General features: G+C 45.2%; 1 protein-coding gene across 3 annotated transcripts; it reads left to right on the forward strand.

Annotated features, from left to right (window-relative positions):
• The first annotated feature begins 1,595 nt into the window (after positions 1-1,595).
• On the forward strand, positions 1,596-50,722 carry ALPK1 (alpha-kinase 1). 3 transcript variants are annotated; one of them, XM_012728036.1, is made up of 14 exons: positions 1,596-1,769; positions 5,636-5,790; positions 27,108-27,306; positions 34,677-34,736; positions 35,886-35,972; positions 36,581-36,657; positions 37,488-37,583; positions 39,075-39,179; positions 39,726-41,829; positions 43,795-43,948; positions 44,913-45,075; positions 46,275-46,461; positions 48,101-48,312; positions 50,064-50,722. In XM_012728036.1, the coding sequence occupies exons 1-13, from the start codon at positions 1,649-1,651 to the stop codon at positions 48,292-48,294; spliced, it is 3,702 nt and encodes a 1,233-aa protein (XP_012583490.1). In that variant the 5' UTR covers positions 1,596-1,648; the 3' UTR covers positions 48,295-48,312; positions 50,064-50,722. The 3 variants fall into 3 exon arrangements, with proteins under 3 accessions (XP_012583490.1, XP_004686537.1, XP_012583491.1); XM_004686480.2 differs by having other exon boundaries at positions 48,101-50,722; XM_012728037.1 differs by lacking the exon at positions 5,636-5,790 and having other exon boundaries at positions 1,714-1,769; positions 48,101-50,722.
• Positions 50,723-71,579: the final 20,857 nt, after the last annotated feature.

Consider the following 71,579-nt stretch of genomic DNA (forward strand, 5'->3'; position numbering starts at 1 on the left):
ATCCATAGAATAGATCTAGAACAGTGAGTTACCTAGGATATGGCAAGCTTGTAAAACACTGCTTTATAAACACTTGAGCCAAAGAGGATATTGACAGTCACTTTATCCAGCAACCCATTCCACCCAAGATTGCTTTATAAAACATCCTAAACAGAAAGATCAAATGCACATGGAAGCTAAATGCTCCTAGTCACTAATTCCTCAAGCCCTCACCTAGGTGAAGATCCCTTCAAATAATCATGATTTTGTATTCAACAACTCTGTGTTCTTCACAAATACATGATGATGTTTATAAGATAAATGTGTAGTGTGTAGCATCCTAAAACTTTGCTTGACAGTTGTGTGTAATGCCTGTGTGTGCATGTGTGTATAAGCATGTTTTAAAACCCAACACATATGGAATGTAGCAGCCAGGTTAGAATGAAAAAATAATTTGGTTACAAAGTCTGTTCATTCTTCACTTTTCTCTTCTTGTTAAATCATACCATGGGGGTGGTGGGAGGTATGGTTTATGCTATTGCAATTCAAAACCAACTCCTTATAGTGAGGCCTGTGTGTGGTGATTGTGTTGTTATTTTCAATGATTACTTCTTTGCATGAATGAGAGAGGAGACGGATTAGCACTATCCATATTTATTTTCTTCTCTTCCCTTCTAGATTTCTTTTGCTTTGGGCGTAAAATTCTACACGCCCTTCAAACGTGCCTAAAGCAGACAGCAGTTCCTCTTTCCTGGCAAACGCAGAATTTCTGTACTTATTTAATCATTGAGAAGCAAAAAAGATGTATGAATCAAGTAACTTTTGGATTTTTTGGGGGGGGGCAGGTCTTTTTGTAATATCAATAAATCATTTTGTTGTTGAAATCCCTGTGATATTTACTAGAAATCTCTCAAGTGCACGTATGTTCCATGAGACCATACACTCGGGAAACCGGTATAATACTGGCAAAAACCTAGACCATACAGCCATATGATAGACCTAGGAAACCGGAATTCTGGAATATGATTTCTCTATTTTGTTTAACAATGTGCCTGGCTCTGAAGAGCTTTAAATTTGGTGGCTGTCATTGCCTAACTTGGTCCAAATTATATGATGCTAAATACCATGGAGAACATGACCCAAGGAAATGGGTGGACAGTGAGAGCATTGCACTTCAGAGTGTTTGTGCTTGCATCTGAACATTGGAACTGTTGGCCAGCTACTTCCTGGACATCCAGAGAAGCAGCAAGTGTGGGAGCCAGAGGTACCAGTGGGAGGTGTGTGGAAGACATAAATCACAGACTATATTCTTCTCACTTGACTCCCTGTGAGCCCATTGACTCTATCGTGGACAAGCAGGGTCTCCTGTGCCCTCTGCTGCCTTCGAGAAGCCACTCATCCCAACGTAGCCTGCCGTCACTCCACACAATCCCCTAACCAAGTCCTCAGGGGCTGCCATGTAATTTCATGCATACACCCTATTATCCCTCCCTGCTTGAGTCTTACGGATAATTGATGATGCTTCAGTTAATCATCTTTCCCCCTCTTTGTTCACCAGGTACCTCAAGCCTCGAAGGGGCCCTTTTATTGAGAATCGATGTCTTCTTCTAGGTAATTGATCACCCTAGACCCAGGGACACCCAGCTCATCGTGCAAGGGGGTAATCATCATGAATAATCAAAAGGCTGTGGCCGCATGGCTGCAGGAGTGCAAGCGAATGCTGGACCGGCTCTCGTCAGCGGCGTCAGCTGTGTCAGAGGAGGATGAGAATGAGGACCAGCAGTGCAGAGGTGAGGTTCCTGGAGGAGGCGCTTGGGGGGAGGTGGTCACAGCAGGCTCACCCTCCTCTCCCCTGCCTGGGTGACACGTTCCCGACTCTGCCCTATTTTTCTGGGCAGATGACCACCGAGAGATGAGTGGATTTCTAGGGCATGAATGGGACACGGGCTGCGGGTGGACGGGCCGGGGAGGAAACCCACTTTGTTGTAGTGAATTGCTGTCAGTTCTAATTTTCGGCTTCAGTAACCAGGAGGCTACAAGAAACAGTTTAGTTCAAGAAGAACAAAAGGTCCGAGTGGGCTGCTGCACGTAATTTCAATTAATAAAAAATTGAAGCAACTTCTGAATGGCCGCACATAGTTTTTGTCATACAAGGCTTTTGTGCCTCGTCTGGCCTGTAGATGTCCACGCTCGCTCCGCACACTCCTCTCGTCAGCCCCATCTCCCGTTTTTTGCTCAGTACTCTTCTCCAGCCAGTTCACATGCCATTTGTAAAATAAATCCACTCGTCCTGATAGATGCTTGTTGCATCATTAGGGGCCGACAAGGGGGAGCACTTGGCTTTTTGCTCATTTCCTAGACTCTCGGGTATTCCTAGACTCTCGGTTGTTCCCCAAGTCTAGAAGCCTAAAGGATTCTTTTCTTGGCTTCAGCCCCTTTGAAGAGGCAGCCTTCCTTCTTTAGACTTCTTTTTAGGATAATTTAGGATACATTTTCCTCCACTTCTCAAAGGTGTCCTTTCTATGGGCTTTTCAGGCTCTGTATGTTAAGCCAGAGGCTTTTCCCAGGTGTACACGCCCCGTCTCCTGCTGTTGAGTACAATGGACGAAGGCCCTGGGTGGCCTTTTCTGCCCTGCGCTTGTCCACATGCCTGTTCACCTCACACTACAGACTTAGGTGCCTGTAGAAGGCCTCGTTCTTTGGCAGCCTGTCTTTTGCTCTCCTCTCAAGATAAGTACTTTCTGTCCGCGTGTGTCTCAACCACGGTTTGTGTTTTTGTGCTCGATGAGCCAGACACACCAGCGCTGGCCAGGAGCCTGCATGCTCACAGGGGCCACCCAGGCCCTGGTGGTGGCGGGGAGCTGCAGGTATCTAGGTCAAGTGAAGGTCTCGGCTGTCCCCAGGGTATGCTGTCGTGTCCTGCTGTTTCTGCTGAAACCTGTCCCTTTCCTTTATATCTTCAGCCCAAATTCCCTTAAGCCTTGTGTTCTCCCTAGAGACTCTAAGCCCTCCATCAGGGAGCATTTTCTTCCTTTTCTTCCCAGTTGCCCCAGAATGGGAGAAATAATTATTTTATTTCCAGATAAGGCACATGACTGCTGCAAAATCACTCAGTTAGCTACGGCCCCTTAGGTAAGCTGATCAGGGAAGGACATGATCAGAGAGGCAGAAGGTCTCCCTGCAGCCTGGTCTCTGCCCATTGAACCGGGGGTACGGAAGCTCCGGCGAGGAGACTTTTGTCACGGCAGCTCGACCTGAGCTCCCTGCCTGGTGTCACTGGCCGCCAGCCAAATGCAGATCCTTCCTGAGGCTGGAGGTGTCTGGCAGGTCTCGCCAAGATGCTGTCCCCTGTCTGTGCACCAAGGGAAAGTATGGAGGAGCTCTGTGCATCCGAGACCACATTTCTGTTGTCATTTCATTACACATGGCCTCTTGGGACAGTGTGCAGATAATATATCATTCTCCTGGGACAATTTTGAGAGTGAGAAGGATTGCTGTAGGTACCTTCGGGCCAGCAAACAGTACGGAAGCCATCCCGTTCCTGGCCATTTACTAGTGTTGACGAGGTTTCCTCTACATAGACAGTGGCTGCATTTTCAGAAGATGAAACTGTCAGCGGGGTAACAGGGCCAGGCTTCCCAGCAGACTCTAACCCTAATCCTACTGTTGTGCTGTCCCTGAGGGATGCTGTAGCCCAGGGTCACCCCAAGTTCTGGGTTGCTGAATCAGGGCAGTGATTTCTAAGTGCTGTGTATCAGTGTTCCTCAGGAGTCGGTCAGATCACTCACTGGTTCTCCCCCTCGGGAGGCTGCCTCACGTTTGCCCAGGTGTGTCAAGGACACAGAAAGGCATCATTGTTCTTCATTTTCTCTATCGTCACTCTTTCACCCTCCTCAGCGTGTCTCCTGCAGACTTGCAACTAGTCCTCCTTTTATACATTGTGCTGTGTTTGACAAAAATGCTTCTGTCTTTGGGGACCCTATTCCCATGGGAGGGACAGATGTGGTTACAGAGGAGCAGGCTGGAAGGGGCAGGCCCCTGCGGGCTCAAAGCATGCAGGTGAGGTGCCTCGGTTCCACCGGGAGGTCCTGGTGACAGCAAGAAGTGGCGAAGTTTGCACTGAATGCCAAGGTCACTGGGCCTGAGAGTGGCCTTGAGGGGAGACAGTTGGACAGGATGAGCAGGGCAGTGGGCTGGCCCATCACGCTTTTAGGAAAGGGGGATCAGCCATGTGGCTGATGGAGTGATCAGGGCAAGACTGGAAACTAGTTTGGGTAAGGAGGAGTGGGGAGTAGATTTTGCATTCACAGAATTTAATTGCCAGATGGGTAAGGGGGAAAAGAAAACAAAAGTGTAGATTAGCACCTAGTTGTCAGCGAGTGGTGGTAACCTTCATCAAACTAGGTAATAAGGGGAAACAGATTTAGGGGGAGGGTGATGAGTTCAGTTTTGGGATAGCTTGAACCTGAAGTGTCTGCAAAGCAGGCATCTAGGACTTGCTCTGGTGGCACAGGTGGTTAAAGCACAGCACTGTGAAGCCACCCGCAGCCACTGCAGCAGGATTTTGATCCCAGCCAGGCTGCTGACCCACGTGGCAAAGCAGACCTCTCCTCTCACGCCCACTGCTCCCCTCAGCAGTGTAATTCAGTACATCTGCCTGTTCTGCTCCCCACTCTGTCTCTGGTGATTTCTCTCACCCTCCTCCCATACCTCTGGCCTAGACCCTAGTTTTTTTATGCATAAATAAATAAATTCTTTAAAGAAAAAAAAAAAAAACAAAAACAAGCACCTAAATTCTGGCACTCACAAATGGGTCCATCTTCCCTTAGGGAGCCTGTGTGCTCTAAGTCCCACGTTTTTCACATGTTGGGAAGGTTCTGTCGGCCACATTCACACTTGGGCAGAAACATCCAGTGTCTACAGTCAAGCACTGAAATGTTTGCAGCAAAACTTTTGACTGTTCTCTCGAGAGTAAACAAGACTGCAGTCTCTTGACAATTCAAAGTGGTTTGGATGCCAATGTCAAGAAAAGTCCTCCTAGTTCAGAACTTTTTGAGTCTGCAAAATTTGGAAGAGGGAACGTGGTTTCCTGGAGTTAGTTTTGGTGACTGCAGAGAGATGGACCATTTATCTCTCTCACTAACGTGAAATGGGACCAGCTCACAGGAAATCGGTAGCACCCCAAATCTCATTTGGGGTTTTTATATCCGTTGTCTATAACCAGGTGTTAGCCACAGTGAAAGTGGGAGGCGAGGCGAGGTCTCGGAAGGAAGTCGTACAAATGGGCTCTTGCGTAACCAGCCACCATCGCCTCCCTCCACCCCATCTCTGTCCCTGTCTCATTTTACAGGGAAAATAATATTTCCTTCATTCCTTTCTCTGATTCTTCATGCAGAGATAGTCACTGGTGTTTACTTCCTGCTAAAAACCTTTCTTAATGCCTCACTGCCCCAGTTTACCTGTAGGGCAAGGTAGGCCCAGGCCACCCCTGGAAGATAGCTTCCCACTATTATTCTCTGAGTCAGAGCCACAGCCTAGACCCGCCAGCAACAGGTAAGAGCTTTCTTTGGCCCCTGGGGTGCTTCATCATAACATCGGCACCTCAGCAGCCTTTTCTTTGACTGCCATTTCCTTACCTGCACTTTGACCTTTTCAGCGTCACTCCCCAGCGAGTTAAGGACACTGATCCAGGAGGCAAAGGAAATGAAGTGGCCCTTCGTGCCTGAGAAGTGGCAGTACAAACAAGCCGTGGGCCCAGAGGACAAAACAAATCTGCAGGACGTGATTGGTGCTGGGCTGCAGCAGTTGCTGGTAGGAGAGCCCACCTGTTCCTCTAACACCTCCAGTGAGGCATGTGGGCCCCTAAGTGGTCTCACAGATTAAATTTCTCCGAGGCAGAAGACAGCCTTTGCCCCCACGGGCAGCACTGCCAGATTGACGAATGTGGGGAAAGGTTTTTACAAAAGTGTTGCTTGCCGTGGCCCTTCTGCTGGAAAGCTGAGTCCCGTGCAAGTGAGGAAGGGTAGTCGGGGGTCTGTGAGACTCCGCACCTGAAGCCTGCGGGGGCAGAGTGGCATTGCAGTAGTCCTTGTGGCACCATACCCCAGAGGGTGTTTTTGGTTTTGTTTTAAGATTTATTCGCTTATGCATACAGAACTGGGGTACAGGCCGGAGGTGCAGGAGGTGAGAGGATTCAACTGAGGCAGAGCAGAGAGCAGAATAGACAGAGAGCAGATGAAGCACACTGCTGAGGGGAGCAGCAGGCGGGTCAGGAGGGGTCCGCCGCGCCATGTGGGTCACCTCCAGGGCCAGGGATTAAACTCACACTGAAGCAGCTATGGCAAGCTTCACGGTGCTGCGCTTTAATCCATTGCACCACCAGGGAGGGCCCCCAGACAGTAATATAATAGTTTATTTTTACATCATTTTGTGCCTTTTTCCATCTCAGTTGTTATCCCCGTGGGCTTCCCATCACCAAATCACTTGTGTGCCATCACCATAGTCCAGTGCACTTCCCTCCCCATACAGTTTTTGATCCCAGTCCCCACTTGACCCCATAAAATGTCTCTGGTATATAGTTGTTTATTATTATTGTTATTATTATTATTATTCTTTCTGGCTTAATTCACTAAGCATGATCTTTTCCAGCTCCATCCATGTTGCTGCAAAAGGCATGTGTTTATTTTTTTGATTACTGAGTAATATTCCATTGTGTATATGTACCACATCTTTTTAATCCAGTCATCCACTTTTGGGCATTTGGGTTGTTTCCATTCTTACGGTATTTTTTTTAAAGATTTATTTATGCATACAGAACTGGGGTGTAGGTCAGAGATGTAGGGGCAGTGAGAGACTTCACCAGTGACAGAGCGGGGAGTGGAACTGGCAGATCTATGAAGTACAGTGCTGAGAGGAACAGCAGGCAGGAGAGGTCTGCCACGTCATGTGGTCACCTCCAGGGCCGGGGATCGAATTCACACTGAAGCAGCTACGGCTCACTTTCAGTGCTGTGTGTTAACCCATTGCACCACCAGGAAAGCCCTTTGTACAGTATTTTGTAAAGGGCACCTTGAAAAAGGTAGATAACTTAGAAAAATGAATTCACCCCCTTGTCACCCATGTGACTCAGTGTCTAAGCTGTTGACTGTCTCCTCGTGGTCCAGCTGTTCAGGAAGCAACAAATCAAAGTCACTGATAGGCTTTTTCTTCACCTCACTTGTTGGAATTTGCTCAAGGTGGGTGGGGGAACCCCTCCATCCCAAACAGGAGGCTCTCAAGAAACAGCACGAAAACTTGGGTCCGATCTCACTTGGTAGCTCTGTCTTCCACCTGCGTTCTCGTACGTGACTACCAAGGGAGTCCATAAGCTTGTGTTTTTTTCTCACATGAACTTTCATATTTGAAGACTGAGCATTGCAAGTGATGACAATGGAGCAGATATTTCATCCCTTACGTAGGACTTGTTTTGAGCCATCTCAAAATCAACATCTAGACACGGTTTTTGCTGATCAAAACAAAGAAGGGAGAGGCCCTCTTCTCTGCTGACACCACGCCATCGTTGGGGACTTGACAGACTGACTAGAGGCCGTCCCATTCCCACCTCCCAATCAAGCAGACGAGTTAAGTCAGTGGGTGGGGCTCAGTGAGTAGTTGAAAAGAATTGAGAGGTGAGCGAGAGAGGTTAGGAGAGCTTGTGTAGGGTGTGAGTGTGGGGGCCTGGGCAGCTGTGTGTGTCCCCACAGAGCTCCGTCCCACTGTGCTTGTGTACACTCGTCAGGTCCTCAGATGGCCTCACAGGCACTATTGCCTTTGTTAACTCCAGGCACAGCCTGTGAACTGTTAGGGAACAGGCGGGCGGTGGTGGCCGAGTTCCATCCTCAGGCCACTGCAGTTCCCCTGGGACGGCCCAGGTGAGGAACCTGGAAGCCCAGGCAGAGGGAGCAGGTCTTGGTCTCTGCTACCCGACACTGAGGCCCTGGCCACGGGGGGTCTTGAGCACTTGAAGCATGGAGAAGACAGCGGAAGAACTGAGATTAACGTAATTTACTTTTCACAAACCACTTCTGGCGAACAACATGGCTACTCTTGGGTGGGGCCGGCCCTCCAGCACTAGACTAGGCATTGGAAGCTTGTTGGAAATTCAGACTCCTGGGCCCCATGTTTGTCTTGCTGACCCAGGGGCCTCGTTGTCAGGATGACCCTGAAGCACATGGAGTTTGGGGACCCGTGTTCCAAAGAGAAGAGTAAGAGGGCGAGGTTGGGAGAGCAGACAGCCAGGCAGGGGGAGTGGAGAAGGAGCAAGGGGACCCCAGCATGCAGGTTGTAGGAGAACAGGCAGGTGAAATCTCCTCCCCCAATTCTGGGGACTGGTCCTTTATCAGGAGCCAGTTCCCAAGAGCCTCTGGTTGCTTGACTTGCTTAGAGAGCCTGATGTGATCTGACCGCTGGTCTGGGAGCACTTGCCGAAGCTTCCGTGGCAGCAAGAGCAGGAGCCTGTCCCGGGGCGAGGAGGAGCAACACTAGCTGGGGCTTTCGGCCTCTGAAGGTCCCTCTGAGCTTCCACAGATGGAGCGACAGCCATCCCCGCCCCAGGGCTTTGCTCCCCTTGCCCCACCGCCAGCTCCAGCTCCAGCTCACTGCTTCCAGACCTGCAGCTGCCTCACTGTCCTGGCTCAAAGTCAGAAGGAAACGGTGTTTGCAGAAACTTCTGCCTACCTGTGGGGGTCAGTGTCAGCTGGGAGACAAGCTGCTCCTAGGTTGGATTTTTTTTTCTTCATTTCTTAAAACTTTTATTTTAATATAATAGTTTATTTTTACATCATTTTGTGCCTTTTTCCATTTCAGTTGTAATCCCCGTGGGCTTCCCATCACCAAATCACCTGTGTGCCATCACCATAGTCCCGTGCACTTCCCCTCCCCATACAGTTTTTGATCCCATTCCCCACTCCACCCCAATAAAATGTCTCTGGTATATAGTTGTTCATTATTATTATTATTATTATTATTATTATTATTATTATTATTATTTTCTCCCCTGGTCCTTTATGCTCCTGCTATGAGTGAAACCATCCGGTGTTTTTCCTTTTCTTTCTGGCTTATTTCACTAAGCATGATCCTTTCCAGCTCCATCCATGTTGCTGCAAAAGGCATGAGTTTATCTTTTTTGATTGCTGAGTAATATTCCGTTGTGTCTATGTACCACATCTTTTAAATGCAGTCATCTACTTTTGGGCATTTGGGCTATTTCCATGTCTTTCCGATTGTAAATAAAGTAGCAGTGAACATGGGGGTGCAGGTGTCTTTTTGAATCTGTATTTTAGTGTCTTTTGGGTAAATACTAGCTTAGTTATTTTTAAGGGTGCATTCATTTTTCCTCGTGCTCCTCTCTATTGATGGCACAGAGGTCACGACTCTGAGGCAGACAGAAGCAAAGCCTCTGTGCCCCACAGCAGTGCACTCAGCAGCTCAGGAATCAGCCCATTAGGCTTGCTGGAGCCCCTAATGTGTTTAACCTGGAAGCTTTTTGAGCATCATTCTCTTTAGCTTACCCAGCAAGCCATAAATTAAGCAACCACACCTCCTTAAGGCTCTTAGGATGCTTTCCTATTGTGTCACACCCCAAGTGCACAATCACTAAAGCACTCTGTTTTGTAAATAGAGAACTATAGCCCTGACAGACAGGCCCTTCTGAGCCCCAGCCCTGGCTGCTCCGCACATCTTAGCTTGTTAAAAGCATCTCGGGTAAAAGCCAGGATTTGTCTTGTCTCCTTACGCTGTGTGTTTCAGTATTGGGCTTTACTGAGGTGAGGTGGGCCCACTGTCAGCACTGATCGATCCGAAAATCTGTTCTTGCAGCAAAGTAGTTAAAGGCTGCCGAGTTCATCTTTATGGTTATCTGGTCCCCCCCTTACAGTTTTTTCCATAAATTATTTGTTTTAATTTTGAAACAAATCCTTCCTGTATAAAGTTTCCCCTTTGGGATCACCATCAGTGAAATAAGCCAGAATGAAAAAGAAAAATACCGGATGGTTTCACTCTACTCTTAAGAGGAATGTAGAGGATCCTAACAAGAGATCAGGGGGAAAAAATTGTAATAAATTAAATATCAAAATTAACAGATGACTCTACACCAGAGACATTCTGCAGGAGGAGGAGAGGAGCAGTGTCAAGATGGGTGGGTCTGTGGTGATGTGATGGGAACTGCTCCCGGGACTGCACACCAGGTGGAAAAGCATGCAGTGTCCAAAAATGAAAAATGATGTTGACAATTTTAAAAAAGCAATAAAGTTTCCCCTTCGTGTTCAAAATCAGCACATGTGAACACGTTGGCTCTAAGTGAATTCCACCCGACACAAGTGAAGCAGAGAATCTGTGAGAAGAAAGTCAGTGAGCCACAACTGTCTTCCTGGCGCTCCCGAGTTGGTGAAATCGGGGGTCATTTATAATGTGACTCTCCAGGGCTGAACTGAATCCCGAGAACTCGTGTGTGTTTTGTGCTATTTCTGTTCGCCGCCGCCTTCCCCATTTCCTCCCTCCCGCTCCTCGCCTCCTTCCCCACCCCCAATCTTTTCTCCTTTGGTGTGTGGCCACAGACAGAAATTTATGGCTGGGGCCAACCTCCTTTACACGCCACACAAAGCTGGTCGACTTGAGAGAGTTCGTCCGCGCTCTCCCAGGAAAAACACCTGCAACACGCTCCCCGAGAACCTGGAGAGATGGGAGATTAATGTGCCTGTAATAGCTGGCCAGCTCTTTTGGTATTATCCCCTCTCCCCAGGTAGATGGGCCTTTTCCGTGATGATACCAATTATTTATTGCTGAAACATCTGTTGATAACTGCAGCTGCCCTGGTGAAACAAAGCCTATCGTGGGGTCACAGGCGGCAGGGACCTCAAATCCTCCCTCATGCTAGTTCGGGACTATTCAGTCACACCCGCCAGTCCATGGGTTACCATCCTCTTCAATGTCTCATCATGCCACAGAAAACACTTTGTAAACACTGCCCTGCCCTGCCCTGCGGGCTTTGAAGTATTATTTCATCTTCATTGGTAATTTATATTCCGGGGCCATTGTACTGTGGAAAAGAGAGGGGAACCTTTTTTGTTTTCCATTTAATTGTATATCGCCTGACACTTTGACCTGTATTATTAGTATTAGTTAGAAAAAGGATTTTCTCCCTCTCTGATTTAAAAATAAAATTTCAAGGGAGAGTCAGCACTCCTTCAGTGCTTTTCACTCCAAACAATGTTTACACTCTAAGAGGGAAAGATGAAAAGTACAAGCAGTTTTTTTCAAGTGGCGGCAAAGGGCATTTCAGTTTTTCAAAGAGAACAGTAAGGCACTTATACATATCGTTCAGCAAGACCTTTGATGGAGTTTTCAAAAAGTGTCGAGGGCTTTCAGCGTCTGCTTCTGCTTCGCTGGGCCTCAGGAACCTCCGCCAACCTCGGGGTGCGTGCACCTGTGGTCATTTATTTAGTTGCCACAACAGAGAACAAGCGCTGTGCCTTTAAAAACCTGAACATTCGGATTTTCAAGTGGAAATAAAGGTCATGATTGTATTTGCAGTTGGGGCTGCAGGAGAAGCTCAGCTGCACGTTTGGGGAGCCTGGTGCTGGGGGGTGGCAGGCCCCTTCCCTTCCCTGGGTGAACCTGGACCCAGTGAATTGCCCTACAGGAGGCACAGGGTCCTTTTCAATATGTTGACTAAAGCAAAGTCCAAGAGTGAAGCAGGCTCTGGAATAAAGTTATTTTACCTATTTTCTTTTCAACTTGCAACCATGAAATTTGTTAAAGGGGCAGATAGCCTTTGATCACAGATACTCTTGGAAAGACCTCTGTTACCTTGTGGCGATTTGAAGAAAGACCGAAAGAAATAAATGTTTAGTTATTTTCTGGTGCTATGATGGCTGAGCAGCTTGGTGGATGAGTATAGTTCGATAACTTTAACTTTCAGAAAGTTTTTTCACTAATAGATCTTGTCAGACCATCGTGGTGCCTTTAACTTGTTGATATCTTTACGTTTCAGCTACTGAAACCATTCGAAGATCAACAATCCAAACGTAAACATGAATTATTGTAAGAGTGATCATTGCAAACATGCATTTAAAACATCTATCATGACTGACTTAGGAGAGAGTTAAAAAGCGTCTTTAGTAGAAGATAAGTAAAGTGCACGTTTGCTGGGAAAGAAAATGTAAGGTTGAAAAATAAATGGTTTAAAGACTAGGTAAGAGGGTAAGAGAGTGAGGCTCAATCCACGGGGACAACAAAGTTACCCCTGAATAAATGGTGGGTTAAAAGACATTCTTAAAACTAATTGAAAAACCGTTTCTCTCTGGTCAAAGTTTTCTTATGAGTGAAGAATTGAAAAGCAGTTGTAGGTGCTGTTTGAATAAGGATTCTTTTAGCAACTGATTTTCTCAAATGAGGTTTTTACCTTTAACCTTAGTAGGTAAGAACTTTTTCATCAGATTACAAGAAGCAAAGGTAAACTATCTTCTTGCATTCATTCGCAAAATTTTATGCCATCTAGTTGACATAGAGCCCCAAGAGATATGCCAAAGACTACAGGAGAGCACATTCTAGAAAACCTCCCAGACTCCAGGATGGAGAACAGCACAGCCCACAGGATGGCCACTCACTTGAAGCAAGTCATATGCTTCCTTTCCTCATAACCATCCTTAAAGGGAGATGTGATGATCCCCTTTCCTCAATTAGAAAATGAATGCTCTGAGCATAGATGCGAAGATCCAGGCTGAAGCCCGATTTCTCTAGGCAACTCCCTACTGGTTCCCATCAAGGGGACCACGTGAGGGCATGTGGCTTGTAGGCATTTCTGTTAGGGCATTTCTGTCCTGGTTGGTAGAAACCATTGCCCAGAGGGTCTCAGGTGGTCCCTAATCTTTGCCCGAGTCAGTTAGGGCCCTCTGAGCCTCTCTGTGATTGAAAATGGCGGAGTTGGCTCAGAAAGAACTGTTCCAGTCAAATGGCTGGTGTTCCTGACATTGCAATAAGCAGTAAACGTTTTGGTTAGGTTCTCTGGGGAGGGTGGCAGGTTGGGGGAATGAACAGTGAGCACAGATGGAGCTTCTTGTCAGAGACAGAATAAACAGTCAAGACCTTCTGGATATATGGGTGGGCGCTGGGGACCGCTGTCCAGCTTCAGCAACCTGGAGGACAGTGAGGTCTTCACCTTAGGTCGTGCGCCCAGGACCTGCAGCTGCCATGTGAGCCTTGAAAATCCACACACAGAGTCTTCCACAGGCCTCAACCTGGTGTTCAGCCGTGGTCCTCTTCTGTGGTTCCATAAACTCCCCTCAAGCTGGAAACTTCAATTATTAATGTCACCTTCCTCTCCGTTGCCTGCCACAGGGCACTCCATCACACAAGTCCAATCGGTTTTACTGCCTAGATACCTCCCAAGTTCATCTCTGCCAGCATCGCTGTCCCCCTCCCTGGTTCCTGCTATTGCTTTCTTGAGTGTCTCTTACATCCACCCCGCCCCACCCCTCCACATCCTTTCTCTATGTACACGGTGATTTGCAAACTGCAAATCCAGCCCTGATACTGCATTCTGCTGGGAAACCCAGAAGGCAGCCACCAGCCCTTCACTCTGCTCCCCTTGTCTCCTCCCTCCGACCACATGGCTTCCTTCTAGCCCACACCCTGGCCTTGCTTCGCCCTTGCACACGGTTCTTCTCCCTTCCTGAGACAGCCCTCCCTCTCTTCTCTGCCTGAGGAGTATCTATGCGATGCTCACATGCCCACTTGGGCTGGTCTCCCCCTTGCTCCCCATAGCCTGCCCTCCTGTGAATGTGATTTGACTTTTGCATTCAGGGCGGAATTTCTTAAAACAGACATTTTACGTGTTTCAGTTATCAACATGTAAAACTTTCATTTCCTTTATTGAACACGATAGTTCTTTTAGGGGCAAAAACAAATAAATAAATAAGTGAAACAAAGATTTAGAGTCATCAAAAATACATTTCATTGAATAAGTGAAAATTGGACACTGAGAGAATGGGGCCTTCGGAGGACAAATATTAGGCCCCAGGCTTATGTTTGTTGAGACTTTAAGGCAGAGTATGATTAAAATCACCAAGGATTTAAACCCCGCTCTTAAACTGTGCCAAAAACTGTCTATTTAATACGGTACTTTCAAGTTTCAATGGGAGATAAATTAAAATGGTGACTTGTCCTTAAAATTCTACCGACGAAGCCCTGGTTGCCACAGAATCAAGCACGTAAGTTATCCCTTTGATGAGGGCTCACCCGATGGCACACATTTCGTGTCTCCCCATAATGAGACCCAAAGACCGAGCCAAGTTTTGGGGGACTTGATCCAAAGGAGTGAAGTGGGCCAGTGTGACCCAGTTCCCCATGTAGAAAATGATCAGGCATTCCCCAGAAATGATAAATCCTCAGGGTAGGTTTCTTCACTCATGTGAGCAAGTACGAATAGCATTTCCTCTCAAATCATCTAGTTAAGTGAGTGAGGACCCTAAGCAGTAATAATATCTCTTAGATAAGGATTTCTATCTCTCTGATGCTATTTATTTTTACGTGGAACCAGATAGAAGTGCTGTCTTTGCTGTGCACAAGTGTCATTTGATTTGATATGACACGTTCTTCAAGACATAGGATCTTGAGGACAAGGTTGAAAAATACGATTTATGATGTCCATTACTGTGGAGAGGTGATTGGTTCAGAGAGCTTGAGAGACGTTGGTGTTTGCAAGCCTGTGAAGGTGGCTGAGCTGGGCTGTGCCCCACCTCCCGGCGCTGGCCATCGGCACAGGTGAGGCATCACCTGCCCAGCTTTCTCACTCCCAAGGGCAGACACCCGAGCCTGTGAAGCTCAACAGATTCACCCATCCTTGGAAAGCGTCCCTTCTTTTTTTTTAAGGATGCATTTATTCAGAGTGTTTTGCACTATCCTATAATCGATTCATTCTGAATCAGTTGTCCCTCTTTTTTTTTTTTATTGCTCATCCTCAAAGCAACAACTTTTCAGCAGACACTCTGGTGTACAACAAATAATAGACATGCAGTAAGCATTAGAATGTCATACATGTCTTAAAGGACTGCAATTTAAGAAGACAAGATTAACTGAATAATTTAAAATAGCTTTTTTAAGTGGCAGTGTTAACATGGGAGCCTTATTACTCATGCTATGAATAAGTTTTAATTCATTTTCAGAATCTTGGCTTAGCACTAGCAATGTGCTGTGAAGACAGGGCCGGGGTAGTTTATTTCAATACTTGGTTTAAATGACTGTAAAGAGTTGAGAGAAACATGTCTCAGAAATATGTAGATGCAAATAAGAGGCATCAGCTATGAGTATTAATTCATGCTACTCATATTTCAATCCACCCTTCAGTTATGAAAAACTGTTTGTGGAAGTTCAGCGAGTAAATTCCCATTCTCCTTAGTGTCAATTGCGTGTTTCAGCACATTCATCAAAAGATATTATTTTTTAACAAAAGATGTCAAAACCCATTCAGTCTTTCATTGGGAAGATTTTTAAACAGCTTAACAGTTCCTTATTTGTGTGAGCTTTCCTTTTTAACAATTGATACTTTATTTTTGCTATGAAAGTTACAATGATGAAAATGCTTCCAGCCTTTATTATCCAAAAAATATTTTCAAAATTTCTATTGGATCAGATCCCACTCTCAGCTATTGTCCTCACAGAAAAGCCTGGCACTTTTGTCTGTATATAAAAGGATAATAGATAAATTCTTTATATTTGACAGTCATTAAAAACTTTGCTTTGGGATTTTTGTAATCTTTATCCCTTCTCATGATCTATTTAAATATCTATGGTTTGTGATAATAGATATGTAAATGTATTTAGCCAGATACTGATATAGGGACTGCAGTACAGCTGGAAGAAGTCCAATGAGTGAGACCTCATCACCCACCCCTCTAGGATAAATGTCCCTTGGGTGTCACCTACACGCAGTAAGCTTCTCACCTAGCATCAAAGAAGGGGCTGCTACCCACCAACTTTGGGGGGGGGAGTAGGAAATAACTGTTAAAGCTCATGTAATCCTTATACATACTTCAGCTTTCTTTCTTTATTTTTTGTATTACTTTCTTAATTGTTGCTCATTTTTATACAGTGATTGGTTTCTCCCCTCAGATGTAGACCCCATAGTTCTCCTGCCACCACAGCACTGGTGAACCATCAGCATATATCCATTGTGTTCTTACTTCCCCAGTTGTAACACCTTTCCCTTCTGTGGGCCTCAGATCTATAGTTAGCCATGTTTGGCCTTGGTCTTGACCTTTTGTTGGGTTTCTCTATATTCTGCATATAAGTGAAGCCATCTGATGTTTATCTTTCTCTCTCTGACTTAATTCCCTGAGCATAATTCCTTCCAACTTGACCCATGTTGCTGCAGATGGCATGTGTTTGTCTTTTGATGGCTGAATAGTATTCCATCGTGTGTATCTACCATATCTTCTTGACCAGTCATCTGCTTTGGGACATTTGGGTTGTTTCTGCATTTTGACTATTTTAAGTAGAGCTGCATTGAATATAGGAGTGTAGGTTTCCTTTCAAATTACTGTTTTTTTGTCCTTTGAGTGGATTCCTAGATGTGGAATTGCTGACCATATGGAAGATCTATTTTTAGTGTTCTGAGGATCCCCCCATATACCTTTCCACATTCACTTGCTATCCACCCAGTTTTCAAAATGTTAGTTAAATTTAATTTCATTCTCACTGGTAAGCTTCAGTAGACGTCTTTAAGTTTCCTTTTATTTTGAACTCTCAGAGTTACACTCTAAATCTACCCTCAATTCACTTTCAAAATAATGAGTGTACTTACTGAGCCACTACTTAGTGTCAGCAACTTTTCATATCTATTTTTGTTTGTCTCAGTAATGTTACTTTACTTAAAGAAAGATGACATTGAAAAGCATCAAAGCCTCACCTCTTTGCACTTTTCCTGACTTCCCTCCCTCAAGTCCCTGGACAAGAATAGTTTCAGTAAATTGGCCTCTTTTCCATTTAGAGGTGTAATCTGGCACGTTCTGAAAGTATTACCAACTCAACTCTGGGACTTTATTACTTCACCATGAAAAGGATAGAAGCAAAGTATGTTTCTTTCATACTTGTTGACAACATCCCATTTTGCTAGGGGAGAGTTTTCCCATTGACTCTGTCAAATTGAGATCTCTGGGCCTTCTGGTGTCATTGTCAGGTGAAGCATTGAAAGGGCTCAGAGGACAGGACATCACCTTCATCTCTGTGACTCTCCCATATTCTTACTTTGAGCACTAGAGTGTGACAACATCCCTTTTCTGTGTGTCCAGCCACAGCTTTACCTAATGGGCTGAAAAATGTGCTCACACTGTTAGAGCTTTAATGACTGAAGCCACAGCGTCCTGGACTGGGTGGTGTTTTGGCCATGAAGAACATAGGTATAAACAAGCATGGGAGGGGAGGCGAAGGCTGTTTAGATAGACAACTCATTTGAGACAAAGTATTGAGGTGGACAGAGGAACTGGGGAGGGAGCAGGAGGGAACTGCTGTGGACTGATGTCTGTGTCCTGCTCCCCACCCAATCCCGTGTTGAAACCCTAACACTCAAGATGGTAGTCCTAGGAGGTGAGGTGTGTGGCTACCTCTGGTGGGCGGCAGAGCAAGATCATCAGAGAGCAGGAAGGAGGCTTTGCCAGGGGAGACCAGAGTGCATCAGTGTGGATGTTGAGATCCACAAGAATGACTGAGGTCACGTGGCCATGGCAACCTGGAGTCCAGGAGAGCGTACCCCAGCAGGTCCTGGTCCCAGGGACCTTGTGATCACCAGTACTGTTTACATGGTGGCTTTCCGTGTCCCTTCCTCTTTCCCTCCCTCCCTCCCCGGTGCCCTCCCTTCCTCCAGCTTTCTTTCCTTCTTTGCAGACATCCAATTCCATTTACAGTAGGTTTCATCTTGAGTTCCCAGCCCCCAGAACTGGGAAGGTGGGGGTGGAAGCAGGGAGGCGTCCACAGAGCAACCTACAGGTATGCAGAGAGAGAACAATGACGACCGCAGCTTTCCTTAAGTGATGGCTTTTGCAGGTTCCTCTGGTAAAATGCAGGAAAGACCAGTGGAAATGTTAACTGGTCTTGGGAACTTTAAGAAAGTACTATTTGTTTGTATGTTTGTTTGTTTTCTCTCCTCTCCCTGACATTTCAGTGGTGCATAAACACAAGGCAGGCCACGCTTGGTGTTGGCCTTGCGTGATCCAGTTTGGTCGGTTCAGCTCTTACTCTGCTTTTCTTGTTGATGTATAACTATGCAGGCATCAATCACTTTTCATTTGTTTATTCTGCTAATTCCTCACCTCAGCTCCACCCCCCTAAGTCCCTTGCCTTTCCCAATCTCCCAATTTGCTATGCAGCAATAATTTCTCTTTACACTGCTCCTGCCAATTGCAATGCCAGATGGCTTCAGATCTGAGCCCTCCACCCAGCCCCCCTTGAGAACAGCTGCCATTGTCACTGCTGTGAACACATCGAGGCATTGAACCCATAGTGGGGACCCAGCCTCTGCGCTCAGCCTCGGGGAGGGGCTCGCACTAACGCAGGGAACCATGAAAACAGCACATGCTTTTCCTTGCTGCTGTTCAGCAAAAGCCCTTAGAAAAGACTCTTTAGCATTTTTTCAATCACTTGTGTATCGCAGTCTCATTGTGGAGTTTAATTCCTTCACCACCTGACTCAGCCTCCTAGCCACGAAGCTCCCAGAAAGGCAATTAGAGCCCCATATTCCTCACCCTGGAGACGTGTAGAGAAACAGCCGCAGGTATGTGCTTGCCTGTGTGTGCTGGCGTGTGTGCACGCCCGTGTGAGTCAGCACGCTCTCTCATCCACATGCCCCTGTTTTACTGACATGTTTAGCTAAACGTGGTCACTCAACCAGAAAAACGCAATGGGGCCGCATCGGGTGACCTTCCCCTTAATCCAGCCTGTGAGGAAAGAGCAAGAACTGCAGTTCTTGTTCATTGTCACCTGGCGACCCACGTCCCACTCGGCAGTTGTTACCGTGACACTCCCGCTAAAGAACCTGCCTTGGAGTCGTGTGCACTTGGCATGGGCCGAACAGCCAAACAGAAAGAATTGCGAGTCAAGTATCTTGTACCCCAGAATGCATTTCAAAGACGCTGTCCACCTAGTTAGCAGGTTAGGGTTATTGTGTTGTCTTTTGGGGGGTGGGGGCTGGAGGAGGGGGAGGCTCTCTTTCTTGTTAGTGGAATTGTGCCTCACCCAGGCACCCAGGGCCAGGAACCGGCCTGCCCTACCACACAGGGCCCCACTTTCATTCCTCCCCTTCTGAAGTCAGAACGACTGCGACTGCGTGTACTCGGAGATTCCCAGGATGCTGGTGTCTGCTGCTTCACTGCTGAGGAATTTGCTGGCCCTCACTTGGCAGCAAATGAAAGTAGGTCTTAATGTCTCTGGGCTGGTAGAAGCACGAGAGAGGAGCTGCAGGAAGAGGCCCATCTCCATCTGCACGCACGGGCTCACAGGCTGCTGTCTCAAAAGGGAGAGAGGGAAGACAATGGCAAAAAATAAAAGATGCTCTTAAGTTGACTTCTCTGCATTTTGCGTGGTCGTTAGGTTTTAAGGAGAGATGCCATGGCCCAGGTCCTGGGCAGAGCTAAGTTATGCAGCTGCGGGGAGGCCAGGTCCTCCAGGATGGGATGCTTCGTTTAGATTTTCCACAATGCTATTGAAGTGCTTATTTTCCTCCTGAAGAGACACAAACAGATGCAAACTTCTGTAAACACTTTAGAAATGAATTCAGTGAGTTTGGCCTCTCAGCGGTGCTCAATGGCTGACAGAAAAATGTCTAATTAGTGCAAGTGAGAATAATAGGGCCACTTGGATTCTTTCCATCCTCCTCCAAGTCTACTTTCCAAGGAACTCAAAGGCCTTTTGTCTGGCAGGTCACTCTCTCTCAGGCTTTTGTGCTGCAACCTATTAAGAGTAGAAGGGGGAGAATAGCTCACGCATGTTCTCAGCTCAGTGTACGGTGTGTGTGTGCAGCACAGAGCTGGCTCTCTGCAGTATCAGCTTACAGGTGTTGGGGAGGGATTCCTCGCTGGCCGCAGCCAGGGCAGCTCCCGGTGCGAGCTGGGAAGCCCCCTCAAGAGCCGGCTTTCCATCACCCTCCACAAAGAGCCTTCTCGTTTTTCCTTGTTCTTTCTCAGTTCCCCCTCGTGTCCCTCTTCAAGTTGGAAAAGGGGCAGCAGTGGAAAGAAGTGAGAGGTTTAGCCATTTTCTGAGATGAGCCTGATGTTATATGCATGAATGTATTGTGTGTGGGGGGGGAGGGGGCGAGGAAGTATTCTCCTGCCCCTCTGGGTTTCTCGCGGCCTGGTTCAATACTCTAATTAAGGTTAGACAGGTTAGTAGACAAGAACAAGTTCGAACCCGGGGGAATGTACAGGGATATGAATTCTAAAGTAAATGAGGCAAATGAAGGTATTTATCTTGAGCTCCCACCAAGGAGAGAGGAGGGGGTGCCCGTGATGGAGAGACAGTGACCCAAGAGAGAAAGAGCAGTTGCTCTTGTCGTCCAATGTTTGCCCTTCCATTATGGAGGCTGTATAGGCAGGATATTTCTGGCCGAGACTCTAAATCTGGGTACGGCCTCCCTCTCCCCCAGTCTTCATTCTTCTAGTTAGGTAAGTTTTTCCTGATCCCGCAAGGCTGTGAGTGACTTCAACTGGGAACAAACCACCACACATCAAAGGGAAGACCCATTCTGGACACCACGGGGAGCCTTGTCCCTCAAGCAGTGTTTCCTGCTTCCCCCCAGTGTTCCTGGTCACTTGTTCAGTTCCCTCAGTGTGCCAGTTCCTGTGCTGCCCATTTGACCCAATTTCCTCTAATCCTGAATCAGCACTGTAAGTAGACAGTGTCCACATTTCAAGGTGAGGTCATGGAAACACTGAGAAGTGACATGACTTGGCCTGAGCAGTAAGTGGGAGAGACAGGAGACAAACTCAGGTACTAGGGGTTCAGTTCAGATATTCTTTCTGTAACGCTGAAGGTTTGATCTGTAAGCCTTCCACTTGTATGTCCCATTCATACCCCACTAAGTTTTTCTTTACCTTCTTGGTTGGTAAACTATAGTTATTTGAACGACATAATGATCATTTGGGGGTCAGTTTCTACTGACTTATTTTTCTCTGCAATAAAGACTTCATGCAGTATGTGCCTGGGAACCTTGACTGATTCCACATACTGTCAGTGTGACCTTACGGGCGACGGATATTCTGGGCGCCTGACCTGTTGAGCTTGTTCTGAGAGCTGGCTAAGGTAGGCAATTCTTCGATCCTTCTCACACTTGCAGCTACTTCTGAAGTGGACCCGTGGCCATATCACTTCTGATGCTCCTCTCACCCTGGCAGTGTCAGAGTGATCCACTCCATCTGCTCGAAGCTGCATGCGGCCTTAGCCAAGGCACCTTCCTCAAGGCTCTTTCCTGAGTCGTGGGTCGAGTCCTTCTCTACTTGCACTGTTCAGTGCTGTGTTGCAAACGCAAGGGAACCACCTGTAGACTCCTGGACGGCTACCTCATGCAGCTCCCTCCTTCTGGTGCTCTGCCTTGTGAATTCAAGCCACGTGGCCCCCAGACTTATTTAACTCAGGAAGACTGTCCCCAGAGGGTTCCCTGGACATGCAAAGCATCTTGACGTTCATTGTGGGGGCCACTGTGGTGCCCCCCACTAGTCCTGAAATCATTAGTTGCTTTCATGGTCTCAACATTCACTAGAAGATCTCAGAATACTGAAGTTAAAGTCATCACCTGGAAAGCTTGCTTTCACTTCCTTTTAAAAACTGTAACAAAAACAGCCTTTTCAGTTGTTTTTTTATGGGTGGGTGCTTGTCATTTGAATTTGTTTAGAATCACTGAGTTTCACCCAAGCTCCAGAGGCAGAGCTTCCTGTGGCTGGGTTAGGTACTGTTTAAGCACACCACAACTGGGAGGCAGAAGAAAAAGTGACTCTCAAGACATTTGGGTTCTTCGGGCCCTCCCTGGTGGTGCGGCGGGCTAAGTGCAGCACTGCAAGCTGGCCACAGCTGCTTCAGTGTGAGTTCAATCCCCGGCCCTGGAGGTGACCCACATGGCACAGCAGCAGACCTCTCCTGACCTACCTGGTGCTCCCCTCAGCAGTGTACTTCGTCAGTCTGCCTGTTCTGCTCCCCACTCTGTCTCTGGTGAACACTCTCACTGCATTGCACCTCTGGCTTGGACCAAAGTTCTGTATGCATAAATAAATAAATCTTTAGAAAAAAAGATTTGGGTTGAGGATGAGGAGAAATGGCAGCGTGTGCACTGTTAGTGGGGACAGGGAGTGCAATCTCTATGAAAAGTGATACGGCATTTTCACAAAAATTGCCCTAATTGAATCCCACTTCTAGATGTGTGTCCAAAAGAATTGAAATCAGGGTTGCAAGGAGATGTTTGTACCCACGTATTCATAGCAGCCTTATTCATATCACCTAAGGGATTACAGCACCCCAAAGTCTAACAACACACAGTTATAAACTAATTATCATATATATAAGACCTTAGAGTATCTTCTTAAAAAGAAGATACTTCCTGTAATATGAATGAGGCCTTGAGGACATTATGCTGAATAATCACAAAAAAAGACAAACACTTACTTGTACCTACAACAGTCAAATTCATAGAAACAAATACAGTGGTGATTAACCAGGGCCTGAGGAGTAGGGACTCAGAGCTTAATGGGTACAAAGTTTCATATTTTCAAGATGAAAAAGTTCTGCACTTAAACATGGCGAAGATGGTAAATGTGGTGTGATATGGTGTGTATGTGGTTGTCTGCCCTGAGCCTTTTGACTTTGTGGCTTTGGAAATACTCTTAACTCTTCCCCTCAGTGTCCTTTTCTTTCTTTTTTTTTTTTTAATTTAAATATATTTATTTATTTTAAATCATTCTTCTTTTTGTGCATGTTTCTATCTCGGTTGTAATCCCCGTGGTCTTCCCACCACCAATTCATCATGAGTCATTCATGATGAATTGGTGGTGCACCATAGTCCCGTGCACTCTTCCCGCTTCAGTTTTGATCCTATTCTCCCTCCACCCCTGTAGGATGTCTCTGGTTTATAGCTATTTGTTGTTTTTTGGTTTTATTTTATTACAATTGCCTTTTTTTTTTTTTTGATCCTTTATGATTCTGCTATGAGTGAAACCATCTGGCATTTTTACTTTTCTTTCTGGCTAGTTTCACTGAGCATGATCCCTCCTACACCATTTATGTTGCTGCAAAAGGCATGAATTTATCCTTTTTGATTGCTGGGTGATATTCCTTATGTGTTTGTATCACACCCTCTTGATCCAGTCATCTATTTGGGGGGTTTTGGGTTGATTTAACATCTTCCCTATTGTAAATAGAGTAGCAGTAAACCTAGGGGTGCAGGTGTCCTTTTGAGTTAATGTTTTTGTGTCCTCTGGGTAGATACCTAGGGGTAGGATTGCTGGGTCATATGCAAACTCCATGTTTAGCAGTTTGAGGAACCTCCAAACAATTTTCCATAGTGGTTGTACTAGTTTGCATTCCCACCAACAGTGCAGGAGAATTCCTTTTTCTCCACATCCTTGCCAACATTTGTTGTTGCTAGTTGTTTTAAGATGTGCCATTCTCTCTGGGGTGAGGTGGTATCTCATTGTGGTTTTGATTTGCACAGTGTCCTTTTCTTAGATTTTATAGTTACTCCACTTTGAAGTAAAATTGTATGTGTGAATTTTTTTGATAAAGCTAGATGGTGCTTCACAAGTGGAGACCGTTGTTTTCAGGACCGTGAGTAGGAGCACCGCCACAGTGCATGCCTCTGAATGTCACATCCCAAGAGGGTACCATGGCCACCCCAAAACAGAAAGGGACCCCTATGAGATGGAAGAAAAGACTGAACATCAAGCACATGCCAAATTGCAGCATCAAAGACTGAGGTCATGTGGCTTTGTGCCAGGAGAGGGTGGCAGGAATAGGTTTGCTCTTCCCACCCTGAAGTTGGAAGGAGCCTAGCAGTAGCTGAAGTTGCATTTTCTACAGGGAACAGTTGACAGTGCAAAAGAAAACTCTTGCTGTGTGTGCACCCAGCAGAAGAGGGACGCGATCTGAGCTTCGCCTTATTGAGCAGAATGAGCCTCACATAGAAACCTGTGCTTTCTTTTCCATCTTTTTGGTCAATCTACATTCTATGAATGACAAATGATGGAATTGTTCTCACTGTAAATCTTGTAGTTTTTAGATTAATGGCTTAGTTGGCCAAACTTTTTGAGAGCATTTCGGTTTTAGTTGCTTTTTGTTTTTTGTTTGTTTGTTTGTTTTTGACTGCAAGGCTTAGCCACATAACCTCATAAAATTGGGGGTTTACATTGTTAGGAAGATACACCTGGGACATTAAAGGAACCTGGAACTAAAAATGACACTCATGAAGCAGTGACTTTGGAGTGAGTCATCATTCTGGGGTTCTCACACTGATATGCTCTAATTCCTGCCTCTTCCCATTCAGCACCAATCTGCAAGTCCTTCCTATGTTTCTTAGTTCAGATTAATGCATTCCTCTCATTCAAGTTAGGCCACAGAGTCACAAGGTGAGATGCCAGATGGGTGTTACTACATTAGTTGTGAAAATGGTGGTGTGGTAGAGGAAGGAAGTCAAAATATCTGGCAGCTTTAGAGACTGGGACCGCAGACCCACTTTCCCTTAGAAAGGGTTATTGGCCTCTTAAGATTGTTGTGAGAATAGGAAAAAGTGGATAGTTGTGTATTTGGAAGGATTCAATAAGTAACAACTCCAACCCCCTCCTGGATTCTGAGCACCTGAAAAGTGAAAGTTAGACAAGAGATTAAATATTATCTTTAATTTTAGTAAAGGCTATGTTGGAAACTCTAACTTAATATAAGAGTAATTGGCTGGGGTCTGGGGGGTTTCTGGTAGATGGAACCCAGAATTACATTGACTTCATTCAGGTGCAGGCATTACTGGGCAAATGAAATAGTCAGTTTTCTAGATAAGTCTTAGGATCTAGAAGTGAGGAATCTGCTTCCTGTGGGCAGCTTGTTCCAAGAAAAGAGCTAAGCCCACCTTTGGCTTCCCAGATTCACCAGTGGGGTCACTGGAAGTCCCTCCAGTCCCCCAGGTAGACTGAGTGGGCGAGCTATGGAAAGCAACTAGAAGTGCTGATTGAACTCCCTTTCCTGGGCAGGGAGCAACAGAGGAGAAAAGAAACCATCCTCCCCTTAAAAAAGTTGCTCCTCTGTCACAATTTGAACCATCACAGACTTAGAACAGAAGGATAAATGCAAGTGCCAATTACCAATTTCCAGACTTAATTAACTCAGTGATGGTTAAACACCTTCCTATGTTACGGCAACATCCATTTGAAAACAGGATTATTGCCCTGCTTAGGCATCATTTGGTGATAAACACCTATAAATATATTTTATGTTCTATTTTCAGTGCTGTTGATCATCTCTGTCTCTCTGTCTCTCTCTCTCTCTCACACACACACACACACACACACACTCGTGCACACCAAAAATCAGATCATGTAAATAAATATCATAGCTAGAATTCTAGAATGTGCCAGATATAGTAATTTGGGTCAGTTTTAGTTAGACATATGCAAGTGTCAAATTGAAACTCTAAAGGACCTGTTCTGGGTAGATTTTGAAAAGCTGAGGTAGCTCCCTCCCCAGGTGAGTGCATCCTCTCTCCCCTCTGGGCTAAGAACCACAGCTCCAAGAACACTGGCTGCGTATGTGGGACTTCCTGACATACCTGTGAGTATCTGATCACTGATAGCCATCTTCTCCAGTTTTCCTGCCTAGATAAGCCCGCCAACTTGGGGCTTGAGGATGTGGGATCTGCCCCGGACTTTCTGTATTCAAATCTTAGTTCTGAATCACAGGTCATGTGATCTGGAACCGTTTATTTAACCTGGGAATCTTGGAGTTCCTATTTATAAATGGTGATGAGAGTAATGGAATCAGCCTCTTAAGAAAGTTGTGAGAACTTTCTTAGCACTTAGCACTACAACTGGCCCCTAGATGGTCCTCAGGGTTATATGGTGAAGAAGGCACTGCTTTTTGTGGTTAAATCGTAGAAAAATAGAGCATGCCTACAAGGCTTTCCAGGCTTTCTATGCAAGTGAGCGTGCCCAGAAAAACATCTGGTTTAGTTTAATAGCTGGAAAGAGTACTATTGGGTGGTAAAGTAGTTCATGCTACTAGCTGCATGACTAAGGATGTATGAGACCAAAAAATGTATGTAGAGACCAAAAGATGATGTCTTCTCATAACAGCTTGCCTCATTTACCCTAGTTCTCGTTCTTTGTTACTTTAAACTCAGCCCTGTTTTCTTCTTTCTCTTATTTATTACTCAACATGATCATATAAATGAAATTCACAATTTTAGCTTAAATTCTGTGTTTTTTCCTCATTTGAAATGCAGACAATAAGTGAGGTGGGATGTCATGAATTGGTTTCAACTGCCCTAGATGTTATGGTGACGGATAGAACCAAGCTGCAGAATAATCTCTAGTGTATTCTCATTTAAGAAAGACCGAGGGCAGGTGGAAGGAAGAGTAGGGGGATGGGACAGGAGGGGAGAGAGAGGAAGAAGAGGAGGACAAGGAGGAGAAGAAGGAGAGGAGGACAAGGAATCTAAGTATCCATAAAAGGTAAAAGAATCTAAATGACTCTAGGGAGCCATTATCAAGACCAGTAGGAATAAAACTGGGGAGTGGGAGTGAAGGAAGAAGGGAACTGAGAGACACTCTTCATTCCTCTCTGTGTTATTTGCATTTTTTAAATAACAGGACATGTGCATTAATCTTCTGTATACTGTTCAAAATATAATAGGGAAAGGAAAGCTTTCCCTATTACAACTACTGCTGTATCCCACAAGCACATTGGGCTTCTCGCCACCTTCCTTTTCTTGGGGCTCAGCTATGCAGTGGAGTATTTCACTCATCCGAGCTCTGCGTCCTGTTCCTCCTTTTGGAAACACACCTAGGGAACTAAACTTGCTTCCAGAACTCCCTTCTTCCCCTGCCTCTCACTGTGTCCCCTGGGTATTTCCGCAGGTGTCCCTGAGGGCCTCCATCCTCGCTGGGGACTGCGCCACGGCTGCAGCCATTGTCTTCGTCACTGACCGGTTCCTGTACGGCCTCGACGCGTCAGGCCCGCTCCTGCAGGTGGCCAGAGGCCTGCATCGGCTGCGGCCCTCGACGCCCATCGCACCACAAGTGGTCATTCGCCAGGCACGCATCTCTGTGCACTCAGGTAGGACCCCTGCCCACCACCCCGCGCCTGGGCGCCTGGGCCTCACCGCTGCGTCCACCTACTTGACTTGGGCGGCAGGAGGAGGCGGGCACCAGGGCGCCGGCCCTCTTTTCAAGCGCCAGCTCCCGCCCAGGCCCACCATGCCCTTCCACCCGCCTCTTGCCAGCACAAAGGCCCGGGATAAAGGGTTTCAGAGCCAAAAGCAGGAGAGAAAATTGTGAAAGGGTGTGGAAAATACTAATTGGAGCTTTTGTCTTCTAACAAATCTGCCCTGCTGCTTTCAAACAGGGATATCTGAATTGCTATACTTGGGCCCAAGAGCCTTTAAAAAGCAGATTAGAATTCTGCTATTTTCTCTCAGTGCTCCTGGCTCCCTTCCTCAGGGCCACTTGACTATGCTGACAATAGAGCTGACAAACCCCCTGAAGTAATTTGAGGGTTTTTTTTTTTCGTCCCTCAGAACACCGGTACAGTACCTGATTAGGCCTCAGAGTATCTTTTTCTTCTCTTTCTTCTTCTGATTGAAACGAAAAATGAGAGTGACATTCCGACTCAGGCCGGGATGTGTGTGCGGGGGAGGGGAGGCGGCTGTGTAGTGGTGTCCCAAGTCCGCTTCCACAGATTTCTTGAATTATTTAAGTGACTGGTGACCACGAGGCTGAGAAAAGTGTCGCCTGTTCTAGTTATTTCTAAAAGTGAAAGAACAGACGAGTTTGGTGTTTGGTCGGCTTTCACTCTGGTGACCGCTAATAACGCTGGTCTTGACGAGGTGAAAACATTTTCCTTCATTCGGTTTGAAAAGGAACTAGACTAACTACACTCAGTGGAAGAGAGAGGGCAGAGATGAACGCCGTTGGGCGAAATGGCGTTGCGGACATCCGTTTTTCAAACACCAAGTCTAGTCAGGCAGCCTGCTTTGTGTCCGCATCTTTAGTTCTCTGGAGTAACCGCAGGGGCAGTGTTGAACTGAGGAAAAAATTCTTTCTTCAGATGACCTTGACTCAGGACATTTTATGAAGCCCAGTTCTTTGTTTTTGTTTTTTTAAGTTTTCTTTCTTTCTAAAGATTTTATTTATATGGATACAGAACTGGGGTACAAGCCAGAGGTGCAGGGGAGTTAGAGGCTTCACCAGAGACAGGTGGGGAGCAGAATAGGCAGACTGAAGAAGTACACTGCTGAGGGAGCAGTGGGCAGGTCAAGAGAGGTCTGCTGCGCCATGTGGGTCAACTCCAGGGCGGGGAATCAACATGCACTGAAGTGGCTACCAGCTTACAGTGCTGTGCTCCAACCTGCTGTGCCACCAGGGAGGGCCCAGCCCTGCCTTTCTAATGGGGGGTGAAGGTAGCCTAGGAACTGCAGTTCCTTCAGATGGCGCCAGAGGGCGTTGTCAGTGAGTGGCGTGTTCCGTGGGAGGCAGGGGATGGTGAGGCTCCTCGTTGCAGGCAGTGTTGGGCTGGTTCTCATCAAGGAGCAGGTGGAGCAGAGCTGGTGTGGCCTCTTCTATGATTACAGAATCGTTATGGTGTGAGATGGAAATTGAGGTTAAAATATGAGCTTTGTAAGCAGTCAGACTAATCTTATTTTTTCAATTGTATTATTATTTTTTTATTGAGGTAATGTTGGTTTTCAACATTGTATTATTCAGAGGTGTAGGTTCACAGCTCTTCAGATGTATGCTACCAGCCCACCCCACCACCATGGCACCCATGATCCTCCACCTTAGTCCACTGGGCCCCATCACCCCTGAGCTCCTCTTGTAGTCTCAGTTCTACAGTCATTTAAGTCAGGTTGTTTTGGTTGATAAAGGTTTGTTCTTGTTCTTTCCCTTTTTTTTTCCCCAAATATGAAATCATCTGATATTTGTCTTCCTTCTTCTGACTTATTTCACTTGGCGTTTTCCCCTCAAGTTCCAGCCATGTTATCGAAAATGGCAAGGCTTTGTCCTTTTCTCTCACTGCATAATATTCCATTGTGTCTATATGCCACATCTTCAGAATCCACTCTCTGCCCTTGGGCACATACAGTGAACGGTGCTGCAGTGAACAAAGCATGCAGTCAGACTAAACTTTTTAAGCGTTTTCCTTCTTTGTTTGACTGTCCTTTCTCCCACATCTCCAATAAGGTGGTCTAGAGTTATTCTCCTGATAACGACTGAGCCTTGACCTCACCGCGAACAGTTCATACCTCTGTTCATGTGTCATCTTTACATACCTAAAATAAAAGTCCTTTATTCCCTGACAGTTGGGGGTTTTATTTCTCAGACACACTTCCAGAAGTGCCACATGCAAACCTCAAATGAGGTTAGCTTCTATTTATTATCTTCTCCTCCCAAACACCACTTGAGCCCACACTCACTAGGAGAGAGGGGTGTCGGGGGACAGGGGAACATACTCCCCTTCCACACCCCTCTGTTCTTCTGGGACTGGTCAAGCAAAGAAAGTAACATTAGATAAATTATCAGGAGGAAAAGGCCACATTTAATTACAACATGTGCAGAATTTACATGGCTGTAAATTCTCCAGTAAATAGGACAACCTGAAGGTGTATGTCCTGGGTGAAGGAATGGGATAGGGGCCCGGCGCCTGGGGCATCAAGGAGAGGGGGCATCTCACATCACAAGGAAGGAATGACTACTTATGACAAATCCTGCTTCTGGTTGTGTGCCCTGCCTTCAAGATAGGTTGCTCCGATAAAAAGATTATTTCAGGAGATTACCCGAAATCTGCGTACTCTTCATTCTTTAAGTTATGGAAGCACTTTCTCTTGAACCTTAGGGCCTCGGTTAACCTTAGAAACACATACCAAGATGACACATGTTGGAAAAAGCCCTGCTCTCGTGTTACTGGGGAGGTTGATCCTGCAGGGACTTAGAGGAGTCGGGGTGATCTCTTGGCAAGAGAAGCAGGGACGGTGGCAAGGGCTCTCAGTTCCCAGTGTTGGGCATGCACATATGGAGAAAGGAGAGGGACAGGTGACCTTTCAAAGGGGTAAGAAGGAGGAATAAAGGCAATTCGAAGGGGCACCTCAGTCTTCCTTGTCACCTTTGATCCACCCCTCATGGTGTCTACCCACAGTACATTCCACAGCATCCAGCAGAGTGGGACTTCACAGGCGAGAAAAGACTCCCTGGGCCTGCCCAACTCACTCTCGTCTGAAACCAAGAGATTAAAATACTTAGGAACTTGCTGCTGCTGTGGCATAGAGGCAAGTTCAGACACCCACTTCTGTCTGCAGAGGACTGACCATGCACAGCCTTCTTTGCCCAAATAGGGTGTTTTTGAAGAGCCTGAACCATAGGATCTGTTTGGTCAGAGCGGTGGGCTTCTCTCCATGCTATAGCCACGGGGGCCCCTTGGGTGGATGCCCTGTGGAAGGGACTGTCAAGACAGAACTCTGGGTCTGTGTGAAGAGTGAACCATCTCATAAAGTTAGGTCTTGAAGGTTGGTGCAGGCTGTGGAAGGGGATTTAACAGCTCTGCAAGCCCCCTAGAGAAGGGGTAAGGAAACTGGATCTGCCCAAGACTGGTTGGAGGCCCCAGAGTTAGGTTAAGTCTAGTCAGGACATAGCAACCACACAGTGATGCGAAGAATAGAGGCTGAATATAAAGAATTGTTAACTACATCAGGGAATGAGTGAGGGATTGGCTAGTGGCAGGTAAAGAGAACCCTCAAGGGGAACTGTCAGATCACTCTGGAGAGCAGGGAGCAGCCCTACCCTACACTGAGGCATGGCACCTGAGGGGGGCTTTGGGGCCACACCCAGCACCCCTGGACTCAATCCAGGCACTGGAGAAAGCACAGCCACGCCTCACTGGTTGACAGAGACATCCAGGCGTTGCCTGCCAGCAAACCCCCTGGAAACCCAGGCTCTTGGTGCTCGGGGCAGGGTCCACAGAAAACTCTTGGAACTGACCACGAAGGTGGCTTTACCAAAGTCCGGGGGGAGGCCCGACCTGGGGGTGTCCCCTAGCAACACACCTCTGTGAGTCACTTGAGAGTGCTGGAGGGCTGCGGGCTGCTGCTCACCTCTGCAGGCTAAGGGCCCAGCTACTGTGCACACATACACACACACACACACACACATACCCCTGCTGCTGCAAGAAGGCAGGAAGGGCATCCTGGAGAGCTGCACACAGGGCAGAAGCCTGGCAAGAGGAGCACATGGACACAGGGAGACAGTACTTCCCCCACTCAGCACCTCCACTCCCACCGTGCATGGCAGGTAGGGAAGAAGTAGCGACCCGCCATCCCCACTACAGCACAGCCAGCAGTGAACCCTAAGTTGGAAGCTGAAAGGCAATACGCTGACAGCTGCACAGAGGGAACTTTCTTAGCCTGGTGAAAGGGATAAGCTAACACATTGGCAAAGCCAAGGAGAAAAAAAAAGTATTGGGGCTCCCTACTGCACAAGATGTTAAGTCTCAGCTCTAGGAAGCTGTCTACAGCCACTGAGATCCTGGCCAGGCAGTGACCCACATGGTGCAGCAGACCTCTCCTGTCTTGCCTGCTGCTCCCCTCAGCAGTGGATTTCAGTAGATCCACCTATTCTGCTCCCCACTCTGTCTCTGGTGAGTCCTCTCACCTCCCCCAACCCTGACCCGCACCTCTGGCCTCTACCCCAGCTCTTGTAAATATAAATAGGCAAAATAAATCTTAAAAGTAAAATTAGAACTGTTTCTTTTAAATTCAAGTCAAGAAAAAAAAATGCATCTTGCAACCAATTCTGTTGGATACCAACTTGGGAGACCTCCCATTGCAGTAACAAAACAAAATAGAGGTGTGTAGATATTCAAAATGAAGGAACAAAATGTCGTGACTGGTAGACAATGTGATTGTCCACATAGAAATCTGCAAGAAATAAACAGATTTTAGAATTAAGAGATTTAGCTAGATGGATGAATATAAGATCAATATTTTTTAAATGCCTTTGTATGTCCAACAAAACCTACTTAGGAAATACAACTTTTAAGGAGAGAGATTGTTTTGATAGAACATGTTCGCACAGGTATTTTATGTTATTGCTCTGCTAAGTACATGAGTAGGGATGAATTTTATCAGACCCTAACCCATGATTTCAAATACTACTTTCCTTTTCAATATACAAGTGTATAATGAAAGCCTGCTGAAAGTGTATTGTATGAGCCTTGGGGAGAGTTATAAAGGTGACCAAGATGTAGTTCAGGGTGTCACTTCAGCCACATTCCATTGGTCAAAACACGATTGACCAGTTCAGATTCAAGAAGAGAAAGCAGCCCCACATTGCACTTCTTGATGGAAAAATGGCAAGACCACATTGCAAAAGAGCATAGGAGATGGAAGAGATTGCTGTGACCTTCTTTGGAAACAAAGCCAGAGTGTGTGTCTGTGTGTGCAGTTTGAAATAGGTGGTTAGGAAAGACCTTGAGACAGTGAAGCTTGAGCAAGACCCTGTAAAAAAGAGATTGCCTTGGAGAAATTTAGGATAAAACCATTCCAGTCAGTTCAAAATCCATCATGTGGAACAAGGCTGGCAGGTTCAAATCAGTAACCAAAGTAGAGGTAGTAAGAGTCCAGAAAAGTGGGACCTCAAGTGAAAGAAGCCCCATGTAGGGCTTAGAGGCTTTTGGAAGAGAGATAGATGGAAGGAGTTTCCAATGTACTAGTAGCCAAAGTTAAAAAAACGTTTAGAGGGGGCCCTCCCTGGTGGTGCAGCAGGTTAAAGCACAGCACTATGAAACCAATGCCACTTCATCATGAGTTCGATTCCTGGCCAGAGAGGTGACCCACAGGGCCCAGCAGACCTCTCCTGACCCGCCCGCTGCTCCCCTCAGCAGTGCACCTTGTCGTTCTGCCTGTTCTGCTCCCCACTCTGTCTCTGGTGAATCCTCTCAACACCCCTGTACCCCAGCTCTGTATGCATAAATAAATAAATCTTAAAAAAAAAATAGAGACCATCTCTCAAACTTCCCCTCAGTATCCTCTGGAACTTTCTGTAAATAATCCTGTTCCAGGGCAACTCTATTCCACCTCTTGAATACAACAGCTTTCCCAGAAAGGGACAACTTTCCCCGCCTCTTTTTATTTTTTTATTGATTGTCTTTTCTTTTCTTTTGTTACATACATTAGTCCCACCTCAAGGAAGTCAGTTTGGCAACATTACCTGATGGGAATAGTTTTGTTTTCTTAACATCATTGTTCATTTTTGTACTTAATTGGTTTCTTCCCTCAGGTTAGTCCCCATAATTCTCCTGCCACCCTTATCACCTGTGACCCTTTACCACAGTCCTTTGTATCCTTCCCTCCCCTGTTTTCACCCCTAACTCCCCTCCCTTGCTGTAGGCCTCAGATCTTTGGTCAACTTTTGACTTTTTCTTGACCTTCTGTTTGGTTTCTCTATATTCCACATATCAGTGAAACCATCTGATATTTATCTTTCTCCCTCTGACTTATAACGCTGAGTATTATCCCTTTCACTTCTATCCACTTTGCTGTGAATAGTATAAGTTTGTCTTTTTTTAAAGATGTATTTATTTATGCATACAGAAGTGGGGTACAGGCTAGAGGTGCAGGGGCAGTGAGAGGATTCACCAGAGACAGAGTGGGGAGCAGAACAGGCCTACTGATGAAGTACACTGCTGAGGGGAGCAGGGGACGGATTAGGAGAGGTCTGCTGTGCCATGTGGTCACCTCCGGAGCAGGCGGGAATCGAACTTATGCTGAAGTGGCCTCAGCTGCTCAGTGCTGTGCTTTAACCAGCTGCGCCACCAGGGAGGGCCCAGTTTGTCTTTTTTGATGTCTTAAGTATGAACAGGTTTCCATAGTGCAGATATACCACATCTTCTTAATCCATTCATCCATTTATGGGCATTGAGATTGTTTCCATATCTTGGCTGTTATAGATAGTGCTGCAATAAACATAGGCATTCAGGTTTCCTTCCAAATTAATGTTTTTGTGTCCTTTGCATAGTTTCTCAGAAGTAGAATTGCTGGGTCATGTGGTAGCTCCATTTTTAGAAATTTGAGTGTCCTCCATAGAACTTTCCACTGTGGCTGGGCCAGTTTACATTCCCACCCACAGTATAAGAGGGCTTGAAAGGAAACAACTTGTTCTACAGAGGCTTATGTTCCTTTCTCAAGTCCTACTGTCAGTGAGTGACTTCTGTGCCTCCCTCATCCGTCTCTATGAATCTAATCCAGCTCAGATACTGTGCCACAGCCCATCTCACCAACTGCTGAAACCATCATCTTTCACATACTTATACAGTGTAGTTATTGATTAAAACAGAATTCTCTTTGGTGATGGCCCTTGTTCTCATGTGACACGATTTTCTAGTAGTATGTAAAGAACACTCTCTAAGCTAACTGTGTGCATTTGGTTGCTTCTTTTCAGGAAAACTTTTAAAAGCAGAATATATCCTGAGCAGTCTGATAAGCAACGATGGAGCCACAGGTAAGGCACTTTCAACTCTTCACAGTAACCTTTGCCCTCTGACTCTACCGGGATTCCAGTTGAAAAACAACTCATGAGGGACTCCCAGGTGGCGAGGGGTTAAGTCAGTACTGTCACTGCTGTGGCCTGAGCTTGATACCCAGCCAGGGAGCTGACCCACATGGCACAGCACAACTCTCCTGTCCGGCCCGCTGCTCCCCTCAGCAGTGTATTTCAGGCCATCTGCCTGTTCTGCTCCCCACTCTGTCTCTGGTGAAGCCTCTCAACCCCACATCTCTGGCCTACACCCCAGTTCTTGTGTGCATAAATAAATCTTAAAACAATAACTCATGGCCTCCAGTTGCTGTAGCCCAGCTATTCCCAGAACCAGCGGGATGGCTTCTACACTGATGGGCACAAGTGTCCATGGTCAAGCAGCTTACTTCTCTGTATGTCTGTTTTCTATTACTAAAAAAAAAAAAAAACAACACAGGGTCCTCCCTGGTGGCGCAGCGGGTTAAAGCACAACACTAAGAAGCTCAAGCCACTTCCGCATGAGTTCAATTCCCATCTGTCCCGGAGGTGACCCACATGGTGCGGCAGACCTCTCCTGACCCGCCCGCTGCTCCCCTCAGCAGTGTACTTCGTAGATCTGCCTGTTCTGCTCCCCACTCTGTCTCTGGTGAAGCCTCTTGCCACCCCTGAGCCTCTGGCCTGTACCCCAGTTCTGTATGTACAAATAAATAAATCTTTAGAACAAAACAAAACAAAACACAAAGCTGGTATTATTTTCCTGCTTCATCGTAGAGTATTACCTAGTGAGCAGCTGACTCGATAGGCCTCAGGAAGGACTCAGAAGCTATTTTACAAATATCGTGATTGGGAATAACCCCTGTAAGGTGTAGACAGAGACCCTTGTTGGAAAACAGAAGTTGATTTTGCTACATCAGAATGCACAGATGACCCATGTTAGCACACAGGGGAGCTTTAGGACTGTGCCAGGGCCATGTCGGTACAACCTCGAAGGAGCTCGGCCTTACTCTAGATGGAGAGAGACTGCCCCCACGTTTGCATCAGGGAGGGGGCCGTGAAAGTGGTTTCATTTTACCAGGCTATTTCTGCAGTCACTCAAGGCCAAACATGCTTTCCTTTCCCCCTCTTTTATTGTAGGTACCTGGCTGTACAGAAATGAAAGTGACAAGGTCCTGGTGCAGTCGGTGTGTATACAGATCCGAGGGCAAATCCTGCAAAAGCTGGGTACGGCTGCCTGCACCTGCCCCACTGGCTGGTTGCCACTGTCTGACTGCCAGATGCTACTGAGAATGTCTATGTTGTAGCTGCTTAACAATCGTCCACTGCCTTTGCTTCCTCATCAAGGAGTCTTAGCAACATCGATGGAACAAAGTATTGTTCTCTTGAGTTTTGTTGCAGCACTTTGTAGTTGTGCGTTGGCTTTAGGCTTTCAGTATTCCTTAATACCTGCCTCTATGGAGTCATCTGTGATGTAGTAACACCTCATTCTAAATCCACCCTCACCGCCCCCCTCCCCAGAACACTCACAAGTGTTTGAGTATAAAAACTTTTATACCGAGCTATGGGGATAAAACATGCTAAAGTATTTGAAAATGAACAGAGGCTGCTAACTTTTGTTCTAAATAACGGATTTCACCATGCCTGCATTAGTACATGTTACATGTCATCGCTCTGACTGTCTCTCTGGGAAAGGGAATTTATCGGTATGAAGCCAGCAGGTTGCTGCCTGTCTGTCCCAGCCGTAAGTTTCCTGAACTTGCAGCCAGTGTATCCAAAGTATTTTCTAACCCCAAAGCAGACACAAGTGACTTGTTCCTTTCTTTCTTTTTCAGGGATGTGGTATGAAGCAGCTGAGTTAATCTGGGCCTCCATTATTGGATACTTAACACTTCCTCTGCCAGATAAAAAGGTTGTATGCTCCTCTAATGCTTTCTGTCTCCTTTCCTATGCTTGTCCTTTGGATGTTGTTATACTGTAGCACAGTTCATTTTATCACAGTTCATATTAACTGATTTATAATCAGCCTTATTGGTCTGATTTTTATTGATTCAACATGAACATAAAACCAGGAACATTTGGTTAATTCTTTCTGCATCTTGCTCTGACCTCACTCAGAAAACTCCTGGAAGATCTTTAGTGTTCCTTTAGTTATTTGTAACCATCTGTGTTTATGTTTATTTCTATTGAGCCTCTGGCCCTTTTTTGATATACTTATCGTTTCCCTGATTCTATAGTGAAATTGAAATGGCCAGGTCACTTGTATGTAAAATCACTTTCCTTGAGTTGAGGGGGCAAAGGCTTCAATGAATTGTTTACATAGCATCATTTTTTCTTATTCTCTGTAATGTGTGGGACTATTCTTACCCAAAGCATCAAGTTATCACATTTCCCTGAATTAGGTCCACAGTGGGTCTGCCTGCTTTTTTTTTAACCACACGGGTAGGGTGAACTGTGGCCGCTCTTACTGGTCTGACCCTTCAGGCCTAGCAGTGTGGCAATAAGATATTCGCCATCCAACAAGTAAAAAGTTGCTGTGTTTCACGAGGTCCAAGTCTTAGATGTGATGGTCTTATGAGCCCTGGGTCATCTAGTGGTAAAGTATCTCCAGTGTCACAATAACAATGATACTAATAATGATAATGAGCAGTGGCCTACAGAGGGCTAATTTTTGTTGCTAGGCCCTGACATCAGAACAATGATTGTCAATCCCCAATCCACTTTGTCTGTCTTTCCTTCCAGGGAATCTCCACCTCACTGGGAATACTGGCAGACATCTTTGTTTCCATGAGCAAGAAAGATTATGAGAAGTTTAAAAACAATCCACAAATAAACGTGGTAATTATCCCTTGTCAATACCATGGTACAAAATGACTCACCCACCAAGCTGTCGGCCTTATTCTAGGTGGCTGATCAATCAAACTTTGTCTCTCCTGGACTCGATGGGGCCGTGTCTCTCCCCTGGAGTGAAGTGAGTGAGGCTAGAACAATCCCATGGTATCCTCCTTAGCTTGCTTATCCCAGAGCCCAGCACAGGACCAAACATACAGAAGGCACTCAAAAAATGAGAAGTATTTCCTTGTCCACATTTCTGGTAAATAGCCAAAAGAGATTCCCATATCTTAAGTTTCAGTAGTTTTCTCATGCTTAATAAATAGCTGTGTTCTAGCTAAAAAAGACTCTTGGATGAACAAATGTCATCAAAGTGAGTATAGAGTTTTCAAACCCAACTTGTTTCCTTTCCAATTACCCTGATAATTGGATTGCCACAGTTGGGCCATCTCAGTAATAAAATAAAGGGGTGATAACTCTAAAACTAGATTCACAATCTGTTCAAGTCTGTCAGTCACTTGCTCCTAGTCCTTATCCTTAATAATAATGATTACTACTTTTTTTAGATATTGCTTTACAATTCAGAACTTGTATGTATAAATAAATATCCGATCCACATAAACCCCTATGAGGTAAGCAGAGCAACATGTATCAGTTTCTTTTGGAAGAAAAATAAATTGAGGTCCAGAAGAAAGAAGTGACCTGCGCTTTTCCAACCCAGTCAGAAAGAGCCAGGAGCAGAAACTAGGTCTTTGAGCAATTAGTACACACAGCGAACTGCTCTCCTGGCAAATGGGTGTACTCAGTGCAGACTGAATGGAAGAGTGAATCTTCATTAGATTGAATCATAAGTTAAAGGACCCTTTGCTAAGAACAAGGTGGAAATTGTCAAGTTTACCTGGTTGCAAAATGTGCAGAGTGTCTGGGAACAAATGATTGCCCTGGTCCTCCGCAGAAGCTGGTCTGGATTGATTTGTGCTCAATAGACCCTCTCTGGGGTGGGGAGGGCTGGAGGGTCTCTGGGTCCTAGGGCCAAGGACGGTCTGTCCCTCAGCATCTTCTGATCCACTCACTCTTCCCTGGCGTGGCTCAGAATCGAATGTGATAAGGGCAGGCGTCCCTTGGCATCTTGAAAGAAAAGCAAAAGAGGGGTGCTCCCTGGTGGCACAACAGGTTAAAAGCACAGCACTGCAAAGCTGACCACAGCCACTTCAGCATGAGTTCGATCTCCATCCCCAGAAGTGACCCACATGGCGCGGCAGACCTCTTCCGTCTCACCCACTGCTCTCCTCAGCAGTGTACTTCCTCCATCTGCCTGTTTTGCTCCCCACTCTGCCTCTGGTGAATCCTCTTACTGCCTCTGCACCTCTGGCCTGTACCCCAGTTCTATATGCATCAATAAGATAAACCTTAAAAAAAAAAAAGGAGTTTCACAGCCTGCCCTTCACTAGGAGGTCAGAAATCCCCCACACCTCATGGCCTCCCCTTTTCTTGCAGGGTCTGCTGACGGAGTTGCACCACCATTTGCTATCAGCCGCGGAAGCCTGCAAGCTGGCAGCTGCTTTCAGCCCCTACACGCCCCTCTTCGTGCTCTCAGCTATGGTAATGGAGAATAGCTCCTCCCACCCTACCTCACCTCACCCCCCCCCATGCCCCCCTGTCGTGGAACCAGTAAGAGGAAAAGGGTCAGTACCCAGTCGTGACCATATCCATAGACCTGGTCCCCCAGAATCTTTAAATGTTTAAATACTTCCAGGTCCTCCAAACACCCAGAGAGGTTGAAGCCATTATTGTTCTATGTTAACTCTTAAATGGGGTGCTGCATGGCGGCTGCCTTGTCTGCACACAGATTTATTATATCCACACCCTGTAGAGGCCGCGTTTGCTAAAACTAACAATAGCAACAGCAGATAGATCATCTGGAATCAAAAGTTTGAGGCTACAGAAAGACGACAAATCTAATTTTGCACTAATCCACGCCACCCCAATTTGTGTAGAGCCCAGAGTCTCGGGGTTTGGCAGCATTTTCCTCGCCGCCTGCTTCTCATCCTCCAGTATAGACATGACTCATTTGCAGGTGACAGGTGCTGTCTGCCTGGCCTCCAGCTCCCGTTCAGTGTCTGACTTGGCTTTTGTTTCTTTCCACAGAATATCCGTGGCACGTGCTTGCTGTCCTACAGTAGTTCTAATGACTGTCCCCCAGGAATGAAGACTTCCTACCTGTGTGAAGCCAAAGAGGCCTTTGAGATCGGCCTCCTCACCAAGCGACAAGATGAGCCGGTGACTGGCAAGCAGGAGCTCCACAGTTTCCTCAAAGCTGCGTTCGGTCTCGCGACGGTGCACCGGCGGCTTTCCGGGGAGCTGGAGCCGGTGGGGGTGGCCAGTCGGCTCTGCGGGGAAGCGGTGGAAAAGCTGTACGCTTTCAGCACCTTCTCCGACAGCCAGGAGAAGGAAGCCCTCTCTCGGGAGATCATGTCTGTGGTCGGCCGCGTGAAGGAACACTTGCGAGTCCAGAGCTTCTCGAATCTCGACGAGCAGTCTTATGTGCCAGAGGGTTTCAAGTGTCAGCTGGATAAACTCGTCTTGCGTGGGCAGGTGGACTTCCAAAAAGTCCTCCAGGCCTACTCCCAGCACCATACTGCCGTGTGCGAAGAGTTCGAAAGGGCTTGTAGAAACGACAGAAATAAACAGAGAGCTTCCAAAATGGGCCTCTGTATCACCGCTCTAAAGACGGAAACAAAAAACACAGATACAGTGAGTACAACCGAGGACAAGCCACATCTCCCGAAAGGCGAGGGGGGTTCTTCCTCCCAAAGGGGTGAGGGCGGCCAGGAGGAGCTCGGGAGGGCCAGTGGGAGAAGCCAGAGCCCTGCGCAGGCTTTCCGAGTGTCCTCAGGTCCAGCTGTGGAGGTGGAAGCTGGCTGCCATGACCACAGTGACGGTGGGGGTGCTATTGTGAGCACACCTCTGAGTGACAGCCAGAGCTCAGGGTCTTGGAGCAGGTTGTCCGGGCTCAGTGCTTCAACCAGCTGGGAGGACGTGAGCGACCATGTGCAGGACCCATCAGTCAGGAAAACGTCCTGCCCCAGGGAACAGCTGGTGGACACCCAGTGTTCCACCGCACTGTCTGAGGAGCTGCAGGACGATGCTGAGAGTAGAGCTCCCCCGTCCATGTGTTCAGAGCTGCAGTGGCTGTCTCTCCAGGTGTGTGAGGGTGCTAACACCACGTCCTCTTCGGGGCCCGTGCACTCCCACGTGGCCAGCAATGGCCACACTCCTCGTAATGCAGCAGGCACGTCCGTAGCCTCTGGGGCAGGGCTGGTAGCTGCAGCTCCAGAAGGCCAGCAGGAAGCGAGAGTTAGGGGACCCATCAGCAGTCCTGCTCCTCCCAGACCTTCGTGTGGTTCTGCCTGTCGGTCTCCTGACTCCATTTGGCCCAGCAACGTGACCACGTGGCCATCACTCCAAGAAGAAACCTTTGAGATCATTGATGAGCTTCCAGAAACCGACTGTGATGCCACAGGTGGACATGGAGAAGAGAAGAGAGACGAGATTGATAAGCGAGGCACCAGCCCCACATTCGGAGACTCTCCCTGCTGGGTTGACCCAGAGGGAGAAACAGCAGAGAGCACCGTGGATGTGCCCTTCGAGTCTCAAGTAGCCATGGACACGTCTCTGGGCAGAAGTTCCTTGAGAGCAGGTGGCTCTGGTGCTCCTCGCTGGCCTGTTCAGAATCCTGCCTTGGGAGAACGCAGCGTCTCCGCCAAAGACCAAGAAGTGGATCCGGATGCCCCCACAGTGGATGAGGAGGGCCACGTGCTGGATGACACAGATGTCCACTCCACAGGTCCATGCAAGGCTCAGTGGGCTCTCAGGCGACCACCGGGCCTGGGGCCTGCGACCCCTGGATCCTTTCCTGCTGCCAGCGAGGATTGCACGACCACAGAGGAAGGCAACGAGCCTGCAAACTTGTTCAACTGCAGCCAGAACTCCAGCTCGACCTCCTCGTCCTGGTGCCTAAAATCTGCATTTTCCAGCAGTTCTGAGGCAGACAACCCCTGGTCATTTCTATACTCCAGCAGCAGTTCTTCGGTCTCTCGGCCAGGAGCGGTGAGGCAGGAGACCCTGCAGGCACGTACCCTGCAGCCTGACGACTTCAACAAGCTCCTGGCAGGGGTGAAGCATGAGTGGCTGTTCCAGAGACTGGAGAACACTGGTGTTTTTAAGCCCAGTCAGCTCCGTGGGGCACACCGTAAGTACCTTTCTAGGAGGTGCAGCTCAGGAAAACCCTCTCCATGCTTGGGGCTTTCTGGTAAACCTGGTATCTGGGCTACCTCAACCATAGCCCCTCACTAGGTTTTGTGAGTCTGCAGGCTGGTCTGGAGGTGCTCACCCCATGTGGTGGACTCGGTTGGCTGCAAAGAATAAGGGCTCACTCATTCTTCCTCACACAGGGATGGAAGCATTAGGCCAGACAGGTAGTGAGGGGATCCAGGAATAGTCACCCATCAGGGCTGAAAGCCAATTTGGATGCAAGACATCCCTTGGTGTCTGTCTTCTTGGTGGGTTCTCATTAGTGTCCAGTTGGTTTTCATTTTTCTCCATTCAGATTCCAGAGTCAGTTTTCTTTAGTTGAACAGACCTCATCTTTCTCTTTGGCAGAGCTCTTCACACCTGTCCAGCTAAGAGCTTTCTTACCGGTCAAGTGACCTTTATGTCGTATCCAGCTTTGCTTAAGAACAGGGAGCCTGAGGGGGGCGGGGGGGGGGGGTGGCAGGCACCCTAAAATCCATTTCTAACAGATCAGAAATGGTGGAGAAGCTGGGAAGAAGACAAAAGAACATGCTTCTGTTAGAGGATCACCTCAATAATGCCCTCCAAAAGATTGCAGGATTATTTGAATGAAAAAAAAAAAAAAGAAAAAAGCTATTGCTAAGTGCATTTAGAGGAAACACGTGGCTTGCTGAGCAATGTGGGCTCTCCCTCTCAACGCTACCACCATCAAAGGGCTTTGTAAAACTTCCAGTGCCTTGTGCCTGGAGTTTCCAATCTAGGGGTCTGGGGTGTGCATGCTGGCATCAGTATTTGTTATGCCTTCCCCAATAATTTTATATAAAGTTCATTTTGCCTGCTGCCTTGAAGCTAATTAAAACACAGACCAACTTGCTATGAAAAGAGGCAAAATTCTCCACTAAGAGGGCTTTGCTGTTGACTGTGAGCTTCTGTAGTTTCAGCATCACGTCTGAAATGTTAATTCTGTGTGGAAATGAATGGCTAACAAGCCGTGCTGGGGGAAGCCAGACCCCAAGTTGAAGAAATCCATCTTCTTTCAACTCACTGCCCATCCTAAAGTGGGTGCAAGTAGCCCAGCTTCTATTTCCATCCCCCAGCTTCTCCGAAGGAGCCCCCAAATCCTGTCACCATCCCTGCAAGCCTCCAGCAATCTCCTTCCCCACCACACACCTGTGGGTGGACCTTTCTTTCATATCTTTCTCAACTTAGAACAATTAAGAGAAAATTAGAGTGCCCTAAAATATGTAATTTAGGAGTTGCCAGGAATGTCTCAGCATAAATTAATTAACTTCTGTCTGTGCAACCTGGTTTAAGTAGTAAGTAGCCTCTAATATACAGGTTTCATATATCAAATTTTCGAAGATGGTATGAGGGCTTTTGCCATTTAAAAGACCACGCATTTGTGGCCCTCCCTGGTGGCGCAGTGGGTTAAAGCACTAAAAAGCTAAAGCCACTTCAGCATGAGTTCAATCCCCACCTGCCCGGAGGTGACCACATGGTGCGGCAGACCTCTCCTGACCCGCCCGCTGCTCCCCTTGGCAGTGTACTTCGTCCATCTGCCTGTTCTGCTCTCCGCTCTGTCTCTGGTGAATCCTCTCACCCTCTGCATTTCTGGCTTGTACCCCAGTTCTGTATGAATAAATAAATAAATCTTTTAAAAAAAAAAAAGGCAATGCATTTGTCTCTACTCATAAATGATTTTGTGAATCCGAGGTGATTCTTTAGTATATTTGTAAAGCTTTACTTTTTGTTGCATTTCACTGGCTTCTTAGCAGTATCATAGAGACTGAACTTTAAGAATATGCACGAGGAAGGTAAAGATTTCAGATAAAATGGATTAAGACTTACGTCACTTGAACTTTGTTCATGAATTGTAATATTCTCTTGACAATAAGTTTCACTTTCACCTCATCTTTTCTTCCAGGTGCTCTTATGTTAAAATATTCCAAGAAATCTGAATTATGGACAGCCCAGGAAACTCTTGTGTATTTGGGGGACTACCTGAATGTAAAGAAGAAAGGCAGACAAAGAAATGCATTTTGGGTTCATCATCTTCATCAGGAAGAAACTCTGGGGAGGTATGGTTTGAAAGAGCAGCAAAATGTCTGTTTTACTATTTCCACTGTTCACCCTTCTCCCTTTCATTGAGAGTCATTACCATTTACTAAGGACCTGTATTATATCAGTCATGTAACTGAATGTTCTATGTTTGAGGTTTCAAGCCCATTATGGAAACATTAATCACCCCTCATTTACAGATAAGAAACATATGACCAGTCAGAGGGCCTTAATGAAGAGTCTCTCTACCAGTGAACACTCATTTTAAGTTTATGGATAAGACTGAAAAAATGGCATGAAAATCCTCTGAGGTCTAATCCAAGGAGACAGCATAGCCAAGGGTTCAGTGAATATTGAACCCTTAATACACACATCTGGTGAACTGCTACTACTACTTTAAGTGGACACTTTTTCTTTATAATGTGTATCACCTCGATCAAGATGCTCAGCATTCTACAGAAAAATAGAACAAATAGGAGATCGATTTATACAAGCAGAGATTTATAATCAGAAACTGGTTCATTTGTCTATGGAATTAATCTGCAATCAATAAACTAGACATCAAAAAAAAAACTGGACATCCAGGAAGAGCCCCATTATTTCAGTTCACCTCCAAGTCAGGCATGAGTAATTCTTCGACTGATTAGATGGGGCGCACCAACATTATAAAAGGCCATTTGCTTTACTCTATGTTGATTACATGTTAATTTCATCCAAACACACACACACCACAGAATATTGTTTGACCAAGAGTCTGGACACTCCAGTACCAGTCAGGAAGACACCACAGTGATCATCACAGTCAGCTTACATAAATTGGGTTCCATTGCTCAGGTGGCCCCTGAAATGTTTCATGAGGTAATTAATATTCACTATATAAAGGAGAGAAGGAACTATCTTTTGAATACCCCTTTTGACTTCTCTCTGTTGCTCTAGAGTAAGAATAGTTTTGCATGTCCTTGTGTGGTTTTCTTCCACGTGTAGATATGTCGGGAAAGAATATAAGGAACAGAAGGGGCTGTGGAGCCACTTTGCCGATGTAGAGCGTCAGATGACCGCGCAACACTACGTGACAGAATTTAACAAGAGACTTTATGAACAAAAGATTCCCACACAGATTTTCTACATCCCATCCACCATCTTACTGGTAAGATGGAAGAAAGCAAGGGTTTGGTTCAACTGCCCTATGAATATAGATTAGGTTAGATTCTGTTGCTGACCTCCCATCCATCTTCCATTATTCTGATAAAACCCAAAACTCCGTTATCAGGCTTCTTTATCTGCTTTTCTGTTTTGACAGATGTAGAAAGTACAATTTAGCTCTTCAAAGTCACCCATGAATCTGTTGATCCAGGTATCTGGTCCAACATATTCAAGTTAGCATCTTTTTTATACTTCTCATTTGTTTTCTCTGTATAAATTCAGGAGAGACAGAGAACCTTAGAGTTCATGCCTAGTGCAAATTATCCCCTTAATACGATACATCAATCCTGTTTTACATATGGCATTCCCCACCCTAGTAGCCAGATAATCACTAAGCCATAGCTTAAACACCTTAGTGAGAACAAAATAATTGTCACCTTTTCAACGTCAAACAATTCTGTTAGGAAGTTTTTACATTTGATCCAAATCTGTCTTTCTCCTCTTACTACTTATGGATTACAACTCTGTCTTCTGGGAGCACGAGACCCATCTCGCTTCACCAAGAAATAATTCTTTAAGTCTATAAAGCCCCCGCACGCACACACACACACACACACACACACACACACACACACACTTTGTTCTTCATTGGTCTACTTCATCAAATATGTTGAATTCAAAGCTAATGCACACCTAACTTTGGCCACAGATACTTTTACATCCATATTTTATCACTTAGAATAGCTGTCATTCACTTTACACGTTCTTTATGTCAAGCATTAATACAGATTTAAGCACATTAACTTTTGACTCAACTACAAGGAAGCTCCTATTGTACCAGAATCCAGGAACCTGATGTGTCTACATCCCTGGCAGCCAATCCCCCCACCTTCACCCCCCCCCCCACACACACACCAATGTCCCTCTTCTGGCCTAACCTTTGTGTCAATATTTTAACAAAATAATAATTTTAGTTTCTATTCTATGCCACTTAGAATGTTATATGCTTTATAAGGATTTTTTCATCTAATTCTTTGAAAAGTCCTATTAGCTAACTATTGCAATATCAGCTTTACCAATGAGGGAACTAAAGTCTGTAGAAATCACAACATCCTAAGTGGCAAAATCTCAGTTCAGACATCTGCCTGACCCCACTGCCCACAGATTGACCTCATGTCTTACCACCTCCCATATCTATTTCAGATTTTGGAAGGCAATACAATAAAGGGATGCATCAGTGTGGAACCTTACATACTTGGAGAATTTGTAAAGTTATCAAACAACACAAAAGTGGTGAAAACAGAATACAAAGCCACCGATTATGGCTTGGCTTACGGTCATTTTTCCTATGAGTTCTCCAACCATAAAGACGTTGTGGTCGATTTACAAGGTATGTGAAACTGACAGTGATTTTTCACTTCTAATATAATTTCTATATAAACATTAGGTTTTGTGAGTAGCCTACCAGTCCTGATCCAGTAGAGTGTTCAGTGCATCAGCTACTAAAGTATTTGAAATTAATTGATTTTACTGATTTAACAAATGATGCCTGAAAAAAAACATGTCAGAAGCTTCTGTAAGTATCTAAGGTGTTGTGTAATCAGTGAAAATATATGACTAACAGCCTTTTGTGCTTATTTCTAGAAAGAATCCCAGACAGCTTTTTTATTCCATTCGAGTCAGTGTGTGGGATGGAACTTTGTTATTATTGCATTTTTATTTTCACCTGTTAAAATCTTTCCATTCTTTCCTTTCTTCAGCCACAGCCTCTATTGTAGTGTGAGACTGGATTTCATAATTGATATCATGGAACAGAAAGTTGTGTGTATTCATTCTGACTTCTTTTCAAATCAAGATTAATATTTTAATTCTATTTCAGTTCATCAGACATTTTATTTGTGAGATTCATTAGCCAATATGTTATGCTTCAATTAAATGACAGATTTATTATAATTCCCCTTCACAGGGATGTTAGCTCAATGAGTGTAGAGATAATTTAGGAACACAGTCAGAATTTCAGGGTCTGAATCCGTATTTTATACTGCATATGGCTCAGTAAATACTCATTAAATGAACAGATGAATATGTTATTGTGTAAAATACTGAGGAAAGGAAACCTCTGAATGATGAAGGAAACATTCAATATGGTGATTGTAGTTATCATACTAAGTATATTTATTCTATTGCTCTCTAAGTCTTTGAAAATCAGTGATCTGTATCTGTTCTCTTTGATAAATTTAACTACCTAGTATTCAACTCTCATTCTTAAATCAGTAATTGGAATGTCACAATGCTTAGCAAAGATTTACCAGTTCATAGAACAACCATGTTTTCTTTAAATAATGTAATAGTCTATTTTTACATCATTTTGTGCCTTTTTCCATCTCATTTGTAATCCCGTGGGCTTCTTATCACCAAATCACCTGTGTGCCATCACCATAGTCCAGTGCACTTCCCTCCCCCTACCGTTATTTATCCCACTCCCCATCCTACCCCATAAAATGTCTCAGGTATACAGTTGTTCATTGTTATTATTTTCTTCCCTGGTCCTGCTATGAGTGAAACTATCCAGAATTTTCCTTTTCTTTCTGGCTTATTTCAATAAGCATGATCTTTTCCAGCTCCATCCATGTTGCTGCAAAAGACATGTGTTTATATTTTTTGGTGGCTGAGTAATATTCTGTTGTGTATTTGTACCACATCTTTTTAATCCAGTCATCCACTTTTGGGCATTTGGGTTGATTCCTTGTCTTTCCAATTGTAAATAAAGCAGCAATAAACATGGGGGTGCAGTATTTTGAATTAGTATTTTTGTGTCTTTTGGGTAGATACCTGGGAGTGGGATTGCTGGGTCAAATGGAAGTTCCATGTTTAGCAGTTTCAGGAACCTCCAAACAGTTTTCCATAGTGGTTTCATAGAACAACCAAGTATTAAGTGTTTCTTTAGCATATATGCATTTTTTTTTCCTGAAGCGTTTCAGTGACTTACATAGAAGACTAACGTCTCAGACATGTTAATTTCCTTTTAGGTTGGGTGACAGGAAACGGAAAAGGGCTCATCTACCTCACAGATCCCCAGATCCACTCTGTGGAGCACAAAGATGTCACTACCAATTTTGGAAAGAGGGGGATTTTTTACTTCTTCAATCACCAGCATGTGGAATGCAATGAAATATGCCGTCGTCTTTCTTTGACAAGACCTTCAGTTGAGAAGCTACATTAAGTCCTAGTCTCTGTGGAGGTAACTCGTGCTATTTGTGACGTCCGGTTCTCTTTCCTTCCAGGCACCCAGGACTTGGCACTACCTGGTCTCTTTGGGCTTAGATGGTGCCAGGGGACTGGTTCTGGGGTCTCTGAGTCTCTCCCTCTGCTACAGGAACCCAGAAAGTGTCAAGGAACTATTAGCTGCTACCAATATAAGCCCTGCAGCGAGGGGAACTGACCACAACAAACACAGAGCACAGCTGAAAATAAAACTCTGGCTTAAGAGACTGACTGATTAAGAGGTTGGATACTATTGGCGTTGCCTCTATTGAAATAATTAACCTGGACAAAAATGATGGATGACTATTAAAACTATTAGCAGAATAGTTGACGGGGAAGTTTATAATGGAAGGGTCAGGCTGAAGCTACTTTGCTGGCTGGAAAGGTTTTGAAGATGATGTTTGTTCTGTGTAGTATGGATATAGATGTCCTCTGTCTGAACATCTCGGTGGAATCTAGGTGTAACGTGTAGGTTGGAGAGCTGAGTTCCTGGCAGGGGGTTACAATGTGCAGCTTCGTGATACAGAATCACCTCTTCTTCATACTTTAGTCACAGACCAGCTCTGGTGCCTTGGGGAGGAGTCTCCTGGCAGCTCCAGGAGATGGGGGTCGCTCAGGGCATCCTGGAACTGCAGTTGTCATGGCCTGAACCGGGCTTTCTACCCCTCAGCACCTCTGGCATTTGCTTTGTTCATTTTGCTTTCACTAAGAAAATGAATGAGTGAATGAATAGTGAAATGTTAGCGATATGTATGTGTATTTTATATGCTTGGTAAATGCTTATTAGCTAAGTCTTGCTTCAGCTGGCAGAACAAGTTGAGAATTCATGTTTTGGTTTCAGAAGCAAAGACTCTCTGAGCTCTTCAGGCTTCAGAAAACCCTGCTGCAAAAGGGGTGGGTGTGGGCAGGCAGTAGGTAGGTAGAAAGACAGTCAGAAGGAAAGAAAGAAAAATAATTCCATAGTGCCACCTCCAATTTGTTGGAGAAGAAAAAGTTTTTTTTTTTATTTTTGTCTAAAACCGTTTCTAACCGCCTCCCATTCTTTCTCGTAGCAAAGTGGATATTGGGATATTCCATTATCATTTTTCTAAATCAAACAGAGTTTCTATTTTACTCTTTTGCACTCAGAGCTGTGTGAAATGGCCATATTTAAAAAGCAACGTGTCCACTTGACAGAGCTCATTTTGTCCCTTCAGACATGAGAAACATCAGGCCTTCGTTGCTGCCTGTTAGCCCGGCTATTGTTTTGAAGGTGATGTTTGTTCTGTGTGTTTGGGATATACAGATGTCCTCTGTCTGAACAGCTCGCTAGAAAGTAGGTGTAAAGTAAGAAGCAAGAGGAAGTGAGGGGAAAGAGTAAATCTCTTTATTATGGTGCATAAACCTTCCGTGAGAAGGAGCTTTGCAGCTGCACAAGGAGAAAAATGCATTCAAAACGATAATGCCAGTGTGAATAATCCTTTCTCGAATGCTGCTTGCAGCCTGCTCCAGCTTTGTCAGGTGAACTTGAACTGCACACTCTGGCTGTCACCCCCGGGCATTCACCATCTTGACTGTTGTTTAAAGAGAACAAGCCATCCATCATTGAACCGGGGAGTCACTTTCTCATAGAAAAGTAAAATCAGCATGTGACACTACTCAGCCCCAGTGTTTCGCAGATTAAAATGATACATGGCGACTCACGTGTAACTAGGAAGATTAAGTCGGTTATCTTGTTCCGCTCCCCAGACAAAAGAATTCCCCTCCAGCAGTAAGTGGGAGCTTTACAGAAGCCGGAAAAGTTGGACTCAGCTATCCCAGTGAAACAGAGAGTTTAACGAGACAAAATGTTACTTTGCTTCCACACGCTGCGCCTTCCCTGCCGAAGATGGCACCGAGAAGAACCCACCGGAAGGGGGAGCCCCTAAGTGACCCTAGTGAAGCACACGCTTCTTCTACTGCGCGGCGTGCCAATTTTATTACCGGAGATGGACACGCAATTTATTGTCTGAAAGCCCCCACAATTGATTTAAATATGGGAAAATAAATGAACAGCCGCTGGCCCTGAGGCCTCAGCTTCCTACGACTTGGTCGCCAGTTGTACAGTATCAAGTTATTAACACTTGCCCCATTGTGTGATGCCTACAGTAATAAAATTTTAAATGACTCATATAGAAACGAGCTCACAATGGAAGGCTGGGACACAACCTTTAATTCAGCAAGACAAGGCGAATATTTACCGTGTTACGGGAGACAGTGTTTTTTAGACCATTGAGTAAAGGAGTTATGCCTGTTTTTAAAGTAAATTCCTAAAAGAAGACGAAAGTCATTATTGAAGGGTTTATTTTAATGTAAATAAGCGCACTCATTAAACTTAATGGAAGAAAATCCATGTCTTTCTAATTAAATATTTTTTTGAAGCTTCAAAGAATGTAATTTGTGTTTTACTCTTTAGACCTAGCAGGAAAAATTCTGTTTTCTTGTGGGTTCTGATGAATTTTATCAACACTGTTGTCAGAGTTTGTTTCATCATCTACATTTGGCCCAGACGCTGTCTTAAATTCTGTCTTAAAGTACAGACCATTTTTCTAGTCCAAGGGATTTCAAACCTAAGGATGCTGGTTACTTTTAACTAAATTTTCAAGCATTACGTCGCTGTACCCAGTGGTAAGTTCCGTAAGTATTATGTAAGAATAAACGATGGTCCTGGGATATGTGCGTTTTCTCTACCCAGGACAGGCATATTTAACCTTCTTTTTCTACACAAATCACCAAAAAGGAGAGGGACTGTTTAAACACTTTTGTTAGACATTTGACATGGTCTTTTCCAAATAACAGAAGGACCCACAGCGACTGGCTTTGAAGGGCCGTGTTCCCGACGCGATTTCAATAGGGAACATTCTCTCTGGGCTGAGCGCCTGGACCTGCCCTGTGTTCCCTTGGGCTGGACTGCAGCCCCCGAGCCACCTGCATCACTGGGTTCAGTGGATGAGGGACGGGAGCCTCTGGCCAGCTGTGTCTTTCCCCAGCCTCCAGGGCATGTTTGCGTGGGAGCCACGCCAGGCCAGGCCAGCACACGAGCATCCCCCCACCAAACACACACTATTTAGCAAGGCCCTTCCATGCCTAAAGCTACTGATCACAAGCAGTGGGGTCCAGGAGCCTTGGAAACATGCCTTGTGCAAAAGACTCAAAACCATAAGTGGTTCTGACAAAAGCAACTGAAAGGGTCAAAGTCTTAGGCTTTTCAGATCAGCAGCTCCACAACGCAGCGTGACCTGGACAACTTTCTGTGAAGGAGACCTGAGCTCCTCCGCCCCTCCTGCCTCCGCTTGTCCCTCCATTCTGGGGGCCCAGGCGTCTGCACTAGCTGAGCTTAGACACACACTTTACAAATCAAAAATTATCCCTGCACCTTGTGACCACGTGACCTCAGGAAAGTAAATTCAACTTGGTGTCTCTGGAACTGCATTGCTAAATACCAGCTTTTATTACATCGAACAATGAGCTACCAGAGGGGAGAGGGAAATGCAAACAGTGAAAAAGAATACCGTGTGTAAGGCCATGTTCGACCGTCCAATAATGTCTTGTAGTTGAGTGGCTGTCGAGCAGCTGATGAATAGGAGCTGGCTACCCCCTGCGTGTCAGGAGAATGCTAGACTTCATCACCAGGCACTTAAAAATTAAATTAAAATATAGATTAGCGTGGATGAACTGCTTGGTCATTTGGTGTGCACCCACTGCTTTAATTCTTCGATGGTTTTTGAAGATATGCTGAAACTGTCACATTCTGACTACCTGTCAATGTATAACTCAGAGGCAAAAAATAATAATAATGAACTGAAAAGGTACTCACAGAAAGCTTGGGCTTTGCAAATCTTAAAAATCATTCCAGTCATCAAGAAAATATTTTCAGGAAGCATTTTGTACTTGAATACAATTACTGGAAGAGAGCAGAGGCCCTACTGAGTGGTTCATGTATTTGTGGTCATGTTTTCCATTGGAAAGATTTACTATAAATTCTGCTCTGCAGGGAGAACTTACTTTTGCCTTTACAAAATAAGTTATTTTCCCTTGCAAACTCTAAAGAAAACCATGTTTCTTTCTTTTTAAAGATTGATTTATGTATGCATACAAGAACTGGGGTACAGGCCAGAGGTGAGAGGATTCACCAGAGACAGAGCGGGGAGCAGAACAGACCAATTGACAAAGTACACTGCTGAGAGGAGCAGTGGGCGGGTCAGGAGAGGTCTGCTGCGCCATGTGGGTCACCTCCGGGTCAGGTGGGGATCGAACTCATGCTGAAGTGGCTTTAGCTGCTTAGTGCTGTGTTTAACCCACTGCATCACCAGGGAGGGCCTTTCAGTACATTTTTAAGGGAATAAATCTGGGAAAATGTTTTCATCGTATGAAGTCTGCACAGTCTTTCACATGCTCTCGTGTTCTGTTGTCCTGAGGGACCTTTCTGCATGGAATGTACATTATTGTTGGCACATTGAACAGACTTGAACTCTCACGCCAGCTGGTAGGAGAGGAAAGCAGCAGCCTCACTTCTCAGTTACTGGGGTTCTTCTCACCTGCCACACCCCCATTTCCCACCCTCACCTCTTTCTCCCTTTCTATCTCAATCAAGGCCATTAAAAAGCTATGACCGGCCCTCCCTGGTGGCGCAGCGGGTTAAAGCACTGCACTAAGAAACTGAAGCCATTTCCGCATGAGTTCGATCCCCGCCTGCCCCGGAGGCGACCACATGGCGAGGCAGACCTCTCCTGACCCGCCCGCTGCTCCCCTCAGCAATGTACTTCGTCGATCTGCCTGTTCTGCTCCCCGCTCTGTCTCTGGTGAATCCTCTCACCCTCCACATCTCTAGCCTGTACCCCAGTTCTGTACGAATAAATAAATAAATCTTTAAAAAAAATTAAAAAAAATAAAAATAAAAATAAATAAATAAATAAATAAAAAAAGCTATGACCTCAGACTCTGATCAGCGCTGGGCTATATCTACTCTCTAGTCCTTTGTCTTGCCGGCAGTAACTTGAGCACCAGCTGGCAATGGTCCCGTCCCCTCAAGTTCTACCTGTGGTCATGCTCTTGAGGTTGTTGGAGGGCCGTGTCCCAGAAAAATCACAGGGTTTCCCTTTCCCAGTGCCTCGCTGCGAGGGAGGAATGGAGCCTCCTTGAGCTCTTGTTTCTCCATATGTGAGGTGGGGATAAAAATACCCTCCTTGGGGCTGGTGGGATAGAGGTAATTCATGCACGGGTCTTGGCAGAAGCTGGCCCATGTTGCTGCTCAGGAGAAGATGAACTTATCCAGGCTCATTCCCCATTGTGGTCCTGAATTCCATCTTCCTGACCCCAGTCTACCTTGGGTGGCCAAGACTGTCACTTCACCCATCTACACAATCTCCCTAGACAGCGGCAATCTGGGTCCTAACAGAGTCACTGATGGTGGGGAGTGGGAAATGAAAATAGCAGCAGCAGTGATACTAATAGATCCCGATATCGTGGTTATTCATGGGTGTCATCACTATTGAGTCACCTGGAAATGTCATTTAAACCATAGCAAAGTGTCGGTATGTCAAAATAGTTTAATAGTGGCAAGTTCCTGTGGTTCCACCTAAATAATACTCAAGCATGATCCTCTCATTCCGTCTGTCTCCATCTCTTCTCTGTCTTCCCAGACTCTCCTGCCATCTCCCCTCACACATGTCTCCTGGGCTCTTGTCTGTCCTTCAAGACTCCCTCACGTGTCACCTCCACCAGGAGGCCTTCCTTGATTTCTCTCCTACTCCCTCTAGGAGCACGCACACAAGCTCACAGTCACCTGCATGTTCTCGCTCAGTCCATACACTCACCTGCTGACTTCTGCATTCACACATGTGCATATACTGACACACACACAAGCCCCATTACATCATCACAGCCTTTTTGCAGTAATTACTTGTTTATGTGTCTGCCTCCCCCATTAGGTTATGAGTGTGTGATGGCAGAGATGGTGAGTTTACTGGGTCAGCCCCAGCGCCTAGCCTAGGTAGCACTCGCCGTTAATAAGGCCTTGTTGAATGAAAGAAGTAAATCATTAAAAATCACAAGATTAATTAAGAGTGGTTTTATGATTGGCCCACTGTGGCCTAACTCTGGGTGTAATACAGTATTTAACATTGTGTCTTGCACGGAGCACGTGTTCCATAAATGTTTGTGAACCGAATGAATCAATGATGGCAGGTGAAAAATCTCTTAATTAAATCCAGAGGGTCCTCTTTATTTGTAGAGTCCAAATAAGAAAGGCGTTCTCAGCCACTGAAAAAAGCTATGCCGACATCTTTGTCTTACAAAAGACTCATCTGAATCATAATGAGTGTGGAAAATGGATTAGCTCCTGGGTGGACAGGTTTTTTTTGTTTGTTTGTTTATTATTTGTTTTTGTTTTTTTGTCCCAGCCAAAAAGTAAAAATGCTTAAGTGATTCATCCCTTAGGGAAAACCAACCCATTCATATTTTCTAGGACTTTGATTTTAGTGCTTATTTAATTAAGAAACTTAAGCTATTGGTGACACACACATTAAAATTGGTAAAGATGCCAGTTTTTGATATGAATGCTGATTTTTGTCATTACTGTGTAAATTTGCAATTAGATCACTGGAAATAGTAGTTTTTTTATCTCTTCTCCGACTCCAGTGGCTAGGAATCCCTACCTCTAGGAGAGTTCACTACGTGGCCAGAGCACTCAATCCAATTTTTTTAATGCTCATTAAATATTGCTAATATGCATTATGGGATTTTTACAATATCTGCTTTAGAAAAGGCATGAATTATCTTAAGCATATGTCATAAAGAAGACCTAAATGTTGGTTTAGCCTCCAAAGCCAAATGTCTTTAAGTGCACTAAGAATATTTTCCCAGTTTCATAAATTAAAGAATGGGTCCTCCTTTGTTCAGAGCAGATGATAGACAGCTCATAAAATCTAAAATAGATGCTCACACATCCTATATCCAAATGTGGGCTTCACTCCTGTATTTCTCCCTATGACTCTCAGCACCGTAACACCATCTTAGGGCTAGGAAAGATGAATAGTGTCACCCTCAAAGATGTGGTAAGAATTAGAAAGAGCACTTGTAAGCGTGCTAGGACAGTGCCTGGTGCAGAATACAACTTCATGATTGGTCTTGTTGTTTTTTGAGTTATCATAATTATTTACCTGCTGCCTTTCCATCCTCTAAACCAAAGCAGAGTCTGAGTTTTCAACCTTAGTTTGCTTTTCCATTTTCACTAAAGCTGACTCCTTCATGAATGCCTGTTGCTCTGATTCTTGTTTACTAAGTAGCATCTGCTTTCTGCAGTTACCTCCCCAGGCATCCAAGTGTGGAATCATTATGCCTTCCATGATTTGCTCTCAGTTACAAGTTCACTCAACGTCATAAACCTTGCATCCTGGCTATGGAAACACAGCTTCCCAACAGTCTCTTGGATAATAGAGGCAAAAAGTTATTGTGATCAGTTCTATCATAGAAAACTCCAAAGGATTCCGTTCACCTGAAGTCCACGTGTGTTGATTTTCTATTGCTGCACTTGAGTATTATTCCATTGTGTAGCTACAGCGTGTATGAATCTACTATTCCGTCATTGAGCACATAGGTTGTTTCCATAACTTGGCTATTGTAAGTGCTGCAAAGAACATAAGAGTATATATATCCCTTTGAATTAGTATTTTTGTATTCTTTGGGTAAATAACCTAGTTGTGGAATTGCTGCACCCATTTTTAATATTCTGAGAAACCTGTCTGCTGTTTTCCATACATGCTGGACAAGTCTACATTCCCACCTAAAATTCTCACAAGCTAAGTATCTGCTCATTTTTTAATTGGGCTGTTTTCTTTTTTGTTGATTTGCATGAGTTCTTTGTATAGTTGTTGGTTGTGAACCCTTTGTTGGATATATGGTTTGCAGGTATTCTCTCACATCAGTAACGTGTTTTTTCATTTTAATAATTGCTCATTTCACTGTGCAGGGACTTTTTAGTTTGAGATAGTATCATTTGTTCGTTTTTGCTTTTGTTTCCCGTGCATTTTGAGTCCAGACCACAAAGACATCAGTGAAGCCAACGCCATAGTGTTTATTCTCTTTTCCTCTGTATATTTTATGGTTTCAAGTTTCATATTCAAGATCCTTTTTGATTTAATTTTTATTTACAGTGTGGCATTGTGAAAATGGCTATTGTACCCAAAACAGTGCACAGATTCAATGCAATCCCTATCAACATCTCGATGTAATTGTTATAAGAATATTCCCTAACTCAACATCCTGCTACCAGCCTATAATATGCAAGCTACTTTTCCTGTATTTGCATGTGCCATTTTTCTAAAACAACATTGCACAGTTTTTTAAAATCTATTTATTATATCATCTTTCATTTATGTACAATAACCCTATTTCCCCATGAAATTCCCACCACCAATTCTTCCGTGCACCATCACCATGGTCCCTTGTACTCTTCCTTCTCCTTCCTCCTCCCCTACAGAATGTCTCTGATCTATGGTTGCCTTATGATTGTAAGATTTACTTTATTATAGTTACTTTTTTTCCTGATCCCTTACTTGGTTCCTCTGCATTCTTAAAAGTGAGACCATTCAATATTTTTCTTTTACTTTCTGGCTTATTTCACTGAGTATGATCCCTTCCAGTTCCATCCATGTGGCTGCAAATGGTATCAGATTATCCTTTTTGACTGCTGAGAATATTCTATTCTGTAGACATACCATATCTTCTTGACCCAGTCCTCTATTTTTGGGTATTTGGGTTGATTCCATGGTTTATATTATTCCATATCACATATTATAAATTGTGCAGCAATAAATGTAGGGTTCAGGTGTCTTTCTGAATTAATGTTTCTGTATCCTTTGGGTGGATACCTAAGAGTAGAATTGCTGGATCATATGGAAGCTCCATTTCTAGTACTTTGAGGAACCTGCACACCGCTTTCCATAGTGCTTGACCAGCTTGCGTTCCCACCAGCAGTGTAGGAGAATTCCATTTTCTCCACGTCCTCAGCAACATTTGTTGTTGCTAGTTTTATTTTAATATGTGCCTTTCTTACTGGTGTGAGGTGGTGTCTCATTGTGGTTTTAATTTGCATTTCCCTGATTACAAGTGATGTTGAACATTTTCTCATATGCCTCTTGGCCGTTTGCATTTCCTCTTTGGAAAAGTGTCTTTTTTGACTGAGGTGTTTGCTTTTGTTGAACCTCATTAGCTCCTTGTAGATATTTGTGATCAGCCCCTTATCATTAGTATTGCGCATTGCTCAATTGTTTAAACTTGGTTTGCTTGACCCATCTCCCCCACATGAAGGCAAAATCATGTTTATCTTTGTTTTAACTTCCTTGTCTTGCATACTTGGCACAACGCAGAAGCCCAATAAGCATTATTTGATTTAAGGGGGGGAAACATGAGTGACTTAATGAGACAGAAAATGAGGCAGAGATTAGCATAACTCACTTTCTGCAGTGTGAAAATAAGATTTGGGCCAGAAATGGCTGCCTAGATCTCTAACTAGATTGGGAATCAAGTTTCTACTTGCCAACTCTAAATGAGATGCTATCTTCTTACCTGAGCAGTCCACCTGACTGTGCAGGATCCAGGCCATGGACACACCTGGTCACCCGTCTCTGGACGGATTGTACAGCACAGGAAATGTAATGTCAGCCTTCAGTCCCTTCCCCATCCATTGTTGATAAAAACAACTCCTGTTGCATTTACTGTGTCATTCAAATATATTTATGCTTTTTTATGGATACATAAATTGTCACTTAACCATCAGAGCAATCCAGTGGAGTATGAAATTTTATAGCATTTAATTTTAAATATTTAAATTAAATACTTTCCTATTTGCAAAGCAGTGTGTCCACATCGACATATGGATATGTTCCACCCTTACAATGAGACATTAGACAGTCTTAAGAAGGAATGAGAGGGGATTCCCTCATGGCCTAGAGGGTTAGTCTCAGTGCTATGAAGCTATGACTGCTACTTCCGGGACCCACAGGGCGCAGCAGACCTCTCATCTCATCCTGCAACTCTTCCCAGGTAAACCCTGCTGTGATCACTGTGCATCTTTGTAGGAAGGGAATAATCCCACATACTGATGAATGGAATTTGTAATGCTTACAAAGCTCCTCAGGGTAATCTTCATCCAGGAATTATAGCAATTTACTCTTCAATGTTGTTGCCAAATAAGACATTTACCTTCCCCCTACCGCCTGGCTCAAATGAGGTATGATGTTGGGGTTGGGTAGGCCGTTTGCCAGTTTGTCACACTAAAGCAAATGCCAGGTTAAGAACAAACTCACTAGATAGAGTCTAGACATGCTTAGCTGTATGGAAAAGGCAGAAAGACCCCAGAGGAGAGGCCAAAATTCACTGGATTAATCTGAAGTTGCAAAGCAGATAAAGGGATCTAGATTTTGAATAATCTGAATGTTTTCTTGACCATTTCAATAGACCTTATGTTGTTTCTTAAATAACTAAAAATCTAAAATAAGTTTTAAAATCTAAGTCTGTAATTTTTTTAAAGATTAATTTTTTTATGCATATAAAAGTGGAAGACAGGCCAGAGGTGTGGGCTGTGAGAGAATTCACCAGAGACAGAGTGGGGAGCAGAACAGGCAGATCGACTGCGGAGGGGTGCAGCAGGCGGGTCAGGAGAGGTCTGCCACGCCCTGTGAGTCACCTCTCTGGCCCAGGATCCAACTCATGCTAAAGCTACTGTGGCAAGCTTCACAGTGCTGCGTTTTAACCTGTTATACCACCAGGGAGGGTCCTTGAAGTCTATAATTTTTTACATAAACTACTATGTTATTCATCTGTTTTCAGAAATTAATAAAATGGTAACTGAGAAAGATTTTGGCCCAGACACGTTATGTGTATTAGCTAATCCAACACTATTCATAAGTAAGGAACTAAAGGCAAAAGTCTGTTACTTCAGAAAGGTTGATGCTGGAAAACACCGTTTTCTTCTTATCAAAGGTTAAAAAACGTGGGTGTCATTGAAATGTTTAATTGGGTATGTATAGTCACAGGATTTTGGAACTGATTGTTATTTATGTTTTAAAAACTCCTTCATATGTAATTAATAAAAAATACTTTAAAATGCTAAAAAAAGAAAAGACCATACAGCTAGTAAATAATAGTGAGTTTTAACACAAACTGATTGACTGGCAAAGCCAAGCATAATACTCAGACTATTCAAATTTGACTTTCCTATTGTATTGGGTTGGAGCCATATCACTGGAATCCCACATTTATTACACTGTTTATTGAAAGATCTTACTATTGAATGATCTTGCCTTTAACATATTTGTGGAGAGAATATATTCTGAATCCTTCATTCCCACCCACCCATTGCCTTAGTGTATTGCAAAAAAGTATTGCTTTTTCTCAGCTTCAGAAGAGTGTAGACTCAGCTTGAAAAGATGAACTATTGTTTAAGGAAGAAAAATGATTTATGAGCCCATCCATCTACAACGGAACTTCAGAATGGTTGATGCTGAAAAACACCGTTTTCTTCTTATCAAAGGTTAAAAAACGTGGGTGTCATTGGAATGTTTTAATTGGGTATGTATAGTCACAGGATTTTGGAACTGATTGTTATTTATATTTTAAAAACTCCTTCATATGTAATTAATAAAAAAATACTTTAAAATGCTAAAAAAAGAAAAGTCCATCAACATTAGCACAACTATTTATACAATTTGGAAGATACTGTTACTCCTGTTGAAATAACTACATCGAAGAAACATCACACGCTTGTCCCGCTGGGGTTGCTTTTACCTCTCACAGTCTCTGCTTCCCCTGGGGAAAACCAAACCTCCCTAGTAAAAGATGAACACTATTGTTGCTTCTCATGAAGGCCAGTGACAGAGCAGTATGCCCTCCCTGGTGGTGCAAGGGGATAAAGCAAAGCACTATGAATCTATCTGCAGCCAGCGCAGCACCAGTTCGATCCCCCCACATGGCGCCACAGACCTCTCCTGTCTCACCCGTTGCTCCCGTCAGCAGTGTATTTCAGTACATCTGCATGTTCTGCTCCCCACTCTGTCTCTGGTGAATTCTCTCACCCCTGCACCTCTGGCCTGTACCCCAGTTCTTGTATGCATAAATAAATAAATCTTTAAAGAGAGAGAGAGCAAGAACACTAGTTGATAGGTGGGAACTAAAATCCAAAATGGTGTCTGGTGCAGGCTCCTTCCTCTTTGAAGAGGTTTCTGCTCTTCCTCATTCTGCTCTGAGGCCCAATCTCCCCTCTTCAGCAAAGCAGCCCATCATGTTAATAAGAGTTGATCTGTAAATAGCGTCTCCCTCTCTGTGTCCCCACCCCCTTTTGGCCAGGCTCCTACTTTTCTGCTCAATGGCACAGATGCGGCTTTGAGCTGACTGGGACCAGGCAGCTATTAGCAGCAAATCCAGTGAGGGAAATTAATGAAGGGGACAACTAATAAAAGACAGCTCAGAACAGCCAGACTAACTTGCTCCGAGCAGTAATTAACTTTTTTTTCTTTTTTTTTTTTTTTTTAACTCATGAAGGTAAATATGCCATCGGCACTGGTCCAGTCTAACTCTTCTTTATTAAAAAGGAGAGAGCAGACCTAGTCATGGGAAGCTGAGGCTTAATCTGTTTTCCCCTAAGAAGAGCAATTTTAAATTACTTGTGTGATGTGTTTATGTATCCATGATGCCTAAGTGAAGAGACACCTTGAAAGAGGAAGAAGAAAGGAGGTAGAAGAAGTAATAGGAGTCTGAATAAAAGAGACATCCTCCGTCTGAAAGCATAAAGGAGAAAGGTCTGTGTTAAAGGTTTGCTTTTCTTCCCTACCTGAAGTGACTGGCTTCTCTTCAGGGCCAGGGCTGGATGAAAAGCAAACTGAACTCAAACCAGACTGAACTCCAGGTGGATGGCAGGTCGTAGATGCCAGTGTGAACCCGGAACCCCGAAGAGGACCATTTCCAATGCCTTCTCTGGGCTTCTGGTTTCCACTCTTCGAGACAGCTGTCAAAGACAACTGGAAATTTGTTTTCTCCTTTCATTTTTGAAACTCAGTGTTCATTCAACAAAAATAAAGGACCTAGTCAGGAATGGGCAAGGGGCGCTAAATCAACACTTTATTTTCGTTTTAATCTTTTTTTCTTTTTTACAACATTCTTCATTTTTGTATAGTGTATGGTTTTTCCATCTCGGCTGCAACTCCCGTGGGCTTCCCACTACCAGTTCACCCATGTGCCATCACTATAGTCCCGTGTGCTCTTCCCAGCTCCAGTTTTGATCCTGTTCTCCTCTCTACCCCCATAGAAGGTCTCTGATCTCTGTTTTATAGTTGTTTGTTTACTCTAGTTTTTACTTTATTACAATTAATTTTTCCCCTGATCCCCTACATTTCTGCTATGAGTGAAACCATCTGCTATTTTTCTTTCTTTTCTTTTCTTTTTAAGATTTATTTGTTTGGCCCTCCCTGGTGGTGCAGCGGGTTAAAGCACAGCACTAAGAAGCTAAAGCCACTTCTGCATGAGTTCGATTCCTGCCTGCCCCGGAGGTGACCACATGGCAAGGCAGACCTCTCCTGACCCACCCGCTGCTCCCCTCAGCAGTGTACTTCGTAGATCTGCCTGTTCTGCTCCCCACTCTGTCTCTGGTAAACCTTCTCGCCACCCCCGAGCCTCTGGCCTGTACCCCAGTTCTGTATGCATAAATAAACAAAAAAAAAGATTTATTTGTTTATGCATACAAGAACTGGGGTACAGGCCAGAGGTTTGAGGGGTAAGGGGATTCAGCAGGGACAAAGTAGGGAGCAGAACAGGCAGATTGACTGAAATACTGCTGAAGGGAGCAGCAGGTGGGTCAGGAGAGGTCTGCTGTTTCATGTGTGTCACCTCTCTGCCTGGGAATTGAACTCATGCTGAAGTGGCTGCGGATTGCTTCATAGCACTGCAATTTAACCCACTGTGCCAACAGGGTGGGCCTCTTTCTGGCTTACTTCACTAAGCATCCCTTACAGCTCCATTCATATTGCCACAGATGGCAGGGTTTATCTTTTTTATTGCAGAGTAATATTCCATTGTTTTCCAAACAAGACATGCAGATGACCAAGAGGCACAAGATAACATGCTCACCATCTCTTATCTTCAGGTAAATGAGAATCAATACCACAATGAGATACCACCTCACACCTGTGAAAATATCACAGGTATATCAGAAAGACCAGAAAGAACAAGTGCTGAAGAGGATAGGGAGAAAAAGAAGTCCTCTTACGCTGTTGGTGGGAATGTGGACTGGTCCAACCCCTGTGGAAAAGGATGTGGTACTCCCCAATATATTAAAACATATGAGCCAGCAATTCCACTCTTAGGTATCTGCAGTAGGATATGGAATCACTAATTGGGAGGGATGTCTGCATACCTGTATCCACTGCAGCATTATTTACAATAACCAGGGTATGGAAACAACCTATGTGCCCTTCCACAGAGCAGTGCCATTCTCCATATGCACATTAGAATACTAATGAGTTGTTAAAAAAAAAAAGATGAAATAAGCCAAAAGGCAAATAATGGATGATATCAGTCACATGTGGAATATAGAGGAAACAAACAAACAAAAAATCAACTAAAGCAAAATGAACCCTTGTAATATGATGGCAAGACTAGGACTGGCCAGAGTAGAGGTGGGAGAAAGGCAGGTAGGGGGTCCAATAATCTAGGCTAAAGGAATGTGGGTGCTTGGTGTGTGTGTGGGGGGGTGAGCAGTGTGCCTGTCACTGCTGAAAGCCAATGAGCAGAGACTGGAGTGGGGTCTGTAACTAGGGTGTTTATTTAGACAGCTGGCCAGTGATCTGAGAGTGGCGGCCATATCTCCCTGAAGAAACTTCTCTAACACCTCATCTCTAACTGGCTTTTTTATAGTGAATTGAATCAACAGCCTTAAGTGAATATGTCATCATGATGGCATGTCACAGTTGATATTCTTGCTGTATTTCTCATGTTCGGCCCCCAGAGTTTGTCATCAGACTCCAGGTTATCTTGACCTCGTACATCCACCCTGGCCTGTGTGACCAATTTCTGATGGCGCCCGAGTCTGGGAGGAATCTCAGTTCAGCGTAGGAGTTTTAAAGAAAGCAGATCATTCGTCCTAAAGCGTGTGTGTGCAAATTCTGTAACTACTATGGTGCTCTTCCCTTCCTTCAGTGCTGACCCATCAGTACGTTTGAGGAGGTGAGAACCTATTCCTCTGAATGCCGTACAGAGTTATAAATCAGTGCCACCGCGATAAAGGAAACATTAAATTTAAAACTACAGATAAAGTTCAGAATAGAAATAGTAACATGGTGTTAGAACTTTTGTCATCTTAGTGTAACAGTTTTGTGTGTTGTAGACTCACTATAATATATTGTAGGCAATTTGATATCTTGCCTGATTGGTTTATTTTGGAGGTGATGTTTAAAGTGTAAGTGGTTAGGGTATATGAAGCTTGTCAGTTTAGTTACAAGTCAAGTGTGTATGATTCCATTTGCAGTCAGCATTTATAAAAAATGAATCAATGACTCTTTGAAAAATAAATCTTTCTGAAAATACAGCAAGATAAAACTGTGAGGTTTTGTCTGGAAGTGTTTCTGAAGCATCTGATTGCATTTAACCCATTACGCCACCGCGGATGCTCCTGTTTTAAGATGATTTTTAAAAAGCACTTTTAGGATAGCTGTAGACTTTGAGGCATGGAAACTTTCTTGCATGACTAAAATAAAAACAGCTCTTATGGCAAGGAGAAAGGATCAATGTCTCTGGTGAATCCTCTCCTCACCCCTGCACTTCTGGCCCCAGTTCTGTATGCATAAATAAAATAAGTCTTAAGAAATAAATTATATATGTATGTGCATATATATATACATATACATATATGTGTGTGTGTGTGTGTGTGTATACAGCTCTTATAACAGCATCTTCAAACCCTTGAGAGGTAAGCTGCTAAGTTTTGATCAATTTTAAGACTTTGTGCGGGGGTACTATACGTAAATTATATAGCCCTCCAACACATACATGAACATATGTGCCAACTATGCTATTGTGGCACATTAACAACCACCAAGTCTCAGTGTCTTTAAGTCACTAGTTCTTCCTCCCTCCGGTGACAATAGTGACTAATTAGGATCATGGCTCTCCATATGGCTACTATGAGGCCATCTGAGTGGTCTCATCACCTGAGAGCAGAGGAAGAGTGATACCTGTGATGGGGTGCAGCCAATATCTGGAACCCTGGCATGGGCAAAGGTTACAGAATCAGGTGCCACCATTAGCCCAGCAGCAGGGCTTTGTCAGATGGAATGAAGTCAGATAACCAACTTTTAAGGAGAGCTGCAGAGTGGGGTAAGATAGTACTAAAGATATGATGTTTCTGGAACAGCAGGACTATTGACTAGTGTGTTTGGGAGGCGTTGACCTGACAAGAAGTAACCGTTCTAGGTTCACCCGGGTCAGTGATCCAATGGAAAAGGTTGACATTTGTGAATGTCAGAGACTGAGAGACAGTGGGATTCTGTGTGATGCCATCCTAGCAATCTTGGCTAATGTTTTCAGACTGTACCCTTTGAAATACTCTCACATTTTCTAAAACTTGAAAGTGTGTCCTAAGTGCAAGAAACACTGAGAATCCTAATGTTGATGAGCATTCTCCGTGTGTTACCAAAGACCTTGGAACATATATCACTTACTTTGCGAGGTTAAGAAAAGGATGCCACTAAAGAAAATTGAATGTTGGTCTCTTTTAGGTGGAAAGATATCGAAATAGCAATTATCTAGAGATCGATGTCACCTCAAGATTTATTCCAGCCTGCTTTGTACAATATTAACATCATGACCATTATACCATGCGTGCTGGGGAGGTTGAGAGTAATTTGAAGATGAGGTGGGTACCAGAGGCCAGTGCCCCCATCGATCCTGCTTCAGCTTCTGTAGTTCAGAACCACTTTGCTCTGGGGAAAAATAAAACACACATAAACACACACACAAACCTAGAAAGTCTAGAGAACTCAAAGTAAAAAAAGAGTGTAAGATTCCAGAATAGATCCACTCAAGTAGAGGTGAAGTTTCTTTGTAATTATTTGCTCACAGGAATATCAAATTTAGTTTTCCCTACACTTGTCCTGATACCTCCCAGAGTAAAGATGTTAAATGGACTCTCCTAGGGCTACTGAAATGACCAGAGCTTCTGTTACAGAAGCCATCAAGAGCTCCCCTGGAAAGGCTTGTCCACATATCCGGTGAACACATTTGCTTGTTATTCCACAGAAACGCTGGACTTGAACTCAAGACTTTCGAGTTGCTTTATTACTCTACCAGCATTTCAGGTACTCTTTTTTGTCTCTTTCCGAGCTGCTGTCCTGGTAATGTTGCATCTGAAGGAAAACATCGTTAACTTAACTAGGTTTTATTCAAAAGAGTGTTTTGATCATATTCTAGGCACTGTGCAATGAAAAAGAAGCTATTAATACATTACTACAGTAGTTATCTAACGTACTTAGTTTCCTTCACATGGTTTCACTGGCATGCTCAAGTCTTTACCTGATGTGATGTCTTTTCCAAAATGATCTGTAAAGAAATACAAAAAAATATGTTTGTCGTAAGCCTTGCATTGAATTAGTCTTGTATTTGTGTGCATATTATGGTGTTTTGGTGGATGCAAAGGGTTGAGGAAACACAGTCAAATCAAAGCTATCCCAGAGTCCCACATTTTAAAATTATTTCAATGCATAGCAAGATTTATGTGTTACAGAAAGAAAGCAAAGACAAGCCTGGGGGGTTGCTCTTTTGTCACACAGTCACTAGTTTGGCTTCTCTCTGCTATTCTCATACCAAGGAGGCAATAAACCCCCCTGAGAGTGATAGAGCTGCCCCTGGAGTCCTAACAGTGCAGAGAAGCTTTTATGCCAAAATACAATGCACAAAGGGATCATAAACACATTTGAAAAGGAAGATGACCTCTTTGTAGCAAGGAATTGGGCTTTATTGCAAGCTGCTGCCATGGAAACCTGCTCCCAGATCTCTCTTATTTTGAAAGGTCCTGTTTCCATTTTGCATGGACTTCAGCACTGCACTGCCTGTTTCTAGATGAAATAAAACAGGTATACGTTTTTGCTTCTTTGCTCCATTGCATAATATCTCCAGGTATGCCACTGTATGAGAGTGGAGAAAAAGCAAAGAAAAGGTGATTGATGGGAAAATTAGAAAGCAAGGAGGGTGAGCTCTCTTAGCAAAGATAAGTCTTCCTTTCTGAAGCTTTCAAAAGTCAGCTCTGGTCACAAACAGCCTCTCTTGGGGACACATCACTTGAAATAGTTTTTACCTCTGTTTTCCCACCACTCCTGGGGTTCAGGGTGCCCTACAGGATCTGCCCGGTGACATAAGTCCTACCAAACCTAGAGGTGCTTCCTTGAGGTCTCTTGGATCCCACTTTCTTTTGCCTCTTAAGAAATATGGCTTCTGCTTGGTGAGGAAGTTGGTATGAAGAAAACCCGATGTCTGTACCGTTCCAGCCTTGACAAGGACAAGTCAAGAGAAGCTGAGAAGAAAGGAAATTGAAGAGGAGTGAACCACCGCGAAAGGCTGTCACCGCCAAGCTGCTGGGACACCTGGAGAATGACGCAGCTCAGCTACCGGGTGAGAGGCCAGGGATAAGGGACTGCAGAAGACTGGGATGGGGGCTGCGCCCTTGTTCCCCGGACCCACCTCCTTTGCCAGGCACCTGCCGCCCGCACACCTCCGCATTCGCCTGCGTCTAGGTGCGGAAGCCTGGGGGCGCCTTCGCTAGGTGAGACCTAGCGAAGGTGCTGCGCGGAGCTGGCGCTGGAGTTCGGCAGGGAGCCCCCACGCTTTCAAACGGCTCCCTAGCATCAACTTAAGGCGGGCCCCCCCACCCCACCCCCATCCCAATCACGGCTGCAGAGAAACTGGAGAAGCTTAGGATCAGGCAGGGGCACGCACTTCTTTTCCCTTCTCCCTTCCCTCCGCCCACCCCCTCGCTCCCAACCCTCGGGCACCGTCCGGAGTTAAAAAAAAAAAAAAAAAAGTGGTTTATTGTGGAGCACACGCCATCAGGATGCGTTCCCACTCCATCCTCCCAGCTCACGCCACCTTGCCGGGAAATAATAGCTTCGCCACACTGGCTTCGCCCGGCTCCTTTCCGGATGACTGCTTCCCTTTGCTTTTCTCTCCTATCGGGGACCATCTGAAACTATCCCCGAGGACAGTTCCCAGGGGAACCCCTTCTCCCAGATTCCCCTTGGGGACTAAGGGGCGACTCACTTTAGCCCTCCATAAAGCGAACCACAACTAGAGGAGATAACCCAAAGTGGGTAAAGAATCGGGGTGGGCGGGCAGGACGGAGGCTGGAGGCCTCGCCCCTCCGGCGGGCGCGCGGACAGCCGCAGCGGGTGCCCACTGCCGGCCACGTGGGGAGGCCCAGCAGTCGGTGTGCCCCACCCCAGGCCTTGGGGAGCCAAACAGCCGGGGACAATGAACCCTGAAGGACGTGGAAAGCTGGAGGGGCTTGACAACCCTCCGCTTTCATCCCTCGCCCCCTTTTTGGACATTCCTGAAGTTTAATCATTAAAGAGGATTCCTTTTCTTTTCTTTCTTTCTTTTTTTTTTTTTGAGGAGGCAGCAGCTTACCGTTGCCATTCCTGACAATCTGCCCCACACACTGTCAGCGATCTGAAAGATCTGGACCGAGCTTTGTTGCTTCGCTGCCAATAGCAGACTTGGGGAAACCAAGCCTCCGATTTCTGGCCACATCAAAGCAGTGATTATGCAAATACCCATTTTTTTTTTTTTAAAAAGGATAAAATAGAGGGGGAATTATTTATCACACAATGAACCCCCTGCCAGGGCGGGAAACAATAGATCAGACCAGATAGCACTTCTAGCCTCGGGCAGGGGGAGCGGGAAGGGGGTGTCGGAGCCCTCACGTTTTATTGGTCTAACCTAATTTCACTAATTCTCTTTTCACACGTTTTCTTTTGCGGATTCGGAGGCCGGGACTTTCACGCTCCCGGGAGCGCCCTGCACAGGCGCGATTCAAGGCTGCCTGCTTTATTTAATTAATACATTCAAAGCTGGCCCGGGAGCCCGGGAGCCTGGCTGGGGGGCGAGGGTCGCCCGGGCGCGAGGAGGAGGCGCTTTTAACGGGGTCCAGGTGTTGCCTCCCCGAAGTCACAACCTGCCGGAGGCTGTGCGTGGCAGGGGGTGCGAGCCGCGGGCGTGTGGGGCTCGCAGCCTCTCCCGCGGGCCCCAGTGACCCGGACAGGCGGGTGCACGAGGCCTAAACTGGGCCTAGACGTCCGTCGCTGGAAATCTGGCTAAACCCTAGAAAGGGTCGCCGCTCCGGGCGGTTCCTTGGGGCCTGACTGAGGCGCGCGTTCAGGTGTCTGCAGCCCTCCCGGCCAGCGCCGGGGCCTTTGCCGCTTTTTTCTTTCCCCCTTGGCCCTCAAATGAGCTTATTTTAAATCGGGTGAAGGAAACGTCAGCCTTAACGAAGGCTGGACCCTTCAGAGCAAACAAATACAGCCCACCGCGGTGCTGGAGGCGATGGAAGCCGCGTTGCCGAGGAGGTCAGGACCAACCTCCGCACCTCTCCGCCTGGGCTCTGGAAAGGTCCAGCCGCTGCGGCAATGTGGGAAGGACCTGGGAAGAACATCTCCGCGCGGGGCACTCGAGCGGCGCTCAGCACAGACCAGAAGCAGCGGACTGAATGAAGAGCCCAGAGCCCGCTCATCCCGGTGCGGTCATAAATTGGGGACAGGGATAAAGAATCGCAGCGAACTTTCTCTGCACAGAACCAAGGACTTCATTCGGCCGGCGCCGGGCCCTCCGCCCACTGGCTGTGGATTGGGAGGAAGAATTCCCAGCGCAAAGTGAGGCAGAAAGAACATTTTTAACCGCTAGAGGTGATTCGACGCCATGAGGAAGGATCCCACCAGTTTAGTGTCCAGTGAGGTCCTCTCTTGATGGAGAGGGGTTTGGACCTGATCTCAGGCGGTAGGTGTTACGTCTGCCTGTGTGGCATGGTGTTCATGCAACTGAGACCTTGCTTGTGCTGAACAAGTCTCTGGGCCTGACACCCGCGGAGAGACTGTTCCCCCTCAGTCAGGCTTGGGTTAAGTCTGGCTGTGTTGCATTGCACCACGCTATGACTTTCAGACCATCTTCTACCTATGTGAGCCTCGCCAGATGAGCCATTGAGGTTACCTGTTTGTGGACCACCTCACCCTTTCCGGATCACCCCTCCTAACATCTTGGAAGAGTCTGCACCTGAGAGACTGCTTGCAGGTGCCTGTTCCAGGAATTTTGTCTCTTGGCAAGTTAAACAAACAAACAAAAAGCAGCCATCCTAAATACTGTTGGGGAAACAGTATTCATTATCAAACTTCTGATGTTGTAAAACTTTGACACTGCAGTTACGTACGGGAGAAATGCCATTTTCTTATATCAGATTGTCGAGAGTGGCTAAGGAGAACACAACCTTTAAATGAGAATGTTTTTCCAACAGCTTTCTTTTTTTGAGCTATGAAAAAACAGGCCTTCCTCGAGGCCTAGGGACAAGTCTCAGAGTTATCACTTGGACTGCCTGAATTCCATCCCCGGCTAGGGAGTTGACTCCCACTGCAAAGCAGACCTCTCCTGTCTCACGGGCTGCTCCTCTCAGCAGTGGATTTCAGTAGATCCACCTGTCCTGCTCCCCAGTTTCTGACGAATCCTCTCCCCCCTTTCTGCCCTGTACCCCAGTTCTTGAATGCAAAAAGCAAGCAAACTAAAACCTCAGGTTAGTTCCTCCTTGAATCAATAGGTATTAAGATATTAACACACTACTTTCCATATGTTTGGAGAGGAGGAGGAATTGTGGAGACACATCTCAGGAGAAATAATAATTGCTTTATGCAGAGGAGTGGAGGAATTAGCCCAAACCAAAAGCATCAAATAAGCAATGCATGGAGGAGTCTATGAACAAGCAATGTTGGTTTTTAGCTTCTGTTAGACTGGATTGTCTTCTCCAAGAATATTAAACCTACATGTGCTAGGCCTTCAACGGGCCTCTCTGACACTAGCCAAAGGTCGTTCATTTCTGCTTTGGAGTTGTGGAGTTACATGCTTTGTGATTTAGGACACCATTTTTGCTTTTTCTTTGAAGAAGTCTCAACTGTGCGATTATTTTAACCAGGACTGAAGAACTGAACTTTCTTTCAGACACTACCTTATTCTTGTTCACTCTGGAGCTTTTTTCTCTGGGAGCTTGCTCTCCCAACCAACTAGTTTGTTAAAATGGACAACGTGAAATGTGCTTCCAGTATGAGTTGATAAATATTCAGATCACAGATGTCAGAGCCGGAAGGGGTCTGCAGAAACAGCATCCAACCTCTTCCGTTCATAGATGACAATTGAAGCTCAGAGAAGCAAAGGGCAATAACCCAGCCGCACACATGCCTTCAAGCTATTTCAGCCGTAATAGTCATTACAAATCAAGGTTCCTGAATTTCAGAGCTGATCATGACTTCATAATTACGTAAAGCCCATCCTTTTTTGTCCTTTCTGAGATTTTCTGAGAAATCGCAGAAAGTGATTTCTTAAAGACCAAGTTGTATTGAACACTTGTATTGAGAATGACATTCACATCAGTATTAGTGTCTCAAGTACGAACCAGATGCTTTTCAGCTTGCAGACCTTGTCGGTCAGCACCACTCTCCAAATGAACATTGACAAAAAATACAAGTACTCTTCTCGATTTGAGATAGGGTGAATTTCAGAAAAACACAACCCCTTCTGCTTCTAAAAATCACATAAGCAGAAAAAAAGTTAATACAGCACACCAAAATTAAGAAAATTAGATATTTTTATTTATAGTTTAAGCACAAGAACAATTTTCTTGTTATTCCGAAAGTAAATACATACTAGAATAGACTCTGTAGAATATACAAAAAATACATACTTTTCCCATGAAATTTTTCTTTATAATAAATAGAAGGGAACACGTGTGTGGCTGATCCTTATAATGCTCCGTGTCTGCTTAGGTTTTCAGTCTGTTGATTTATTTTTAATCTCTTGAAAGAATGGGGGAGTTCCTTTCCCCCTAAAGGGTCGAGATAAATAATGCATGAAGCAATCCTCCCTCCTGATTTTTCCCTTTTCCTCCACATTTTTCCTTTTGATGGAGAGTTCAGCCTAAATTTCCACGCTTGC

Source organism: Condylura cristata, unplaced genomic scaffold (genome assembly GCF_000260355.1).
Source record: "Condylura cristata isolate star-nosed mole 26May11 unplaced genomic scaffold, ConCri1.0 scaffold00021, whole genome shotgun sequence".
Classification (NCBI taxonomy): Eukaryota; Metazoa; Chordata; class Mammalia; order Eulipotyphla; family Talpidae; genus Condylura; species Condylura cristata.

What these genes read in the sequence shown, in the direction of transcription:
- ALPK1 (XM_004686480.2), top strand. Translation starts at nt 1,649, where the DNA reads ATGAATAATCAAAAGGCTGTGGCCGCATGGCTGCAGGAGTGCAAGCGA. An exon ending in TTCCTCTGCCAGATAAAAAG is followed by an intron (nt 36,658 to 37,487) that starts GTTGTATGCTCC and finishes CTTTCCTTCCAG; the next exon opens with GGAATCTCCACCTCACTGGG. An exon ending in CGTTGTGGTCGATTTACAAG is followed by an intron (nt 46,462 to 48,100) that starts GTATGTGAAACT and finishes ATTTCCTTTTAG; the next exon opens with GTTGGGTGACAGGAAACGGA.